The following is a 72,089-nucleotide window of genomic DNA, read 5'->3' as shown; positions in this document are numbered from 1 at the left end:
CATATCTGTATCACAGTGCCAAGAGAGCTGACAGACACTGAAGTGGATTCTGTTCTCATTGTACTTCATCAACAGAATTGCTCAGGCTCCAGCCCTGCAGTTGATGGCAGGCAGGCACACAGCTTTGCTTACACAGGACATTATTTTCAAAGCAACTCACCTACACAGGAGCAGTACTCTGCCTGCACGGTCCTAGTTATAGCATGAAGGGCTTCAAGCTTGGTTAAACCCCACTGAATGGACTTCAGGTTTGCATCTGGGCCCGTTCTCCTACTCCTGCCAACGCTCTTTGAGTAGTGACCTAGCAGTATTTCCATGCTCCAGAGATCACAGCCTCCAGTAAAGGTTATGAGGCTGGGCCCTAAGTTCCAGCTGCAGAACCCATTTTTCTCCTTGGCTGGAATATGAACATCCCCATCAAAACCAAATGGAAACAGTCACAAGCCACTGAGGGCAGGCTCTGTAACAACAGGGCACCCTGAGATGCAGAGAAAAGCTTTCCTTGGCAGTGAGATCTCCAAGTGTGTTTGAGGGACTGGCAGCCAGAGAAACAGATTTTTTTTTCTTTTCAAACATGCCAGTCGGACCCGTTTGCTCTGCAGCTGCCCGAGAGGCTGAGAACAGCCCGCCGAGCAGTGAAGCGTTTTCGTGAAACGCCTGGAAGGACAGAGACTGACTGACCGGGCCGATCTGCGCCTGTGCCGGCCGCAGCAGAGAGGGGGCGGCCCAGCGGCCGTCCCTGCGCACCTACCTCTGCCTTCAGCAGCCCGAGAGCCTGCAGAGCGGTCCGGGGGGCACAGGCGCAGGACAGAAGGGGCGAGGGACACACGTCGGTTACGCGGCCAGAGAAGGACCGGCGCTTCCGCTAAGGAGCTGCACACGCGCCCAGAAGGAAGGCGGTGGGCTCGCTTCCAGGTGCGCCCCGCCACACGGGAGCCCGCGGAGAGCCGCCGCCGCTCGCCGGCCGGCAGCGCTTCCCGGCCCCACGGGCGCCACCGCCGCCGCCGCCGAGCAACCGCCGCCGGCCGCGCCGTCACGCGCGCGCCCACGTGAGCCCGCGCACGCTGCCCCGCACGTGCGCGCGGGCTGCGCCGGCGCCGGGGGGGGGGGGGGCCAGGAGCGCCCGGCAACGGCACCGGGCGGCGGCGGCGGCGAGTGTTAGCGCTGCCCGGCGGCAGCTCTCCGGGGCTGAAGGCAGCTGTGCTGGGGGCAGAGCCCTGGCGCTCGCTGCTCGGCGCGTTCCGAGGCAGCCGTGCGGCACTGTGTGCAGGGGTGGCCCGACTCTGCTTTCTGGTGCAGGGAGTATTAAAGACCCAGGGCTTTACAGCCCTGGAAGGCCTCAGCTGAAGGGCTAGTACAACAGGGAACAGTTTTTAGCAGGTTTTTTTGTTTGTTTTGATTTGATTGTTGTCGAGTAATAATGCTGCTGTTACTGCGAAGGTCTATGGATATAGGCAAAGGATGGTCTGTAGGGGAAAGTAATATCTTTTATTAGCCCAAATCGAATTATTAGTGTATACAGCATATATTAGCACAGACTGAATTCCAGCACAGCCATTAGCTGGAAAAATCAGCAAGCCTTCAGGCACGCCAGCCACTTTTGGCCTCACAGGAAGACTGTAGCACCAGCACAGTACCTCACCCCCAAGCACAATCTGCGACACGTGTTAGATACCTGAAGCTTTTATTTATTTAGGGGCCACCAGGCTTCCCTGCTTCGCCTGCCCCGCACCGAATCCTCACCGGGCTGAGATGGGTCTCAGAAAGGCCGAGGCTGGACAATTGCGAGTGGTACCCGTGGATCGTCCTGTGCTCGGGGCTGGTGCTGGGCACCCCGCTGGGTGCTGGGGAGAGGCACTGACACCAGCCTCGGCAACTCTTGCTACTTAAATTTCCTACCAGATCAACCATCAGTCCTGGCCACAGCACGGTCCTGCTACTGCTCACGGGACACAGCACAGGTTGGGGAGCTATTTGAGAGCCCCAGCCACCCTGTGGGCAAGTGCCGCRATCAGGAGCTCCCCGCAACCCGTGTGTCACACAGGGAGCGGTACGAGCAAGTTAACAGGACATGTCTGGCCTTCCTGCCCTCTCTTGGCCTCAGGTGAGTATTGGCCCCTTCCGTGCAGATCTCGGCCCTCAGGCTTTTCACAAAGGTAGATGCACAAATTGGTGTGTTTTTCATCAGCTGGACCAGATTCACTCCTTTCTTTCAAAACCCTGTCAGTGGTGGCAGCACTCACCAGGTAACAGGGGAGGCTGGGCTCGGAGGCACCTGTTGGGCTAGACAGAAAGATTAGGAGATAACGCAGTCATCCTGCAGTATGTGTATGCCTTTTATATTATGAACTCGTGGGGAGGGAGAAATAACCAGACATTCACAGGAACGGCGATAGGAACTGGCCCTCTGGTTTGCTCTTCCCTCAGGTGAAGAACCTGATCAATAGGCTGGAGCTATTTCTCACCAAGTGACTGCTTGATTATTCCATGCAAACTCAGACAAGGCCCACAAGGCAGACAGAACGCACATACCTGGGAGTAGCTTTTGGCCAGGATGTTCTCACAGGGAAGTGGGAGACGCAGTGTTAACCTCCTCAGACAGAATAATATTCAATTCAAATTGCCCGTTGAGAGATAAATGCTCTAGTTACCAAACTATTACTTAAATGCAGAGTTGCTCCTGTTCCAGCTGCAGTTTTTGTTTGAAGAATGGTGCCCTCTATTGTTCTAGAGAGAAGCTGCTGTGACTTGGGGGACAGGAAGCACGAATACAAGGTTTTATTTATTTTACCAGTACCACAAATTCTCACAGGTTTTAACATGCAAACAGTTGGCTGGGTCTGCAATGCTGAATGCACTACAAGGTCAGGACTTCAGTTTCCAGAGTTAAGTCAGGAAGGAGGTTGCTAGAGAGGCCTATGTACTGACATAATTAGTAGGAGAAACCTATGTAATGGGAGAGCTGAGAACTGCTTATTATGGTTAATATTAAGGTTAGTGAAAAGCATCAAAACATGAGTGTGCAAGGGGCTGAGGTAAGGCTACCTGTGCATCCTTAGCTTCAGCATGTCCTGACATCTGAGAGAGAAGGAGTAACCGTAGCCTAACAAGTGGCCAGTCATTAATCAGCCCATCCTCGTATGCACACCTAGGCCATCTACAAAATACAATGTGTTTGTGTACACCTGGACTGCATGTATTCCAGCTTCTTGGCACAACAGTTAGGTTTTATGCTTGGATTGCAATTTGTTCTGCAGAACAGAGAAATAAGTAGTTGAGAATATATCCATCTATCTGTAGAACATGTGAAAGGTCTATGCAAATACATAACACAGCTGGTCACAGGTGCCAATTCCAGTGTTGTAAATTACAAAGTAAGTAGAGTTATTTAAAATGACCTTTGGGAATAATCTGTATGCAGTGCTCCAAGAGCCATCTAGGGGATGCATGTTCCCATCAGTGTACTGCCAGGCCAAGAAGGCATTTCCTAGAGTCCAGCTGTTTGCTGTGATAACTGAACATGCTGAGTCTGCAATTACAGCATTAAAAAAGCGCACTAATGTCATGGTGTGGCTTGGATTTGTTAACCTCAGGGCCATACATTCAAAGGGATAGAGGGTGATTCAGTTGTCCACCAAGGTCAGCATAGAGGTATTGCAGGTCCTTGCTTTTGTTTTTCCTAGGGATCAGCTATGCCTTCTCCAGGAAAAAAGCAGCCTGGTCTGGAACACCTCAACGGTCAGTTTAGGGCTATACTAACATTTTCCCTAGTGTGTCCAGGTGAACCATTTTCATTTGTACCAGTCTGTAAAGAGGGGATCTCTTCTCTCTCCCCAGACATTCCCTATTGTCACATAACAATGCCTTCAGGACAGATGCTGCCTCTTTGACTGAAGGCAGCTCTGCATTACATGAGAGTGTCAGGTTTCTGGCTGGGCCAGAAGGAACAGAGGCTGTTTAGAAGCACTTTCCCTTCACTTCTCAAAACAGCACACTGTGCAACTGGGAATGGGAACCCTTTCTTCCTTTTGATCTACCCCTGTTAATGATGCTGTGAGGCAGGTAAGACTACAGTTCAGCCGTGCAGTAGTGAACTGTAGCAGGAACATGGCTATGAAATGCCCAATTTGGGATGTATGGTTTCAAACCACTGTCTTTTCTAGGGTGTCTTCCAATCTAAAAATAGTATTGCCATGCATGGTTGCTGCTTCTGTCACAGAAACAAAAGCTGTATGTAAGCACAGTTGGCTCTTCTTGGTATTGCTTTGTGACTTTCCTAGCAAAATAGATAACTTGCATATATTGACAAGAGAAGCAATGATCTAAATACAGTTACCTGAAGAAGAGTTCGGAGCAAACTCAAACTTTCCCAGAACCCAGCCATCCCAGAATTGCATTGTTCAGATGATAGAATTCCTGTTACTAACACCATTCAATGACATTTTCACCTCCTGGCTTTAATCAGACATGGAAGCACTGAAATGCAGTGAGCCTGTCTGCTGTGCCTCTGAGAATATGTGTGCAGTTCTATAACCAAAATAAGACCAAACAACGCCAGGAAGATTTCCCTTATTCTTAGTCCAGGCTCTAAGAATATTTTACATCTCAAAGTAAAGTGATGAAGTTAACTGGAGTCTTGATGATCTGCACTACAAGAAAACACAAATCTGACACTTTATTGTAAAATACCTTCTTCTTGTTGTTGTCAGCTTCCATGGTTTGCAGTCCCAGCCAGAGAACTTAAAATACATGGGCTCAGTTCTGCAAGAAGCTGACTTCCTTCTGCAGCTGCTGAAACCAGTGTGCTGAAATCAATGGTAGATGAAGATGTTCATTTTGCAGAGTAGAACCTTAAGTTAAAAATGGACTAATTAGATCTCATAGGTAAAATTTTTTTAGCTTTACTGGTTGAACCTGGCCCAATACTTGCAATAGGAGAAATGTAATATTAAGAGTCACTTCTTTTGAAGTGCTTACATTGTTTTGTTTGGAAGGGAGATAAATCCTCTGGTATCAGGGAAAGATTTAATTTCTGACTGAAGAGTTTGGGAAAGCTTTCGCTCTGAGTAGATTACTTTGGTACCAGGGTAGTGCTTACTATTGTGCTGCCTGTGCCCACTCAGGACTTTTGCTATTGAGTTAGAGGCTTAATGCTAGACAGCAGATGACCCTCCAGCCTGACCGAACTGTTGCTGGACAACTTTATATTTCTATGTGATCAGGACAGATTTTTTAGTGACTAAGACAAACCATTTCAGACTTGAGGATTCATATACAAAAGTAGGTACAGGGAGATGACAGGCATGTACTCATTCTGTGAAGGCCCTTCATCTCCCTGGGCCTCGTTTTCCCAAGCTGACAAAAAGGAGATGACCTGACTACATAAGTGTGTGTGTGCATAGAAAAAATGTATATGTTTGAGATCATTGTTATTCAATTATAGTAACAGAAGGAGATGACTTTTCTTTCTTGGGAATTTTAGACTGTTGCATCAATGAACAAAGATATATCATACAAGCAGCTTCACTGGGTACTCACTCTTCTCAAGTCACCAAAGATGCTTTGAAACTGGCCTTGTGGTTGCATGCAGCACCTGAAATGCATTTGTCCTGTGCGATTGCATGCCTGGGATGGGCCGAGTCCATTTTCCCTATCAGAGGAGAGATGTGTTCCTTGCAGCAGGTGCCTCCTGCTGTACAAGTCCTCAAATGACCCTGGAGAAAGGTAGCAGCATGAACTTCTTTGAGCAGGACATGAGATAAGATGCAGTGGAACTGATTATTCATTGCCTTGTCAAATGCCAGTGACTGCAGTAATTGTAACTTAAATGGGTCAGGTGGCAGTGCCTTCAAATGGTCTTTGGTTGCAGAACTGAGCAGTAGGGTTGAGTCTTGATGAGGGGGCAGGTTGAGGGAAGTTCATTCTGTGCAGATCTCCAAAGTAATTGCGACTGAAGTATTTGTTAGTTAATGAAGTTTATTGGGAGCAAGCAGAAAACACTTTGGACTCAGAAAACAACCAGAAAAAGGCACCTTTCTCCCATAATTCTAACTCTCGCACACTTCCTCTCCTCAGACCCTAATGCTAAAAGGCAGTTAGGTTTCTATAGACAACCGTAAAATTGCAGCCCGTCACGGTGGATTACTAGCTGCTTATGTATTGTTGAACATCATCAGACTTGTGGAAACACTGGAACATTTAGGACTGCGAAGCAAATCGCAGCTTGCTCAGTCAAACATTTCTATCAGTTAGCTGCAGGCTCCAAGCAGCACTTTTGAAAGGAGTTGGGCTGCCTCTTGTAAGAGCATCATTTTGTAGGAAGAATGGGATTGAGCTAATGTTGAAATGAGAGTTTTTATTCCTTTACTTGCCTTACCTTTTTACCTCTTTAGAAAAAAATCCCATTTAAAGCTAAACAAGAATTCACCTTGAGAAACCCCCAGCTTCCCTCATCATGTCTGCATCTTGCTCTCACTATGAGTAAAACTAACTCAGAGGGACTTCCTGTCAGCCTTTCGGTATGATGAAAAATGTACGTGATTGATTGCAATAGTGTCTGGATGGCACAGCCAAGATCAGACCTGCATTGTGCTATTTGCCAAACAAATAGGAAACGAGATGTTGTTCCCTACAGGGCTCACAGTATATATAGACAAAGTCAAAGGGGATGAAGCAGTATTATCTCAATCTTACAGCTGGAGGACTCCAATCCAGAGGGATTATAGTAGCCTGCCCAAGGTCATGCAGGAAATCTGTGGCAGAGCTGGGAAATGAAACAAGATCTTCCCAGTCCCAGGCAAATGCACCAGGCACAAGATAATCTCTAAAATGGAGTGGTTCAACCCACATCCATACCAAAGGTTTCAGAAAGGTCTGAGCCCTCCTCGCAGAGGCGGTGGGAATGGCACCGTTTGCACATCAGCTACACATAGGCTGTGACTAGGACACAGATCTTTATGAGTATCACTGTGTCCTTTCTGAAAGACTGTTTTTAAAGATGGAATGTTGTGTTTTACATGATTCTTCATCACGTGCTATATGCCTAGAAAATCTGCTTTTCAGATGCAGCAGCGTGACTGTGCTGCTCCAGGCATGTCAGCATGTATTGCTGCCCTCTCGTGTAAGCCTTGCTGTAATTGCAGTGATTTGACAGTGTCGAGGGGGCAAGATTATCTGGTGCCCTGCATCTAGTGTAATCTTTCACACTGGCACACAGCTAATGGACATTGTTACCTTTCTCCTTTAGCAGTGTTGCTGTCTCTGCCATGCTCATTTTGTATGGAGACAAGCTAGGTGACAACGGAGAATTCAGGTCATAGTCTTGGTAACCATGATGCAGATTTGCTAGGTCAAGGTAACAGTTAAGACAACATTATAGCAACAAAGTGTAGTTAAAGGTCAGGCAGCGTTCTCGGGTTTCTCATGAGCTTTCCAGAAGGGGCAGTTCTACCTCATTGATCAAAGTTCACCTCAGGTTGATTCTGAGTGCTAAAGTCAAATCATCATCTTTCTTGGCACACAGCATTTAATCAAAAGCAGTTTGGTACACTTGATAAAAGGGGAGATAGATAGATAGAATTTATGAGAAGCTTCATAGGCAACAACAAAGAAATTCCAATTCTTCCCCACTTAAAGGCTAGCCTGAATTTTATTTTAGCAACAGCAACTGACGGTGCCCTGTGATACCATGTCAGTGGGTCTTCAGCTGGACAGTAGCTGGAGAATTCCTTCCACTTTCCATCATACTGCTAGTGAAGACTGGATTCATTTCCCCTCCCTGAGAATCTCCAAACCAACCACTGCATCAGTGCTTTAAAAGTTATTTTGAGTGACTGACCAATTCCATCTTTTGGGGGTTTAATATTACTCTTAGTTCCTCAGCTGAAAACAAGCTCTTCCATCCCTTCTAGCTACTGGGCTATATCTGATCGAAAATATAGTATGTGCAGACTTTCTAGTAGTGGATATCTATTGTCTTCTTTGGAAGCTGCACACCAACCAGTGTTCCTCCCACACCCCCAACTAGATGAATTCCCATTGTGGAGTGTAGTGTCCTAATGCTCAACACACATTTCAATATTTGGGGATTTTCTGAATAGACAGCATGAATTTAGTATTGCCGTTTCTGCAAAGTTCTGAGATCTAAACACACAGAACATTATCTTGGCCTACTTTCAAACTAAATGTTCTTTGATGGACAGCAGTTCTAGCAGCTGTATCGTGAGATGTGTGTGAGATGTACAATGCAATTCCAGCAAACCATGAACTGTAAAGACCCAGAGTTTCAGAGGGGAATTTATTGTATGGGAGCATATTCAATATCTTTTGTCAACCATTCATGAGAATAATCAAAAATAGAAGCTTTTTAAATGACAAAGAAAAAAAATAGTTACATATAATACAGATTTTCATCTTGCATTGAAGCAGAGCAGTAATAAAATGCTCACTTATGTTTTCACAGTTAGTTTGCATTGCTTCTCAAAGTTAAAGCTTCAGCAACTCAAATCTTCCAGTCAGAACCCCCAGTTAGTAGTTTCACTGGATGATCATATTCATGGGGGTGAACGTTCTCTGCATTTTGATACTCTTTACTAAATACAGTGGGCATACTTGATCCATCTCAGTACTACTAAAGTTTTCAGAGATACCAGCTATGCTTGAAATGAGGCATCCTTGCTGCAACAGAAATATTTTTGGATCAGAACATGCTTTTAGGCCCAATTCAGAAACACATCTATGGCATGCTCAAGAATGTCTATAAATCCCATTTGGTCCAAAGAGCCCCGAGTTACACCTTTATGACCATCTCTACTTGTTCCGTCTCTAATAAGCATAGCACACTGGTATCAAGCATTAACCAGTATTTGATCACGTGCATAGGTTGCTTGCAAGACAGCAAAGGATTTAAACATTCTTCAGCAATCCATTTACTCGAGTCCTAAATGCCTTCACTGCATGCACGTATTTATGTATATACTACGCACACATACACCCAACCCCTCCCCACAATGTTATTGCAATAATTCTCTGCTGGTATAACAGTTCATATACCAAGTTTCACTAATTTCATTTTCTATAAACATACAAAAAAGCATCTGAACAGAGCTAGAACAGCTTTCAATCAGTCACTATATTTGCATTGAAAGCTTTATTTTGAAAACTTTAAGCAGCAATACTGAATAAATAGACAGAAAGATTGTTTTGTCATCTCCATACAACTGATGGCCTTCATCCAAAACATTAAAATACTGTAGCAAATAGAATAGACATGCATGTTTCAATGTTCAAAAAAAAAAAGTGTAATATAAAAGTAATACTTTGACACTTATTTTAATACAGTACAGACCATTAGAGACTATTTTCTGGAAAAATATCTGAATACAGTTGTTATTTACATGGATCATTAAGGCCCAATTCACTCAAGTTAATGCACATCAGGAATTTATATGCTTCAAGATAACTCACTAAAAATTACAAGATCATTTTTTTGCTCATACTCATGTGATCCCAGTTCACTAGAATAATGCAATACTCTGTACGCTAAAAAGGCGGCAATTATTGCCCCCAAAGAGATTTTTATTTCTCTAAAGGATCTTTTCCCTCTCACATCACACAAAGTATATTTGTGTATGTCTAACGCTAGCGGTGGTTCTCAAACAACTTCCTTCCAACTTGCAGGGGTTTAGAAAAGCAAGTAATCTGAAAGCTAACACACCATTTCCAGAAGCGATTCAGGCACTTGGGAGCCTAAGTCCCACTGAAATATAATGGGAGGTAGGTTCCTAGCTCACTTTTCAAAGTGGGACTCTAGTTTCTCCATAGCTTGGGCATTTAGAAGTTTTTCCATTAGCCTTAACCTATCTGCTTTCCCAGCAGTCACTCTCCCTTTCCCTCAACAACATAGCATGATCAGCAAAAATAAACTGTATCCTTGTGGATGAGAGAGGTAACACGTTTAATTCCCATTAGTAAAAAGAGTTCTCCATATAAATTCCCTGTGCACTGGAAAATTAGTGCTTGTGTATTCAACTATTTAATGCAGAAAAACCCTCTGTATTTATCATGCTGGCCAGTACATAATATGGCACTTGTTAAAATTAGTATGAGCAGGTTCCTTTCTGCTAATGCCCCATAAGCAGGTGTGAAACACTTCTGAAAATGAGTATTTCTACTTTTGTAAAGAAAAGAGTGAGGTTCTGAAGTTGATCAGAAGCAAAACTCTTAACACTATAATGTGAGGACATTTTAGAGTTGTAATACATTGTTCAATTCACATTTAATGCAAGGACATGCCATTTCTTTTTGGTTTATTTACAGAGATGGTGAAAATGCTACAGAGCTTTAACCTGGGTGAAGTTCAATGAGCATCAGGAGCATTGTGGGGGGAAAACATTTTGTCACTGTCTCATGTGACAGATTGAGATACCAAAGCCTCTCCTTTACCACAACAGTGGCTGAAGCTGTAAATGCTTCTCAGACCACCTTGACACATGCTAAAGCCCTGACAGGGAGGATCCACTCGATGATGCAGCAGCCGCTCCTGAGGCAGCTTGCTCCTCTGTCAAACAGCTGCTGCGATCTGCAGATGCCAATTTTTAACTTAAATGGGAAACTCCTTCCTGGATTCTGTTACGAAGCCATACCTCATGCCCTCCAAAGCTCCTCTTTTCTCCTGCCTTTTTAAATTATTTTTCTCCTCTCTCCATTTCAACGAATAATCTGGCAGAGAAAGAGAGCAGTTTTTATGAGCGAAGAGCCCAATTGAGCTCAAACTCAAATCTATGGGAGATGGATCAGTCAACTTTAAGCATGACAAAAATATTAGCTGCATAAATATGCAAATCTGCCTTAAAAATGCTTTGTCTCAGTAAATAACTGAGGTTAGAACAAGCTTTTCAATGTGTTTTTCTCCCCCATGCAGCATAATTTGGGCCAGACTTTGCAAGGTGCTGAGTGTCTCAGTTCTCTAACATCAAAAGGTGTTGAAAATGCAAAAGTATCTGCACTGCAGGAGGGCTGTTTGATTTCTATAAATTGAACCCAGAATGTAAGGCATATATGCTCAAGTACCTTGGACAGATATTGTCCCCAAGCTATGTATATTTTGCACTGATATTTATATATATAAAATGTGTGTGTATATATATAAAAATATATACACATACACACACATATACACACACACACACCCATTCTCTTTTTAATACAAAGAAAGTTATGGGCACAGTAAACATGAACACAGAACTGTGAGAAACTAACAGTAAAATCTGTGAGCGCTGCAAAGATTGCTTGGGTAAGAACATCTCATTTTCCAGTTTGCTCACAAGACAGACCTGACAAGTTAAACAGTAAAAATTCAGAGTCCATTTGAAAAGGTCCTTTATATATTCACAGCCTTATCTGTTGCTGTTAGTCTAAATACAGCAGCATTTTTAGAATATATGATGCCATTAATAAGTGGAAAAGAAAAAAATGCATTGAACACTCAGGAGTCCTTCATCTTCTACTATAACTTATAAAACTTCCACTTGTCAGTATGACAAGGAAGTTCCTTAAAAAACAAACAAACAAACAAAAAAACCCACCTCCACCTTTTAATTAACATTTATCTGCACATCAGTAAATCCACACAAGAGTATGCTAAGAGTTAAGAATTTTTAAAGTATTTTCTATGGCAAAAAGCTTGGAGTTTCCTAACCGGTGGTAAAATCCTGATTCTATACTAGTCATAGGAGTTTTGCCATTTTGCCACTGACTGGAGTCAGGGGCTCCTGTTCACTTTTATGCTCTGGGGACCTAAATGTTAAGTATTGCAGGGAAAGCACTATGACTCCCTCTGATGTCAAGGGGATTGCAAAGGTGTGGATGATGGTATGCATTGCTGTTAGAATAGGAAATCCAAATACAATTAGGTAAAGCCCATCCATTCTCTATCTCATCCCTGAGGCTAGACTCCTGATGCATACAAAGTGTCCCACTGATGCCAATAACTTTCTCTACAAACTTGGTGTCCATTTTATCAATCCAAGTTCAAGGACTGTAACCAGCACATCGCTTGGCAGTATCTTTCTTTCTGCATGGAAGCTTTTTTTGTCTAAGCCTTGGTTAGCTTTAATTGCATTAGAGTGACTTCAAAATATTTAATGCTATCCCTTAATATGTTACTGTAAAAAGTAAATTAAGTTTACTACCAAATGTGTGAATTTCCTCCCATTCCTCTTTGTAAGCTTTATGTTCTGTAAGAGCACTGAACAGCAACATATCTTTCAAAGGGGCTAACAGTTTTACTGTTTAGCACTGGGGACCTGGAATGAAGTCCTGGCCTCACTCAAGTCAGTAGAAGCTCTGCTATTGACTTCACAGGACTCTCTACCAGGTTTCTTCCCTCCACAGAACATGAGTGAATTCTGGAAGGCTGGAAAAGGATGTTCATGTTTTGTTTTTTTCTCCTCCAACACTAAGATTTACTGCAAAACAAGAACACTGTAATGGCTAGTGGAAAAAATAAAGTACAAAAATCACACACAGTGAAAGCCTCCTACCCTCTTCTGGTAAGACATATGAAGACAACTTCTTACATTGTTCTTTTTTCAAAAGGCGTATACAATGTGGCAAAATATTTCAAATATACATTCTATATAATAAAATATCATCTAACTAGTGCATCTTCAATCATATGCTGGAAATATTCTTATCAAGACAAGGTTTAAATTCCATAAATCTTTTGAACACTAGGTGCTTCAGTCAAGGCAGATTCAACAGCAAGTAAATCCCACAAACTCACTTTTCAGACTTTAAAAGGTAGCAATGGATGGAACATGACATATTATGACCCACAACAGAAATTAACAAAATCAGGGGTGAGAAACCATTTTAAAGGTTCAGCACTCCACAAAACACTCTGCATTGCAAGTTGTTATACTTGATCAAATGCTGGATGTTGGTACACACAAAGTCACCTTGTCAGACTGATGTACAACAGTACATGGTTATTCACAAGTTAAAAATAAAAATATAAAAGGTCAACATTCACATGTCCATTGATTAAAGGGAATAAATTAAACCTCAGATCAGTTGCATACATGGTTTCCTTCACCCTGCTCAGTCTTTTATTTATGCCTATACATTGAATAATACTTTCCCAAACACTTCTGAAGTCGCAAAAATAAGTGAAGGCTTTTGCACTCTAGCTGCGTGACAGCAAGTTCATCATTGCCAATTATGAATTGAGACAGTTCCTCTGTTCTTTAGCATCAGTGCACAGGGTATGGCTCCAAGTGGTGTGTCAGAGCAAGAAGAAAATTAAAATATGGTGGCTTAACAGAAAAGCTTCTTCCATTCATCATTGGTAGAATTAAAAAAAAAAAAAAAAAGTGTGTCTTGTCTGGGGTACCTTTCTAGGTCCTCTCCAGAAGAGGTATATACTGTCATACATAAATGCCTTCTGGGTTAAAACCAGATGACAGGGGATTCTGTAGAATCCGAAGGTTACTGGGGAGTTGCCTTGATGAGCCAGGGCGTTTCAGTGACCCAGACTGAAATGTTGTCTCTGCACAAGAAAGAAGACAGTTAGAAAAATCATCAAGGGTAACGTTTGTAGAACATACCTCTTCTTCCTGTTTACTGGTACACTTCAGTGTAGTACAGAAAAAAAATAATGTCACATGCAACAAATAATTCAGATGCCTAACTAGGAAGCGATGGAGATCTAAGGTACACACTTCCTACTCATTTTAGAACAGATGCACATCCTCAATATAACTACCCCCCCAACAAACATGCAATGTGTTTATGCAGTAATGAGCATAAAGAGCTTATACCTATGCATATTCAAATCTCCAACTTCCTGTCCACTTAAAAGAAAACCTTTGTATTGTTAAAAGACTGGCATTCAAAACCTGGATGTCATCGTCTTCTGTTCCCCTCTCCAGCCCACCCTATGTGTGCCTTTCAGTTAGAAAGTTTGAGAGACGGGACAGAACAGGCTAAGGAGGACACTGAGGTGAGCAGAGCACTGGATAAAGCACAACACTGCGGAGGCTGAGCCACACCAAAGGGGTTTCTGCTTGTGCCACAGTTCTGACAAACATTCAAAGCGCTCCCATGTTTCTGCCTCAGAAATTCTGAATGGAGCTATGGGCACATGCAGAACACACTGATCACAGTGGGGCAAAGTCGATTTGCACATGCCACAACAGCCATCTGTGTAGGACTCCTGGATGGCTGGTGGCCCAGCTGGATTAGCTCCTATTCCCATGCGGCTGCTGTCTGGGATTTCTCAAGATCCAGACACATTCCTTTTTCCTCTTTGACAACGTATCCCGCCAGAAGAAGAGGAACCCAGATGAACAGCAATGTCAGACATGCGCCCATTTTGTGTGGCATCTTACATGCCTGCAGCCAGGGTGGCCATGCTTGAGAGTTACTGGCCTAACAGGTTACAGATGGGACAAATGTGTATATGCACAGCAGGAGAGAAAAGTTATCTGTGGTTTATTTATAGCTTGCTAAACCCTTGGAATGAAGAGAAATATTTGACACCATGCTCTCTTAATATTATACTAACTTCTTTGCTAACAGACAGAGTTCCCTTGATGTATGAGTGCTAGCATTAATGCAACAGGTAAATGTGTTGTCCTCCCCTTTTCCTTCCCACCAAAAAAATCTGAGCGTTGCACCTCTCTCGAGCTCCACGTGTGGGGCCTCCACCTCAACAGGGTCTGCTGGCAGCACCGTGACCTTTGTTCCTGTTTGCTGGATAAACTGTTGAAGATTGACTTGTCGCAGCTCCTTTGTCAGCTGCTCCAGTTCTTGCTCCCTGTCCTGCCGGGGGAGAGAAAACACTCACTAAGCGGCAGCAAGCACAAAGTGGAATTTAAGCATTTTCTTTGGCCAACTAACATTGCTTCTCCTTTTGATGAGAAAGTCTTGATTTTTAAATTCAAGTGCAAATGAAAGAGATAAAAGGTATTTTACTCTTGTGATTTAGAAAGCAAACCAACACTCAATATTACTTGCTAGGGGTTACTACTGGTCTATTTATATTGCTTCTTCGACCACTAGCAGATGTTTCTTATGTCATCTGAGAATAATGCTGACACAAGAGAAGTGAGCAAATATAGGTAATAGCAAGCACTATGAAAAATGCATCAATTGAGCATTGGTCTGGCACCAATTCCTGGCTCTGCCGGGAATGTCCAGCATAACTTGGACAATTTATTTAGTTCTTCCGTTGCTAAAAGGAGGTTATTTCCTTTCTTTTCTTGTTCTTTACATTTTCTGTTTAAATTCCCATGTACAGAACTCCCTTACTCTACAAGTGTACTGCGTTTCATACAATGGAGTCCAAATCCTGGTGGGGCCACCACCCCGTACTGTAATCATTTATGATCTTCCTCAACAGTCTGATTCTGGCATGATATGCAGAACCTACAGCTCCAATAGATATGATGTTCTTAGACTGAGTTTTTTTCCCCATACAGATTCAGCTTCATTAGCAGAAAGAGTTGCATCTCATGTACTACTCTTCAAGGGCTGGGACAGGCTTTGCCTTTTTGGCCACACAAGTGATAGGCCAGCTACCCAGATCCTAGGTAGCATGTCTGTGGCCATTTCCATTTGGCAAGTACCACTACATCCTCATTTTAGCAAGCGAGGGAGGCTGGGTCAAGCTTCTTCTCCCTAATTATCTTGTGCAAGCAGAGTTATACAGGAACTCAAATGGGGATCAGAGAACAATTTTGTTGATCTGTTCTAGGAACAGTCCACAAAGAGCATAGCCTTTGCTTACTTTAAACTTGCATTAAAGTCACTATTAAGATTGAACTCAACAGATAGTAAGAAAAATAACAAAACTGAAGTCTAAATTAGGACCTTTTAAATGCCAATTGCTTTGTCACTGATGCATTTCCGTTAGACCTGTTCAAATCTATTCAGATCATGTGGTTGGCCTTAGCTTCCTGTGCTAGATTTTTATTTCCATTTATTTGCTAAGAGCTTTCACAGGAACAGAACTGAGAAATGGAAACCAGGCCAGCTTCAAAATTTAAGAAGATTCTAAAGAAAAACTCCTCACAATTTATTTTACACCCATTAGATTCTACAACTGGGCACATGGGAGACAAGAAATTCTCAAATTGTACTTATTTACCAACATGTTAATCCTGCAGCTTGGTGTTCCATGAGATTGTTTGAATGATAATATAACAAATTTGTCACTGGAGAGAAATTCATTAAAAAAAAAAAAAAGTGAAACATGCAAAGTAGCAGAACTAACATCAAAAAAAGCTCATTCTTGACATTTTTCAGTTTTCACAGGAAACAAGGTAAAAATGTTAAGTGTCTCCTCAAATCCTATTGGCTTAAGCTCCTAATTTCATATCTACTTGTGAAACTATTTAGTGAGGTTTTTTACTTGAGGAAGGGTGGCTTTTTGACATTTAAAATCTTCCTCTAGAAACAGAGAGAGCAAAGAGTGCTGCAGCTGGTTCTTAAACTAAACATAGCCTCATGCTGTTGCAAAGTAACAGTGACCAGAGGAAGGGAGTCAAAGAGGTAGGAGAAATTACTAGAAAATTTTCAATGCCTACTTGAAAATACCAGTTGCCACTTTTTATCACTTCAAATCTAGCAAACCAAATTTTTCTTTCCTTCCTTATTCAGAGGTCAAAAAAAAAAAAAAACCAAACAAACCCCAAAACCCACCTCCTAACTTCCATTCCCTCCCCACCCCCAAACACCCAAATCCAAAAAACCTCACAGAACTTTTCTAGTTTGAGGTCAACTAGTTCTATGAATGTTAACATTTAACCTTTCAGCATGTAGGAGAATGTTTCTCTATTCCTTCCCCATGTAATAGAGCTGAATTGATTTTCTTCTGACCTTGCAGATAAGTGTGCCTTTAGGTTTAGAACAAGCCTGGAAGATTTCAACTTAACAGGAGGTTGTTTGAGAAATTTAGACCCTAGCCTACGGGAAAAAAAGGGAGCAAGAAAGATTGTGAACTCAATCGTAGCCTCAGTGGGTATTACTGAGGACTGGTAAAAATACATAAAAAGGACTTGTAACATTTTCAGTTAGCACAAATCTGTAAGTCTAATGTCTCTGGAAACTTGGGATAGATATATATGGCCAAAACTGCTTACAGTTTTCATTCATTTTGCTTTGGATGAAAAGGTTACATTTTTTCCCCTTGTTTAATAAAAACAGCTTAAATTGACATGGTTCTGGGAGCTCAGGAGCAAGGATGCAAAATCCCTTTACATATTCACAATAGAATCACGTTACTGCAACTGTGGTACTGTGGAATACAGTAACTTTGAATGGTGGAAATACAACAAGAACCACAACTCAAACTGATGCACAAAGCCTCAATCCTATGGCATATGGTACACTAAAATGCCAGAAGTAAGTTTGATCCCCAGGGTTAGTCTCTCGTTCACCTCTCTGCTACAAACTGGATTTCCATTCACATTTATTCACACTCTATTAAATTCTAAGTGATACATTAACTTTTGCAAGGAAGTAGAGACTGGATTCTCTAGTGACATATGTGCCACAAAAGCTGGAGGTGGAGAGAAAACAATCCTGAGCACCAACAAGTCAAAAAAGAAAAGGGAGGTACTATTCTTCAAAACAACTGCCTTGTAAGCTAGCAGTTGTTTTAGCTCTACATCCATCTATCCAGATGCTGCGTTTGGATTGTTCTTTTTAATGCATTTTTTGGGTGGTGGATAGACCCAGTGAGAATCAGAAATTCAGCCTCAGAAAAGGTAAAGCAAAGATGTGCAAGTTGCCTTGAAATTTGGCAGTATAAGGCACTGAGCTGCCAAGATTTAGGACTCCAAAACTCAAGATATTTTACCCCAAATCTAATGTTAAAGTTGTTTAACACCCAACAGTACAGCAATCTGCCTGCTAGCTCTAAATATGCTATTGCTCATACAGGAGATATTATGTGTCTGCACTGTAAAATGGTCAAGACCTGTTAGTGCAGCACTACGCCAGAGCTAATGAGCACTACCTCTCAGCAGGGCAACGCAGCTACCTGAACTGCCATACAGATGCAGTCATATTGTCTCCAGCTAGTTTGGTTGATATTAGCGCTGGTATTTCTCTATCTCACTCTACTGCATGGTGAAGACATGCTTCAAATGATTTCTCAGAGGTCACCAGACAGCCAGTAGACAGTAGCAAACCAAAGCTGCTGCTGACAGGAAAGGACCTGAGCGAGCATGTAAATGTTAAAGGCTGCACATCACATTCAGCACCAGTCTCGGAAATCACCTAGGCCTTCTAAATATTCAAGAACAGATCTACCAAAGTGTTTACTGTTTACTTTGAGGCACAAAGAACCGGCTTTTGTTTTTCTATTTTAAAAAAATATATACTTGAAAGAGTAAAACACATGCAAGTGGAATTAAAATTGCCTGCTCTTAAAATTTCCTGAAATACAATTTAAAAATGAGGAGAACACCACATTCTTCCTTTTACTCAAATTCACTGTGGAGAATTTATGTTTATTTTCATTGGCTCTAAATCTGTTAAAGAAAAATTCACTACAATCAGGTCTTTGACTTTTCTTTAGCTATAGATAAAAAGGACGTTCTTACCTGTAACCGTTTGGTAGCTTGGCCCAAAGACCTTTCTACAGCTTTAATGCCATTTTCCAATCTTAGACTTTGCTGGCCCTGAATATCAATTTCACCTTTCACCTTCTCGATCTTTTCTTTGACCTCTTCTTCATTCACCTGGGATTCTTGAACTTCCCGGTGCAACTTCTCTGCTTCAAGGCCGCTTTCCATATTGTGGATTTGAGACATGTACTCCTTTAGCTTGCTTTCACACTCCAGGATCCTCTGCCTCATCTCCTGGAGCTGTTCCTTCAGCTGTTTTTCATTCTCTTGCTCAATCTGTAGCTCATTTTCCCAGAATTCTTCCTCTTCAATCTCTACTTCATTCCTCTTGATCTTCTGTTCTAGTTTGAGAATTTCCTCCTCCAGGCTGGAATTATATTTTTGTTCCCAGTAGCGGATCTCGGCATCATTGGACTCCAGCTGTTTTTCAATACACTGAAGTTTCTCTGTCTGGAGGCGAATCAGTTTCTTCAGCTCATCTGCTGTTGTTTTACAGTTGTTGAGCACCTTTTGCTTGAACTCCGATTCTTTACTTTTACCAAAAATGTCCATTAATCCTTTTGCCCCCCCAGTGAAAGTCAGAGATTTCCTTTTTGGTTCTCTCCTTTTTATTGATTTGTCATTCTGGGGCCTCAACTTGGCTAACGGAGGTAAGCTTTGCCGATACAAAGTTCTCTCTGGTATTCGAGCCACACTGTCTGAAGTTGGCCTCTCGCTCAGGGAGGGCCCAGTGCGACGCAGTATTAACTGCACGTCGCTGGCGTATTGTCCCCATTTGTTCAACGAGACGATGGGATTCTCATGAGGCGCCAAGTGCCTCTCTGTATCTCTCCACTTTTCTATGAGCGTGTACCTCCCGGTGCGACCTGCGGGAAGCGAGAGGAGCCGTGAGCAGGGAGGCGCAGGGCCGAGGCAGCCCAGGAGAGGGCGCTGCCGGATAGCGCTGGCCGGGCGGCGGCAGCGCCGGGGCCGGGGCCGGGGCCGGGGCCGGGGCCGGGGCCGGGGAGGTAGCCCCGGGTACACCCCCGCGCCCAGGGCCCCCCCCGCCGGGCGCTGCCTCCCGTCCGAGCAGCGGCGCCGATTCACCGCGGGGCTCGGGGCGCATTTTGGAGTCTGCGGCGGGACTGGGGTGGGAGGCAGGCGAGGAATACATACACACAAGTTTAGCGGGAGAAAAAAGCAGCGCGCGCAGGATCCGTACGTGCGCTGCGCTGAAAACTCATCTTAGAGATGTTCGTCCATGCACACTGTTTGCGGACACAGCCTTTTAGCAAGAAAGGCACTCCCTAACAACTGACGAGAACAGCTAGGTAATATTCTTAGCACATTTTCCTCGGGTTAAAGCACCACGTGCCTTTGTGCATATTGAGCCAAGTTTACTTATTTTGGGGACTTATTTACATATTACTTATTTTGATTATAAATTATGTCAGGAAAATTTTCTCAGCACACAAAAGTAAATGAACAAGCGAGTACTGCATTTACATGGAACATGCAAGTGCAGCTGCAGCCCTCCAAGCCTTTTTCCAGGTCTGAAGTCACTTAAGTGACCTCGTGATGCTGATTCCTAGCAGCATCACGGCAGAGGTAGAGTGTTCTACAGATATCCAGAGGAAGAAAGCAAGAATAGATAGTTTCATGCAGTTTTTATACCCACAAAGAAAACTCAAATATTACTGTTTATGTATTTGCTTCTAAACTGTATCATTGATCAGAGACAACTGTTAATGATAGACAGAGACTTAATTCCCCATCATACTCCTCCCCAGTTAGCTGAGAAACGGGAGAAAGCTGACTCAAAGCCCCTATCAGCATTATGTCAGCTCACATGACCGACGGCAACATTGCTGATGTGACAAAACTTCACAGCTCAGAGCACGCAGAAGGGACCAGGAGAGGCTGCCAGAAGTAGCAGCACTGACTTTGGCTCCCTGCACAGACTATTAATCCGTAACAGTAGCTCAGCAGTTCCTTGTGGGATATACAGGATTCAGGAAGATGCTGGGTATCTCGAATCCTTTAATGACTGTTGTGGTGTTTTCTGAGCTCTATATAAACAGCTAACTGTACAATGCAATATGGTTTACTTTTAAGAATAGGGAGAGGTGTAACTTGCATCTAAGGATTAAATTCTGCTGCCAAACACGTGTAATTGAGCTTAAGGGTCCTTTTTCTCTGACACTCCTTATAGAATGCTTTGACTGCTACAGAAAGACAGCATTTGAGGTTTTCACCAGTTGTTTCATTATTTCTAAACACTCCTACTACTCTGAGATAAAGAATTCACCAAATGCAGGAGAAAGTCCATTTCCTTTATCATAAAAGTGCCTTCACTTAAAAGCTGCAGCATTGTTTACAGAAAGATGTGAAAGACTAACTGCTTTTAAAGGGTGCTATCCCAGTGGATTTCCAAACAGCTCTACAATTACCATTAACCTTAAAAAAAAGTTAGCTATTTTAATACTATCTATGTACACACAGACTCCCATGATAGATTATCATTTAAATGAGAATTTGTTTCATCACAGGTGCTTAAAAAGCTAGCCATTTATGCAACTGGGCGGTGGGGAGAAATAGATGTAATTATCAGTGGCTACCTATATAACATTTTCTCTCCTTTCTCCACCTGCCCAACCAACTGCACTTTTCCCAAAGGAACTAAACTATCCTAATCTGAGGCTGGAGATCTGCCTCCGGCCTCCAACCACAACACTCGCACAGACGCCCCACCTGGAACTGCTACGAGACAAGTTCCATGGTGGCAATTAACACAACTCTGTGGCCCCCAATCTGATGTTGTCAGACCGGACTTAGAAAGAGCTCCCCGGGATATAGCTACTGCAGCAGAAATGTTTCCTCTGGTCTCACATCTCACAATTAGCTCATAATGCTAAAAGAACAAGAAAAATCAGCTTGACAGGCACTAACCAGAAAACAGGCTACTTTGGCTGATGGGTCATACTAGCAATAGTTAGCTGGCCAAATAAGAGAACAACAAAAAAAGCCTGTGTTCACTTCCAGGTTAGGAGTGAAAGTTCAAAGAGAACATCAAGATTTGACTGATAGTAGTTGGCAAAACAAGGAAGTGGCATGAGAAAAAACAATCCAAATCCTTAGTACCTTATAAATGACTTGAGGTAAGCACTGGAAAAAATTCTATCAATTTGTCTGAATTTCTGTAGGTTTATTTAGTTAAATGTACTCCTGAACACCATTTTCATATACTTTCAGTAGAAAAAGAAGCAGAAGAAGCAGTAGAAATCTTACGCTTTTTTATTTTGTATCATAAGGGAATTGAACATAATGCTAACTTGTGTATGCTCTATCTGTATGCATCAAATACCTTTAAAATGTCCTTCAAAAAGTGTAGAAAGTCAGTACGTCTCTAAAATGTGGATTCAATAGTTAACTGTTAAGTGTGCTTCTACTGTTTGCGTTAGTGGCAGCTTTTTATTTAATGCTAATTGGTTTATGAATTGCTTCCATCCATATCTCATTTTCTGCCTATAGGCTTTTTAGACACTATTATGCCAGTGTGATTATTTGCTAGTGATGATTAAGAAGCGTTACGTATAAATCAGTTGTTTGTGGTAGACTTCTGTTCTTTACCTCCCTTCTGTTCTCTCTCCCATCCTGTTTCCTTTGCCTCCTCCCCCAAAATCAAAATGTCCAACTCCCAGGTCTAGACAACGCTCCCACGTTCTCCCATGTTATTTCCCTTCTTTGTCTTTTCTGTATCCTCAGTTATTAGACTGAGATCTGAAAAGATTCCATCAGTCAAAATTAAGCCAAATTAAAATAATCTAAGGCCATATACCTTTGGATGCTCTTTTCTGAGGCAAATATCCTCGCTAGAAAATATCTGGAATAATTGGGCCCCAGTTTCTCACTGGAGCTGCTAGGACAATGTTAAATACCAATATTAATGACTCTTGTCTTTAGCAAAGAGGTCTCTTCCAACCCTTTTGTCAAGCCATTCATCAGAAAAGCAACCATATGTCTGCTCCTTTGATTTGGCCGTATGTACTAGCTTACCAGGAATTATTGTCACTTGAATTTGAATGGGAAGCTATTAAAATGTATTCCTTCAGCTCTCACCTGACATTTGGTGGTGGAAAGCAGCCAGTCTTTGTTGGCTTCCTCCTTGGTTGGCTGTGACTTTATGTTTTCCACTTTGCAGTCTGGCTTCTTCAGAAGTCACATAGCTTAGCAGGACTGTCTGTCTGCTGGCCTGTCTGCAAAGTTCTTCAGATGCTCCTTTTGTTTTCTCATGTCTGATAATTTATTGCTAGGTCCTTGATTTAAAAATAATAATAAAAACACACAGCCTTCTTCACTGAAAAACCTGAAATATGGGCTGCAACAGGTATGTTATTTGTGTTGAAAAGCAACATTAGGTGTTTCTGCAAATTAACTGATGTTACAGCCATATCCACTGAAGAAAGTACTTGTCAGTTCCCTTTTAAGACATCCATAGTTCAAGAAGCTTCTCATGGACAAACAGAAGCTGCCTCTATCCTAGAGGTATGAAAAATAATGCCTTACAATGTATTTCAAAAATGCAGAAATCGAAGTCTGGCACAGACTCACAGAATGGTTGAGGTTGGAAGGGGCCTCTGGAGATTGTCTAGTCCAGCCCCCCATGTTCAAGCAGGACCACCTAGAAGCAGATTGCCCAGGACTATGTGCAGTCGGGTTTTGAATATCTCCAAGGGTGGAGACTCCACAACCTCTCTGGGCAACCTGCTCCAGTGTTCAACCACCTACATGGTAAGAAAGCTTTCCCCCTGCCCCCTTAGGTTTGAATGGAGTTGCTCGTATTTCAAGAAATTTCCTTTCCTGTCACTTGATCAAATGCAGAGCCCTGTCTCCTGGTCTCCCACTGTGATAAGGGCAATGAAAAGGTTTCCATCTCTCTTGGTTCCCAACCCTCCCCTCATGTCATGGAAAGTCAGTAATAACATAATACTTTTGTGTTCTGAAGAGAGCTTTTTGGCATGCAAGACATGGACTTATATTCTGGGGTTATTTTAGTCAAAAATAGCAAGTCGTGCTAGGCTATGACCACTTACACCAGATTCGGTCCCATAACCAAAGTGCAGCCTAATCCTTTAGCAATTAGTAGGAGTTCTGTCACTTATCTTGCCTATATGGTGCTCCCTGACCTGTTCCTTACAAATTGATGTCCGTTGCTATTGCTCCTTCAGTGGAAAGGACTGCACATCTTTTTTTTTTTTTTTTCTTCCCCTTGGAGTCTTTACTCCTGATGGTTATCATCTGTTACCTGTTCTTGCATTATAATCTCCTTCCCCCACTGCCTGTCTCTTCATCTCTTGATCATTTAGAAATAGTAAATGATTCTCCTTCAAGTTTCTGTTCAAATTAGTTTTTAATTTCTATTTTGCTTGAAGCTGAAGGGTTTGAGTTGAATTTCARTCTTCATTCTTAAAAAAATCTTTTGGCAATCCCAGTAAAGCTAATTTTTAAAAATATATGTATATATTTTAATGAATGAGGGAGAAAATACTAGCAAATAGATGTAAATTTGGATGCTATAATTGATGGTGTCTCTGAGTTAGGAGGAGTTAGAAATGCCTTAGCTGGAGGGGAGGGTCTCTGGAATTCTGTTCAAGTAAGACATAAAACTATCAAGCTGCAAGTTTCCAGAGAATGAAATCACCTCACACTGGGATCTTAGAACACTTAATATTACCTTTTATGAGTTTTATCCAGTACTGTTTATTTCTTTTTTTAACTCAAACTGCTTGCAAATTACAAAGTAACAGGAAGACTTGACCTTATAATACAAGTCAGAGAAATGATCTTTTCAGGATGAGAAACTAAGCCCTCACCAAAATGTAAAAATAAACCACAGCACACAGCTTAAATGGAGAACCATGAATCTTTTTTTAAAAGCACTCTTGCCAGGAGAGACGAGCTAGCTTTTTATCACATTCATCGTTGTCTACTTTAAAAATATGTATCTGACAGCAAATTCTGCATGTTTGTCTGCTTTTGCTAGCTTTCCCATGCATTTTGTGAAAATTATGCTGGAACAGCTTCTTGCAAAGGTTGCTTGCTCATTTTGATTCCTCCTCTTAAACTGGGCAGCTGAAAAACAAGTGAAAATTGATATTTTTCACCTGTTGTATGTATTATGAGATGGTAAGCAAATYGGGTCAGGGTTCTGCTTTGCAAAGTACTGTATGGACTTAGAGTCCAAAGAACATGAAGATTCCTTTCAAGGAAAAAATCATTGTAATATTGGGAAAAAAACAGATGCCAACCTAAAGAACATGTGCTAATTGTGTTAGCTGACAGATTAGGCAAATGTGGCTGTGTGAAAGATTTTTTTATTATTATTATTTTCAGGTTATTTTTAGTAACTGTGACTTTTGCTAGATATTTTCCATTCAAATCTAAAGGAAAAATCCTCCAGAGAAATATGATTAGCACAGAAACAAATACACTTGTCCTCTTTCTTCAGAAGTGATTTCCTCCCAGTTCTACCCCCAGTGAGAACTTGCACTGCATTTCTTGGGATTTCCTTCCTCTCTGGAGACTAGAGGGGATCCTCTGAAGCCAGAATGGCATGTGTGTTTCCCAAGAGAGAATATTGTAGTGTACAGAATTTAAGCTTGAATTTCTCAGCAAAGTCCTTTTTTGTTTTCTGCTCTCATCATAATTTCCAATGGTAAATAATTAAAACAGCAGAATTTCATTAAATAGTGCTGTGGATTAGGGCTGTCTGACTATACCACAATATCAGGAAAATATGGACTCACTGAACAAGAAGTACAGCTATCTCTTTAAAATTAAGCAAATGCAGCCATCAGTTCTTTATTGCTGTTGAGTATTTTTCCTCTAAACAGGTAGATTTATAAAAATAAAGATTTGTTCATGCTGTTTCAAGCATGTGTTACAGCATAATAAGGCTCAGCCACAGCTGTATCTGGAAAAATCACATCATTTCAATGCTCTCCTCCCCTCCTCCAAATAATTTCTGCTAAAGCAAGTGCCAGAGCTGGCTGTGAAATACTCCAAGAGAGAAAGAATCTTAACATTGAACTGAATCATAGTGCTGCCTCTGAAGAGGATTAGAAAAAGAGAAGGATAGTTGTGTACAAGCTGGAGTTCTCAAACAAAAGCCAGTGTTGCTTAAACATTGATTTAATCATGTAGTTTACTGCTAAATTTCATTTAAAATCTGGGTGTGCTATTTTTGACCCCAGAATTTGTCATGGATTCATTCTCTCCTGCTTCAAATAGCAGCATTAATAGGGATTATAGGAAGTACAAGAAAGCTGCATGCTGTGGTGATCCTCTGGTGTGATCATGCAGACTTTACGGTTCAGGAGTATAGTCACAGTAACGCTGCTGAAAGGCACGGTGGTTGGGTGGGAGGATTTGTTGCCACCTTTAATGATGTGGTATGTCTAGTGCAGCAGTGGCACGTGCAGCTGGGAAGGGGGTTGGTTTATCTGCTTTGCCATGTCCTGCTGTCTGACCTTGGCCAAACTACTTCCCTGGCTCTCCTCTGCACTGCTTTACCTCTCTAGGAAACTGGTCTATCGTGTGCTACACTAAAATAAGTGCATTACTTTGGGGTGCTTTGAACGGCAGTTGAAAGGAGGAAATGATTTTAGGAGCATTGTTTTGCCAGATTGTGATAAATTCTTTATATGCTTTTGTTTAAGAGAAAAGATAATAGTAATAAACCAAGACTTCAGTCCTGATAAAGACTTATAAACACATTTGTGAGCACAGCCAGACCAAGTGAACTAAGTAGATCTCCCTCACTGTCAGTAGATGTGAGCATGTATATTTCTGTGGATGTGTTTTCCTAGGACTGGACCACTATTCCGATTTTCATTGTTTTGCATAGTTACAAAGTGTCCTGAGTTAATAAATCTGAGTAATATGCTCTCTCTAACCTCTATTTTAAAGGCTTTTTTTAATCTTCTAATCGTTCTTGTCATTTAATGAGTTCTCAAGTAGCTAGAATGATATATTTTTTAATTGATATGGGTGTTTTAACTTAAGTATCACAGAATGAATGGAATGTCAGCTTCGTATTTCAGAGGGATTGAGTTCAAATCATAATGGGTTTATTAAAATTGCCAGCAGTTACTTTTCCATCGGTGCTGTTAAAGATTCAGGACCAAATGCTGTTGCTGCTTTGGTAACCAAACTATTTTCTCTGAACCGTTTCACTTGTTCAGAGTTCTTACTATAAGATTTTATCCATGCATTACTTTCCTTCTTGGTATTGCGTTGCTAAGGAAGACACCGTCCTGTCGCCTAGGGTTGGAAGGCCATCTATGGGAGATGAAGTTGGTCAGAAAGCTGTGTCCGGGCTTGGGAGGGGGTGCATGTGTCACTGCCCCCCAGAGCTGTGATCAGTCAGGGGCTCAGACTGAGCATGTGGTTGGCATACCTGGGTTTATCACTATGGATACCTGGGCACAGACAGATAATAGTATGCATATTCTTCCTGTGCCTTGTTCTGAGTTTGGGCTGCTAATTCAGATTTAGCTAGAGAGCTAGACTAGCTTGGCTTGCTTTTTAGTGTGGCAGTTTTAAAACCTTAGTATAAGATAATACCTAACAGAAGCTGCATGCTTTTCAGACTCTGTCCGTGTGCCACCTTGCAGAGAAGGTCTTTGGCACAGGGCCTACTGGACAGCAGGTGACAGGGTCCTTGGGGAAAAATGGGAGCTAGAAGCATGCCTGCCGGAGAGCAACTCCTTGAGGACCTAGTGTGTCCTGGGGGTCTTGGGGAAAGAGGAAAGGCCAGGAGCAAGGCTGCATGAGGTCTGGTGACAGAGGCCTGCTTTTGCCCTCTCCCTTCCCCCCAAGCCCTTTCCCTAGGGAAGAGAGACACCTGAGTATTTAAGACTGCTCATCTCACCACCTTTTTCAGGAATAACTTGGGATCAGGGCAAAGCCTCACCTGCTTGCACTGGGTTGCTGCTGTAGTCCTGGCCATGAAGCATGGGAGATGCTTAATGAGAGGATAGGTCTCACATGATGCTTAAAGTAAACTTCTGTAGCCTGACTGGAAAGTTAAGGCAAAGATGTGTGTTGTACGTGGTGTATTGTGCTTTGTGCATACAACAGATGCAGTCTTGTCCCTGAAATGCTTTGCATGTATAGGCTAATGCAGTCTTTTGGAGGGAGGACAGAGATGAGTCATTTCTGTCTTGAAAAACAGTATTGATGATCTCTCGAGTTTGAGTCCTGTCAAAGGTGTTGCATGAGAAGCCTTACTACTGCTACTTTCCTTTTGAACTGTCATTTTGGTTTTAGCAGCAAAAATAGTTGCATATGTGACTGTTGCAACTGGAAATGCATATTGAGTGAATATAAAAGTGAATACTAGTTTTAAAGTGAATAATAGTTATGTGTGTCCTACTACCTTTGTGGAGTGTAATTTAAAAGTCCACCTCTTGAGAGTCTAAAAAAAAAAAGTCTAAATTAAATTGTTATCACAGTTAATTGTAATGGAATCTGTATTGAAATTCTCATTGCTAGGTCAGTCCCAAACTAAGACTACATCGGGTGGGCATGTGACATGGGCATTCAGGTCCAGAGCTGGGTGTTTGGCTGCACAGAAGAGCAGTAGCTGATGCAGGACACTGATTGTAGTTAACTCTTTAAAGTCTCATTGAAAAAGTTGCACCTATGGGTGTTAGAAAGAGCCAGATTCAAACCCACATGGGCTCTTGCCAGCTTAGCTGCAGGCTATGGGATCATCCAAGTTCTGCAGTCCTTTTTGATCTCTTTCTTACTTTTAAATAAAAGGTTGTTCTGAAGACATTCCTGCATTAATAGAAAGTGTGGTAAGTTTGTATGCTTAGCTAGCCTTAGGCTTAAACTTGACCTGTTCAGTCTTAACAATGACCCTTGGTGCAGATGCAGTGTGCTTTATGTGCGTAAACATATATGTACTTCTGATGCAGCTTGTAATGCACTGCCTCACACAACAGATATGAATTCTTGTTGATTGTTTTGAGATAGTAATATTATATGGTGCACATCAGATTTAGTGGATCAACACAGAATATTAACAAAAGACAGCTTGCCTGGGAATGGGGTGGAGAGGCCCTGTGCTGCTTTTCGGCCCCTGAATTGCTGCTGTCTGCAGAGCAAATGGTGTAGTACAGCGCGGTGCTTGTTTGGGCTGTCTGAATAATTTTCATACTATTCTTATTGATACAATAGAAGTATCCAAAAGATAAAATTAGTCTAATGTGTTACACTGGTATGTCATAAAAACAACAAAAAACTGTTTTAAGAAGTTAAGGGGTCCTCTAACAAGGCACATAACCCCATGTGAACGTCAGCACAGTACTTGAAGCTGTGCTTCGGCAGCTCCTTGTATTGACTGCTTAACTGCTCATCTAACTTTCTTACCTGCAAATATTTCATAGATCTGCATAAGATTAAATGCATTATACAACTTGGAAAAATATAGTATGGTTTAATGAATGTTTGATTGCTGATATGGGACACATGACATGAATACAACTGTAACAATTTGATTTTTAAAATGATAAGACTTGCATGAATGAGGAAGGACTCAGTTCTGCTAAGTTCTGTATAAACATGAAACAAATTCTCTTTCAGAAAGCTTATGGACAACATGCAAAACAAGAAGCAGCGTACTGCCACTGAGCTGTTCTTTGTTAACAATCAAAGCAACTCGCTTCCTCCTTGTAAATGGTGGCACATCAAAAATAGCAGTTAGTTATAAGGATGCCTGTGTTCTGAAAGGTTCTGCTTGTTCCCCCTTTCGTTCATGAATTAACAACACCTGGACAGCCACAACTATGTTCCCTTGCATTAGAAGGGATTAATTAGTGTCAAAAATAGCCTGAATAGAAGTAATGGTCTCAGATGAGAATAGCTTTGTTTTAGGCTGGTACTGAACTCCAAGTGTGGCTGTTGAACTGTATAAATACTTCTACAAAATACTTTATGTGGATCTTGAATGCTGAGTTCATTGCTTAGGACTATCTGTTGATTTGGAACTGTAAACCAAAATGGAAATAGTTCTTGACAAGTGCTTCACTTAATTCCTTAATTCATTTTTGGTTGAGATTGATAGCTTTACTTCCCCCCTTTTTTTTGCCTCTTATGTTTCTTTTAAGTAGTGCATTTAATAGCAAAGTGAATAGAAATTGCATGCTGATCACACACCCAGAGGTACTCTGTTTATAAGACGTCTTTGAACTCGGCTGTTTCTGACACAACAAGAATTTTAGTAGCATTACCATGATTGCAAGATGAAAGCTGAAAGCTTTTAAGATTAACAAAATAGAGTGGTAAAATACAACCTTTGTCCTGCGTTCTGTAGTATGTTTTTACTTCATTTTTCTTCTTCAGGATTTTACTGTTAGTATGCCATGGTGAACAGCACTACGTTTATTTTTCCTGTAATTACACTGATGCCTACTATCAATGCACAATATTGTGGGTTGGCAAAAGTCTCTGACTTTGTATCTTGGCATAGTAAACTTGTTTTTAAAAGTACTTTACAATAAACTTTAAGAGTGTTGGCTACCAGGTGTCTAAAAAGCCTATAGGCAGAAAATGAGATATGGATGGAARCAATTCATAAACCAATTAGCATTAAATAAAAAGCTGCCACTAACGCAAACAGTAGAAGCACACTTAACAGTTAACTATTGAATCCACATTTTAGAGACGTACTGACTTTCTACACTTTTTGAAGGACATTTTAAAGGTATTTGATGCATACAGATAGAGCATACACAAGTTAGCATTATGTTCAATTCCCTTATGATACAAAATAAAAAAGCGTAAGATTTCTACTGCTTCTTCTGCTTCTTTTTCTACTGAAAGTATATGAAAATGGTGTTCAGGAGTACATTTAACTAAATAAACCTACAGAAATTCAGACAAATTGTGACCATGATTATAGGTGGAATATCTAGTTAACATTTATGGCTCTGTTTTTTAATTATAAAAATAAATGATTTTGCAATTGAGTAGGACTGCACTAACACAGTCTTGCAAAGTCTTTGGAATAGTGAAAAATGTGAAAGCTAGCCCTTAAATTATGGATTGAAATTTACATAAGATGCAGTTCTAGTGTCTAAATTTAAACAGTATGTAAACCCAATTATAAAATTTTAGCAGAAAATAAAATTCAGCATAGGAAACACAGAAGAGGTGAAATTCTTATTCAGGATGCCCTTAACCACTGAGAAAGATCTGACAAGACTAAAGGAATGTACTTTCTTGTACTGGAGCCTGAAAGATATTTCTGTGTGCATAAACTGTTCAGCAAAGAGCTAACACTGAACAGACCAAGATACCCTTTTATTTACTGAGTCAGGTGGCGTATAAGAGTAAGAAGAGAACCTGAAGGACCTATTTTGTTGATCTGTACTCTTCCCAATACAGTTAGGGATACTTACAGTGTGTATAATTTCAGTTAATGTCACTAGCTTGTGTAAGCTAACCAGTTGTTTTGCACTGCTTTAATATTGTCTCGGTACTCAAAACATTGATAGCTTAGCACTGTCTTTAGCCCAGGCTGCATTTACAATGACAAACAGCAGCATATTGTTATTATAGAGAATAAACTTGTACTGAATGAAAGTTTACAGATTTCAAAGTGATCTTTTTTTTTTCTTATCTGTAAGCAGGTTTAAAAAAAAAAAAGCTGCAAGCTTACATTGCATTCTAAGAGACTGCAAGGTTATCCCACTGTGCTTTATACATTCATGTTCTAATATTTAAGTGCAACGCCACCTCTCCTCAATTTAACTTCATTAAAAAAAAAAAAAAAAAAAAAAAGGCTTCACCTCATTCCCAGGAATCCAAGTAATAGAGTTACTTACCAATAGCCTGAGCAAGAGCTATAACAACCTCCTGGCATGTTGTGACTTCAGTAACCCCACAAACAATTCTCTGGACTCCATCCACCCATACTTTGAGCTCCATGGTTCACCAGATCATCCGAGAGCCATGAATGCAAGTCAGTCAAGTCATACTTGTAGCTACACCAGAGACAATGCAGCAGACTCAGCAGCTAGAAGAGAGGAAAACCCTGATGTTTATTGTGAGGCATTTCCAATTTAAAAGGTAAACAAATTTAAATTAACATCTATTGGAAAGAAAAAAGACACAGTCTCATTTCCTTAAAAATAGTAACAGGAATCAAATAGCCCCATGCTTTGGCCATACCTACACATTCTGTTCTTTTAGATATACTAGAAGTTTCATTAATTTTATTTCCTAAAATATAAAAAGTGATTACAAAGATAGCATCAAAAGAAACAGTATTAAGTAAACAATTCCAGAATAAAACCATTACAGTTCCAGTAAGAAGTGCTCCCCTTCCTTTATATATTGCCTGGATGTCTCATGGGACTGATTATAAAGACACTTTCAATGTTCGTCCAATAATCCCTAGTGGTGGTGGTAGATGATGGTGTGGCAAAACAAGGGGGAGACATTCTTAAGTATAGCCATCCTGGAGTCTAACCTTGCTCTCCATACAAAAATAGTTGAAGGTTCCTAGTAGAGGCAAACCAATGCATTTAGTACCACTGCTGGAAAGTCCTGAAAGGAAATCAGTCTGGCACAGAGATTGTTTCTGTCTTTCTCTAGAGGAAAGAGGTGCATTGGGGAAAATGCTGCTGAGGTGCTTCAGCCCCTGAAAACACTGTGCCAGTTCTGTAAATAAACAGACTTTGGCTAAAATATTATCCTTGTTTTTTTCCATGCACACTATGGTATTAAATCAAAAAAGCCACACTGCCTAGTCTATACAATTCTTGCTTATTAACATGGCTCTACTTCACTGAAATAATGATAAAGTCACATCAATGAAGGTTTGTCAAGTGTTAACTTCGAGTTAACTGCATATCTGAACACAAGTGGGTTTGCTACAGGCTCAGCTTTACTAGGAACTGCTTTTCTTCTGCATATACAGATCCACCTGGATCATGTCCCACACAAGCTAATTTCTAGCTGGAACTCCAGAGAGGCTGATTTCACAAATTTCAAAATAATAACTCCAAGGCAGCATTGTCTACTTTTAAAAGAAATTCAATACTGGTGATTTTTTTTTCTTGCCTTCTAGAAAGCTTACAAGATAGTTAGATTATTTAACCAGATAGAAGAAAACATATACCATAATATATTGAAAGAAGCTCACGTATTCAGGTAATCCCCCATGGATACGATGACAAAACTAAAGAAAATACTTTTGAAGAGTTAAGTAACAGGAAAATAGACAACACAGAACAGAGAAAGAAATCTGAAAGTTGTTTAGAGAAGATCAGTAAAGGCAAACAGGCTTGGGTTACACAAAAAAATGGAATCTGATCATGCTGATGGATTTAACAGAACTGCACCTGGAGGCAGGAAAAACTTAGGAAGTAAATACTTAGTATAATCCATGTTTTACAATCTGTTATCAGAACTGCTTCTCCTTATGAAGCAAACATTTCTTTCTGTATTAAAGAGAGACATTAGTCCAGCCCTAGAGCTACAATAGAAAGATTATTCCCCTTCTGCAACCAAATACTTAGTTTAACAACTGACAAATGTCAACACATGGTCCAGAAGACATACTGATCCTCATCAGAAAAGTTGTGACATTCAGTAACAACACCCCCCAAACACTGTTAGAGCCAGAGCCAAACTGACAGGACAAACTTTAATGGACAAGCACTACGCAATTCTGCTGTAGTCAGTCCAGCATACACCCAGAAGTACCCACTCAGAAAACAAAAGAAAAAGAATATTCAAATCCAAATGTACTAGTAAAACCAGATTTCAAAAATATGCTTGTATCATTAATTCACAAAAGTGATAGCTTTGAAGAGTACCAGCATGTACAGAATTATATTCCGAGACATTAGTAAGCACTTGAAAAACGCAGAGATCAATATTTTAAATAAATGTTTTTCTGCAAAGTTACACACTTCAAAAAACAAAGCAAAACAAAAAACCTACTATCCACAAGCATTAACAGCGTACAAATACAGAAACTGTTCAATCAGGTAAGACCATTTTAATGTACCAATAAACTAAGCAGAAGGTGGTCTTTTGTTAGCCTGTAATATAACAGTGACTGAGAAAACACAGAAAAGGCCCCATCAGTCACTTTTGCTGTTTATTCCTGGAAAGGTTGTCTTCACAAATAAACAGACCTCACATTCCAAGCCCAACTGTAAGGAACTTAATTAATTAACTTGATATCTTGCTGAGAGTTGAATAGTTCAGATTTGCTGGCACAAAACAAGTCGTCTCTCCATGTGACAACACACATGTCAGTAAAGAATCCGACAGCTCTAATTGTTTTTCTGTCTGTCAACATCCAAACTATTATTTCAATTTAGCAAGCCAGCAAGTGCATTTTCCCCCAGAGTCAGCACACATAATGAACAGCTTTGCATTCAGCACAGATCAGTTTTGGTCATCTGTTTTCCTAATGTTCTTTAAGAAAAAAATAAAAAGAGGCACCATTTAATAAGGAATTACTTGCTGACACTCCCAGTTTTGAAAACAACATTCACTAAAGCAGCAAATGATTTGAACAGTTTCTTTGAAACAGTTTGAGTTCAGGGGAAATACTGCCCCCCCCCTTTTTAAGGGCAAATATTTTTAATAGCATAAATAGCAGCAGTGAAACAATAAAAGCAGCCTGTTGTTTGTGCTCCCACCAGAAAGATAATACAGACTAATGCGCAGGACTCACAGGACTGCGTGCACCAAAGTCATTAGTGGTATGCTTTCAGAGATCTGTCAGTCACTAAAAATGAAGTACTCGCACACTTTGGAAACATATGACCTGTGCACTGAAATCACTCTGTCACATTATAGTTTCTAAACAAAGCTAACTTACAATAAATAAAAAATAATCTAGAATAAATTTAGTTTCTAGGACTACACAGTAAAAGTTTACAGAAAAGTCTGAAAAAAGGAGGAAAACCTTTTGGCCTTGTGTGCGTCTCTGCTTCCTGATTATACCTCCATACCACTTTTTATAGTAGTATTTGTTTTTCTTTTGTATGTATTCAGTTCTTTATTTGTTTACAGTTAATTCATATACCATTAATGTCTTATTTGCCTTTTCACTGAGGTCCATTTTGACAGCCCCAAAATATATTTTTGACTCTTAAGTTTTTGTCCAAAATGTACACCATGCTTTCAAAACACAGAAGGCAAAATAACCCTTACCTCTAATAGCATACAAATGCCTCTTGAAGCAAGTGGAAAGGCGTGGAGGAAGAAAGCCCACTTGAGGTTTCACAATCCTGTAAGTTCAAAAATAGTTCATCTTACACATAACTCGTTTTAGCAAAGATTGGGAATAGGAATGGAAAGCTAATTTATTGAAGAGAGGTACACAAGCTGAAGCATGCCTCTGATCACAGCTTCCCTCCTCTTTGCCAGTTCCTCAGCGATGAGCTCTGTAATGACAGGTATTTGTGATAGGAACCACCAATCTGAAATTGGACACCGCTCAGCTACATCCTCTTCTCTCTCACATGCTTTCTCTTTTTGACTACCTTGTCTGGAATCTCCTCACTTACACCCCTTGCCAGGCATTAAGCAGATTTCCCTAAATCCTTCTTTTGTCCTGTTTGGCTCAGATCTTCCTCTTTCAGACATTTGTTCATTTTGGGGGGGGGGGGGGTAAAGAAAACTCCAGCATACATATATGCTGCTATTTTGCCACCTCTTCACAGCTAGTATACAAACTACAAAAAGGCTGATGCTTCACAGAAGATGGGCAGAACTGATAAAACGTGCAGAGGATTTTGTGTGTGTTTAGCAGAAAGATAGTCTAAGCAGATGTTTGCAAAACCTTGATACTTGATGCAAGTGTTAAGTCATGAGGAAACCGTGAGAGCTAAAATTAAGATACTGATTTCACCTCATTGCTAATCTTCACAAGGTCCATGTCATCTGAAAGCTGCATGGATCTGAAATCAGGGTTAAAATTCTGCTGCAACTGAACTCAACTGCAGAATTTCTACTAAATATTTCAGTAATTTTTTTTCTGTTCACTCCACTAAATAGGTAGCATGCTGTTCAGTATATTTAAAAGTGATCGTGCCTTAATTTACAATTACCTATGAATAAACATTGTCTAGAGTTTGCCACTTTTTCTTCTGTTTCTCACCCTCTACACGCTGGCCCAAATTGTCCTGCTTGCTTTCCCCCGTTATGATACGACACCAGCTCTGGACAAATAGATAGCTTGTTCTATGCAGGTTGCTCCTTGGAAGCTGTTAATAAGAATAGTTAGGTGAAAGCAAGGTTTGAATCAGCAAAAATGAGTCAAGCACAAAGAAGCCAGTTCAGCTACCCTGAAAGGGCCTATAAACACATCTAGAAAGGTATGACATTACCCTTGGTGACCAGGGATGCATTTGGCAGACTTTCCCTGGCATAAGAATTCTTGTGTAGAGTAATAAGGTAACATTTTCCAAACGGAGAACTGGCTACTGGAAACAAGCTAGCTAGTATTTACCAGAAAGCCTCCTCCGTTGGACTGATGAAGAGGAAATATCCCAGAAGAAACTCTGCTTCCTATCAACAAACAGCAAAAACCTTTAATGGTAGGTTCATGTCAAAGATCAAGCATAAACATCTCATATGCAAATTTTTATTAGAAAGGCGCAGATTCTGGTTTCGAAATTTGTTGTGAATGCAGGACTTTCTTTTAAACAAAAATGTTTATATAGAGGTAGGATCCACATTTTTAGTGGGACTAAGTGATTTCCTATTAGTGTTATTCTGTTGATCTGCCAGAGGAGTGCTCAGAGATAATAAGCACTGCTTCAAACAAACAGAAGACCCCACAACCACAAAGATAATAGTGCTGGGAAGGAGGCTGAGAGGGAGTTTAAGCAGCAAGGAATTTTCCTCACATGGGACTGGCAAAAAGATGGCGTCTATATGAAACAAGTCCAAATTCAGATGCCGCAGATGTTATCCAAGACACGCACACACTATACACTAGCTGTAACAGGACCAGACAGCACCAATATACATGTTCACACAAACTCTTAATTACAAGAGGTTGTAACAATGACTGACAGAAATCTTGTCTCCAGATAATCTAGAACTCCCCCAAAGTCCAAAATTCAGTTTCCCAGGTAAATTACTAATTTACTTGCATCCAAGAAGCCTCAACTGGCTAGTCCAGGAGCTGTTGAAAACTTCAGAGTTTTTCCTTAAGCAGCACAACAAAGATGAAAAACAAGGAAAAGAAATGTTGTTTTGAAGTAGGGGAATCTACAGTAAAAATTCTCCCTACTTACAGAATATCCCCCATCTCTCCTAGAAATGCAATCTTTATAGCACAGAAAAATCAAATTGGAAGAGTGTCTTCTCTTTGTATTCTTGAGAACAGGCTAGAAATATTTACTATTAATTTGGGTGTTTGGGTTTTTTTGAGGGAGGGCAGGGGGAGAGAATAAGAGGAGGTGAAGGATTTATACACCTTTTGTCATCTCTTTTAATGATCAATTTTAGTGGTGACAAATATCAAGTGAATTAGTAAATTAAAGCAAAATAATCCCTTTGCCTTGAAAATTATACTAATAACTTCAATATTTAAAATCCATTCTCAGTCTGATGTCTGATTTCAAGAAGTTTGTCTTTAGTGTGCCATCTTCCCTCACAGTGTCTTAAACCCAGTCCCTGCATCTCTTGACTGTGCTGTGCCTGCCATTCTAAGCCATCTGGCCAATATGTAAATTTGGTTTCCTTTTCAGTTACCCAGAATGAGCTGACTGCTGTCTGCTCAGAGGCCTCAGCACAATTTGTCTTTTCTTCTTTCTTCCCTACTCAACGGAAGAGATGGAGCCTGATGGAGCCAAGTCCTTACTGTCCCTCATGACAATTAATGAATAATTCAATTAAGTTGAAGGCCACAACAGGATACCTAAATCATCCCCAAATTCATCAACAGGGCACCAGTGCTCTTCTTCCACTGTCATCAGTTAGCTTCACTAAGCTGGCTCATGACTAAAAGTAATGAACTGAAGAAACCTGAGACACTGTGTAGCAACAATTCAACTGCAGCACAAATCACGATTTACCAGTCTGGGAGCTGCAGTATGGGAGATGAGGTAGCTAGAAAGCTTCACGACCACAGACTGTACCTAAAAATTGCATGCCTTCATAGAAAACTAACTTCTAACCCACTGTTGCTGCATTATGTTGATAGTTAGACTGGTAATACTTTCAAAAACACCAACCTCTATAACATCTTGTACCTTGACTCATTTTTGAAGCAATGAGGCTTGGCACAACTCAGTGTTTCAGAACACTTTAGGATCACCACAGAATGGTTTGAAAGAAAACAAAGCAGCAGGTGAGCTAATTAAGCAGATGGCTTATTAAAATCTCATTTGGTCACTGTTAAGAACATAACATTGCATTTTTAACAGTAAGTTTCACACTCTCACACTTGAATTAATTCAGCAGGAACAACAACTTCAAAATTAATAGTCTCCTTTCATGAAGATTAGATATAAATAGAATCTGAGCTCTATATAGATCTGAGGTACACAAAACAAAAAGCATTTAGGAGATGGTGGTAGAGAGTCCCAAGGATCTTCGCCTCTACTAACCAGAGGTCAGTCAGATAATTTCAAAGCAAGTCTAAAACTTGAATTAAGAGCATTAAATTTAGGATATGTACCAGCAAATCAAAACCATACCTTGCACAGTGCTTTCAGCTCTTGAAATTAATGGTATTTATTTTGATACAAGTCTGAGTCAGGTTCAAGCAGAATTATTTACTTTAAGTCACAACCTTGAATCTGTTTCAGGATTAGGACTAAACTATCATCTGCAGGTGGCTTTACATGAAACAAACTCATATTGTCACTCTTTATTCCAGCTACCAGCAAACAAAATTATCAACATGAATCATCACAATCCTGCTAGAGGTGAAGGGCTGAGCAGCTCATCACGAAAAGCCTCATTTTTCACCACAGTTCTAGGAAAGGTTTGATTGTTGGTGGCAGCACAGCAAAGCCTGAGTGTTAGCAACTGGGATGCATTTTGTTTTGTGGCAGAAGATACCTTTTCCAGGGACATTAGCAAAGGAGAGACTGTGCTGTGTATCAGTTCTGTGACGAACAACTTAAAGTCATTGGCACTAAATAGACATCAACAGGCATATGGTTTCCACAATAATATCTTCCAACACCCAGTTAGTACTTGTTTGTCATTAATATCAAATATATAGAACATTAGATAAAATAGCAACTACAACTCTATTAATAGCAAGCTGAAATGCATGAAGCTTGGGGGGGGGGGGAATCATACAAACACATTATACTCCCCACACTTCAAAATATGGGCCAAAGCACAACACCCTCTTCCACTACATCTTTGGGAAAGTTGCATGCAAATGAGCTAATTTCTCCACTTCAATACTTTCATTGAAGTAATACAGAAAAAATACATTTACAATTGAAATGCCTATTTAAAAATGATTTGGCTTAGAAGTTTTAAAAGTCAATTAAATACATGGTTTAAAGCCATGGTACTTTACAACTACTAAAAAATAAAAATCAATTTCTGAAACAGAAATAAGGTGAGGCACTTCTAACTCAACATAATACTTTTTTTAAAAAAAGATGATAGTCTCAAAGCTTTCTTCAGAGAAAGATTACCTTATTCATTAAACATATCTAAGAAATTTCAAGTGGATTTCCTGAAAACCCAGAAGAGAAAAGTCCACAAGGTAGAGAGAGAATAGAACTTATTTCTACAGGGCACCTTTAAGCAGTTTAGGCAAGTATATAGGTAAGAAAAGAGGAAAAAAACCCACCTCATTTCTAAATTTGCTCTTGGGTGTGCTTACTTATTTCCTCAAACCCAAAAGAACAAACTTTGTTGTTTCTTCTGTTCTCTGTTTATAGGCCTCAGCTGCACCACTTCAGTATTTCCCATCTCTAGACACTGTGAGTTTGGATAATGCTTTTTATTTGAGCAAAATCTGAGATAGTGATAATATACAGCAATAGGTTATAGACTAAAATACTCCAACTGCATAGACTTAATTCCCCTAGTCCTTCTTTCAGGCTGCTAACCAAGCTGCATACACAAGCACACAGGGATTCCCCCTCAGACGTCACCTTCTACCTGTTTGGCAGCGTGTGCTGTGGCAGTGCTAAGCCAGCTCCAGGCTACGTCTGCACTGCTCTGACCAGCTAGCCATGCTGTCTCTAAATGGCTAAGGAACTGTAATTACCCCCCCACTCCCCCCGGATGGAAGTATACTTGGGTCTCCTTTCTCTACTCAGCTGGTAACTTTAGTGAAACCGTTATGAACTCAATACCTTTTAAACTGCTAATCCTCTTTAAATTTGGCTGAAACTGATTTATAGTCCAAAACTCACTGGGGAAGGGCAGGAAGCGTAACAACACTATATGCACTTACTTTCCTTTGGGAAGCAGTCTTACAGAGACCACGTAGAGCATTCATAGAATGAGCCAGCAAATAGCTGTTCAGGAAGAACATGATTCTATGCTAATAAAAATTAAAACTAAATAAGACTCACAGCCAGCCTACAGCACCAATGGAAAATGGATAACTGTTAGTTCATATTCAATATAGCTGTAAAGGATGTTTTAGTGCTCTTGCAGCTTGCACTCTCTTCCTACCCTCCTTCTCTGTTGCAACAGTTTGCAACCAAGCACCACTTTCCACTTGCCCATTCCCTCCATATCTTCAGATACTGTCTGCATTTTGTACCTTCTTTCTCAGATACAACTTTTCATTATAGGCCATGCAGCTACAAGCCTTCATCTCGTGTCTTAACCACTGCATTTGCCTCCTCATTGCACCCTCAGCAATCCCATCTTGTCCATTTACTCATTTGCCCAGGAGGATTGCATCAGGATAATTTTCTGGAGTTAGCAGACTTGCCAAAACCTGGAATAGAGTTAAGTAGCTCTCCCCTTTCTCTAATACATCACACATGAGCTACTCATCTTCAATTGAGAAGTCCTTCTGCTCTTATCTCTGCCTTTCTCTTGCTTCTCATATATTTTTCCAGACATTGCCAAGTGAACTGTACTTCCACTTTATGGTTCATTTGCAAGTTTCAATAAGCACTTTACACACTCACATAGAAGAGAAACTCCAAATTACTGGTTAACCCTCCTTATCCCCTTCCAAATTCTTCCTTAATTTGCTTCCAAAGCACAATGGATCAAAAGATGGCATGTTGTGACCCTACTGCTCTTCATGCTAATCAACCCGATTTTACTTGCCTCCAGGGACTCTCGGTGCGCACTGCACACCCCCCGGGGCAGCATGTGTCTCCTTCTAAGGGCTTCTAGTGCCTTTTTAGAGAGCGGCCCAGGACAAACCACGACCTGCTTTAAGAGCTCCTGGAAAGCATCCAGCTTTGCAACTTAATCAAGCCTTTGGGGAGTATACTCATCCCACCATAAGGAGTTTTAGCATCATTCCTCCCATCATGGTGGATCTTCACCATGTGCCTCTGGACTTAATTACCAGATGCCTGGGATGCCAGGCACTGGGACTCAAAACAGTCAAAGTTAAACAAAACGAGATCTCAGCTGCTTGGTACGCTGTGACAAAAGCTGAAGTGCTTGTGTGCTCCCTGGACTACCATCACACTGCACCTCCTAAAGTACAAATCCAGTTTGCTTTTACTTTCTGAAACAGGGAAATAAAAAAAATCCAATTAGTCCACTTTTGTTTTCCACTGCTCTTGTTAGAGTGAGGTTCTTACCAAATTCCCCAAACAGTATCCATTTCTGAATTCCTACTCTCCACAGAAATATGGAGCTAGCCATTAAGAGCAGTGAATGAGTGAATAGACAGGGTTAAGGATTTAAAACTTTGTGACAAATCTTAACAAAAAGGGCCAGGTCAGTTTTCTTTTAAATGAGAATTGATTGCTTGTATTTCTAATACTTACTGATCATGTTCTATGCACCTATGGAAGTGTAAAATACCAGGTAATATTAACAGGCTATAATGGCTTATGAAGCACAATTACCTGGCACAAAACCTAAGTCCTGGAAAGAAATCAAGTGGAAGTGCCTACTAAAAGTTTCTGCTAACTGATAAGATAGCGAGCAACTGAAGACCTAAAATCATCCAAGATGTAAAATGTTATGAAGTTCGGACATTCAAAACATGGTATTTAAATTAAAGAAGTTATATAAATGCAGTATATCAGAAAAGAGAATGAAATAAGAAAAGGTGTTTTTTTTTTTTTTTTTTGGTATGGGCAAATTGAAAAGCCACATTAAATGCCAATGTTCAAATTCCCCATGTACTTCTGAGTGTCTTTATCAAAAGGAGGAACCTGTTCCTGTAAATATCATCTTAAGGATTAGCAATCTTGGGGAACAGTTCAACATTCTGTGGTTGGAACATCTCTAGCACAGGTGCATACCAAGTTTTCTTGTTTTAATGTGCAAAATGGAGGAGTAATACAATTTTGATACGTTTTTCTGGTTTTGCTTTTAGAAGCAAGATAGTTCAACAACATTTTGAAAAGAAAGGATTAAACCTCTGTTCTGAATGGAAAATCCATTCTCCTAACCTAAAGTCACAAGAGCTCTGAATCACCTTTAGTGTGTTTTCATCATGACCTGAATTCAAGTGCAACTGAACAGCCTAAACTTTGACCTAGAACAACTATTACCATTGCCTGAGAAATCCTGCACAAACAGTGCAGTCAATAGTATTAGCAATTTGGATTTTTCTATACAATAAAATAAAATCATGCTGCACATGGACTACAAGAAAATAAATACAATCCAAACTTTCAGCTCTCGTTTTCATTCCCAGTCAATCTCTGACTGGAGAGGAAGTGGTTGCTTTCATGGCAATATCYGCATCTTTTGTAGGTGGTCAAGTCTGTTGCCCCTTTTGTCCTCCCAAGGGAATAAAGAAAAATTCTATGCATGGAAACTTAAGACTTCCAACACTCTATGTGGGAGTAGTCCACAGAAGAGAAAGCCTTTAATTAAAAACAACTCTGAAGCTGAAGTCCTACTTGTTCAACTATTGCCAAAGCTTCTGCTTATAAAAGCTCACTGGAATCTTAGATACAGTAAGATGAAATATTTAGGCAGAACTAGCCAAACTTGAGAGTTTTCAAAATTGGTAACTATACTTTCTTGCTTTAGTACTGCTTTAATACTAAGTACATCCAGGGACAGAGTACAATACTTCCAAACTATTACTGACATTTGTGCTTTCACAAAGTTAATACACGTTCAACTGCAGCATAAAGCTGTACTCATGCAGTCTCAGGCCTCTTACCAGAGAAATAAAAAGCAAGAGAACACTATCACTTCATCTGAATTCCACCGCTAGGCCTGGGGTCATACTGTTTCCATGTGCAAACACCATGCGGTATATCCTGCACTTTGCTGACAAGAAGCAATCTAATCCTAGGCTTCTGAATCCTAAACAAACAATTTTGTAATCCACTGTCAGCTGCACAATAACTAGTGCACTCTGTCAAAACATACTTTTAAAAGATAAACACTCAACAAAAACCTGCAGGAAAAAAAGATCAGATGATAACCTTGCTTCAGTTCTAATGCTTTCTTCCACATGCCATCACCCCTCATACATTAGGTCATAAATGCAAAAGCAAATGGGGGTATGAATTCTTAACTTCGCATCAGAACACAAATATATTGCTGCATGAGCAGTTTTAAAAATACTATTTAGAGTAACAATTGTCAGAACAGATATTTGAGCAGCATGGTTTCAGGCTTGAAACCAAACTGCAACTAATACTACTTTTGACTTCCAGAACAGACAATGAAAGCTTTACAAAGTAGTATTTTAGACAGCAATGAATAGCATAAAACTGGAAGTAACTCTGTAGGATATTATTCTGTGGTAGAGACAGACCAAGAACAAGGCTTCCTTACAGGCACTGCTGGCCACTGGCACATGTTCATTCTGGGCTCCAGGAATGGACTTCATAAAGCCTGAAGCACCAAAGCTTCCTACTCAGTGAAGTGAAAGGAGGGAGGTAAATATGCAGGGGCAGTCACTGACAGTGCCCAGATCCCCAAGAGATGGCTGCATCTCCAAGCATACCTCTCTTCTGCATTTAGACTCTTAAGTCAGGCTAGGCAAGGTGCAGGGGGAGCTGCTCTATGCAAAACAGATTAACAGCTCAAAGTCCTTCTCCTGGATTCCAGGACTTAATTCTTGCCTTTGGGTTTGAATACTGGACCCAAGAAGAAGGAGGAGATTCTATGTGGTAGCTTAGAGCATTTATCCCAGAAGTGGGAGAATTGGGTTCTAGACTTTCCTTTTTTGGAAGGGCCTCAAAACCCATTTTTCTTTCACAGATAAGTAGCTATGTTAGATGAGGGCTCTTGCTGAGGCATTACACAGCCAAGAAAGCGATGTACATGGGACTCTGGAAAGAGAGGGGGGAAAAAAAGAAAAAAAAAGGGGGGGAAAAAAAGGAATCTTAACTCTATAGACCTGGTAATTAAGGATATTCTCATGGTATGGAGCAACCTTCAGTTCCTAACACTACTCACACATTTTGCATTAAAAAACCTTTTCATAAAAATACATACACAGTAGTAGCTGCAAAGATCAGAACTCAGGAACCTAACAATAACATATGTTTTGCCAAAGCACAGAGACAACAGCATGCATCAGGGTCTCCTGTATGATATCACCAGGAATAACACAGGATCAAATGTATATCTGTGTGAGTTATTCAATGAAAATTAAATTTATACTTCTATACAAAACCCAATCATTTAACATTCTGAAAGCACTAACCCAAGGGAGGAAAAAAAGCAACCTGAAGACAGACATCCGTTGACACTGAACATTCAGCTAAGAATTTAATTCATTGAGAATCTTTTAAATTTTTGATATTTTGATATACCACAGGGACAGCAAATTTGAAAAAGAAAACACTCCAAAGCAAAACAGTGCATCAGTTTCATTTTAGGACACACTTTTGAGAAGTGCTAGCTCATTTAGTCCAACCCCAGAGGTTCCTTCAACCCTAAATTACTGCAGTTCTTTCTTGCCTGTCAACATACAAGGACAGCTTAATAACAAACACATGCATATGAACCATGGAATTCAATAAACAATCAATGTTTATCTTACTTGAAGCACCTTTTAAGTCATGGATCAAATAAGGCTGAAGGCTTATTAAGAGCTCAAATGAATAATCACCAAGAAATTCTGTTATTAAATTCTGATTTCCATAGCCAGGGAGCAGTCAGAACAGCTAAACCTTCAGTTCTGTTATGCTAACAGATAACTATTAGGATGTCTTGCTTCTGCTGACACTTCTCCTTGTGATGTTGGAAGATGAGAGGAAATGTAGCTCCTGGCACTACAGCTCAGTATAGTATAATTGGTAGTTTATGTTCAGACTCTAGCGTCTTTTTTTTTTTTTTTAATGGTTTGTCAGAGGTCAAGTTGCCCTTCATGTTCTTAGTGAAAGAGGACTTAGCCTTGAAGCTCAACCCTAGTTATCTAATCTATGGTTAGTTTTAACCTTGAAGCTGCCCATCAGACAGAAATGCCAAGGGTATTGCTTTGGCCCAACCAGCAGTAGGAAGCACTCACATTCTCACCAAACTACAGGAGTTTACAGCAGAATTATGGCATTTCCACACTCACTGAAAGACGAACGGATTCACCTTAAAACTTCCGAAATAGCCCAGCATGAAGAAATGTTTGTTAACACAGCTTATGAAATCTGCACAGAACTTTCTTAACCTACTTATGTCCTGCAGCATTAGTGCCAGCTCACTGCAAGAACATGTGAAAAGAGACTAAAACTGCACTAGTTAAGTTGTGCCCTGAACTTTAGGCACCAAGATTGTTAAATTGCCCTAAGGCTACACCTGAATACAGACTACAGGAAGTCTTGCAGTGATCAAACTACAGTCTTAATATTAGGTTACTCCCCCCCACCCCCCCCAGCAAAACAAAAACAAAACAAAACAAAAAAACCCAACCCCCCCCTCCACACCCCTCCAGAACACCTGACACCAAAATCACTTACGTGACTCCTGGAAGAAAAACATCAGCTAACAGGCTGTGATTACTAATTATGCACAAGTATTTGCCCGTTACTGCAGATGAAAGCTAAACAAAAAGTGAAGCACTAAAACACAATGTAAAGATTAATTAGAGATAGGAAACCCTAATTCAATTCAAATTCACTTTAGCATATATCACTGCCAACGGTGAATATCATCTAAACTGTCAAACAAACACAACATCCTCTGCCTTACTAGAGGAATTAATCCAAGTCGGCCAAAAGTCAGATGTCAGCTGGTGTAGAGTGTGGGATGAAGTATTTAGAGACATGCAAGTTTTGTTAAATAGTGAAATGAATATAGTGAAAGCTAAACAAAACTGTCAAGTGAACAGTGCAGCACTCAAACTCTGCTAGAACTAAACTAGTGAATTCAGCCTCAAAACAGCTTGCCCAAGCATATGAAGACAAATACACAGCTCAACCTACAGTTTAGCACTATGCTTTCACAAAGAAAGGCACGTGGCAGTTTTAGAAAGAATCCTTATGGGGAACTAGTGCTACTTTTTTTTTCCTTCAAAAAAAAAAATCTTATACATTCTTACAAACTTTCAGGTGAGTGGGTATCACAGCCATTTGACTATTAAAACACTATCTCAATATTCCTAAATTTCTGCACAAACTTACAAGGTAAGCTGTTGCTAGTATACCTAGGAAAATGTTTTGCCATTATAACGTATGCTTTCACATGCCTACACAACCATTTAACTCCCTGCACAGGTGTCTACTGCAGCTCAAGAACACATTTTACCAGTGCAATGCATGTCACACAGATCTGTGTGAAGGAAAAAATATTCGCTCTAGAAAGGCAAGGGAAGAGAAGAGAATTACACACAGAATTACAAGGACTTAACCAGAACCATGAAATCCAAATCCAGTGGACTTGCTGCAAAGTTTTTTAGATTTTCCCTAAGCCTTCCATTCTTTTAATGAAATAGTACTTCTTGTCGTGCTGAGATCAGGAACGAAATTTGATGGGTTCAATTTAGAATCACCAGTTAACAGAATAGACTTTGCATGTCACAGTAAGAAGAGAATTTAAACTATTTGTGATAGAATATGACATACAGGTCACTTTGCATATTATTCAAAAACCTCTTTTTTTTTTTTTTTTTCCTGTAAAGCACTTCCATAGCAGGTTACTGGGACTGAAGTAGCAAAGAAAAGTTGATGAGTTAAGCAATTCTGTATCAACTTTTGATTACATCTCCCAGGAAAGTAAAGGCATTTGAGATTCTACTGTAAAATTGCATTACCACCTCTGTCTTCTAGGTAAAGTTCTCCTTCCAGTTCAATCATAGCTTTCACATCAGCTGCACATAGGGTAAGGTTTATATAGCCAGCATGGAATTGAAAATGGAAAGTTTCATATATTACCTACGAAAATCTTATCTTTACCTGTCTCAGACTACACGAGATGTGAGATGGAAACTACTGCTACTTATAAGTTACTTTTCCAGTGGTCTCCTGCATTCACAGCAAGTTCTACATTTTGCAAAGCTATGCTTCAGGAAAGAAACTATAAAGTACTTTGACTATGAAGATGGCAAAAAGCCTTCCCCCCCCCCCCAAAAAAAATGTAAAAAAACTGTTTAAGAGAATCTTAGAGATTAAATTAGAGACTGTCAACTACACAGTACACTTTTGATGTCCTTTTTTCTTTTGTTTTCTTTCAATAACACCATTGTACTTTTGGCTACAATGTTATTAGTCTTTAAGCTCTAAAATAAACTAAGAAATGTGATTTTTTCCCCACCAAATCCTGAAGTAGATTTCTACAGCAAGATGCAAAGTAGTCTTAAATATAACCAAAAAGTTTTCTTTATACATATTCATCAAAAACTACGTTAGCAGTGGTATTTCCAATATTTTGTTTTAGCCACTGCTCTTTAAAAGCAAAGCAAAAAAAGAAAAAAATTGCTTGGAAGTTAGAGGGTATTAACTACCATAAAAACCCAGAATGCTAGAACAGAGTGTTCCAGCCAACATTCAAAGAGCTGTGAAGACAAGAGATAGCATGCAGATTCAAAACGGATGTTAGGAAAAAGTTCTCTGCTAGGAGGGGAATGCAGGACTGCAACAGGCTACCCAGGTGACTTTGAAATTCCTACTCTCGGAGGTTTTCAAGAACTTGGTCAGACCAAATCCACAGCTGACTTTATATACTGTTAGTCATGGTTCAAGCATGATGTTGGCTGGAATGCTCCTCTGGAGGTCATCTGCTACAACATTTTCTACACTTCTGTGAAAAAGGCAAGGAAAGTGCATGTAGAGGAGAGAATTCCATAGTGTGCATGTTATAAGTAGCTGGCAAAGATTTATGACTTTCTCCATCTGAAAAAGACTCCCACATTATGTTATTTTTCAGAATCAATAATTCACAAATTACAAAAACCATTCTGAAAATCTGTGATAACACTACATTTTAGCAATGATATTTCTCATGTGGCTGAAACAACCCTTTTAACAAGCATGTAAAGTATGTAAAGATACATAACAAATTTGCAAAGCATTTTGGCACAACACATATAGCTTGAGAGTCTGTACAGCCTTGTACATTTATTTGTACCTCCAACTTGCCCTTTCTAGACATACATGAAAAAAGAAGCTGAGTGAGAGCATGCAAAAGCATACTGATCAACAAGTCATCAGTAAATGCATCCACTAACATATGGCATGCTAGAACGTAACCCATGCATGCTTTAGACATGGATTGACAGATTGCTTTCAGCCAATGGAAAAGTATGGTCAATGCTTCACCCTTAACATGGCTCAGGTACTGAAGTCAAGAAAACTACAGAGCCTGAGGGAGACTCTGAGTAGCAAACCAAGCCACACCACAAGCTTATACTATCTCTCTTCTTAGCTTAATTTATCTAATAGTTCTTGCGTTCACCTTTATACCATGACTTGTGTCTCAAAGAAAGTGGTAAATAGCACTGTCCTGTGGAGGGGGAAGAGAAGCACAAGCCACACATGCTGCAAACATCTGTTTTAACAACTAGCTAGGAAACAAGTCATTGCTGCACTGTTTCCCACCTCCCAATAACTGAACAATCCCCATTTTTCCAAGAGGTCTTATCTGAAGAAACAGTATCATTGGTTACACCGAAATGCCAAGGTCTTATCAGTTGCCACACTAAGTTGTTAGAATAAAGCTTTTGTTTCTGTATCAAAAAGTCTAGAAAGCTTCTTCCATCTATTTTAGATATACTTGGAAATACTTCAAAACAGTAAATAAGCTTCTTCCTGACATCTGCAGGACCCTCAGTAGTACAACACATTTCAGCTCCCTGACAGTGCATCTATTTCTGATGATAAAGTCTTCTGATGTTTATATAATCATTTGACCAGAGCCAATAGCTTAAATAATTTTTTGTTTGTTTTACAGGGAAGGCAATAACAGTATTTGCTCTTCAAGTACTATCACAGCTATCCTTTCCATAAATTAGGTAGAGTTATTAGAGAGGTAACAGTGTTGGAATTTATACTTTGCAAGCAAGGTTCTTGAATATGGTGACAAAACACATTCACTTATTTTCTCTTCGAATATTCACTCTGATTTAGCTCATTCTTGCCTACAGCCAGAGTCATCAGTCACTGTCAGCTTAGCACAGCATTATGTTTGCTAGCACAATTTCCATCAGAAAAGTCCTTGGACTGATCAGGTGTTTCAACTCTTCTAATAGGAGAAGCCAAGTACTTGTACAACAGATGTTCAGAACAGTAAGCGTGTAATAAAAAAAACAGGGAACACAAGCAGCCATACTACCCTATGCACAAACACAGGGGATTCTCTGTATATTGGGAAGTGTTTCCTTCCCTCTGTCCCATGCACAGAAGGAAATTGGTTCAGCCATTCTTTGAATCAGAATTGTTTTCTCATTCCCATAGACATTACTTCCCAATGTTTACTGCATAATCTATGGAGATCATCATCATGGTTTACGAGATACTATTTTCCACTCATGAATACAAAGACAGAGGCCTGAGCCTAAAGAGGCTTGAACACGTGCTTAACTTTGTACATATTAATAGATTCACAGGGAAAATTAAGCGTGCATGTAACACCTCTCAAGAGCAAGAATCTGGCTTTGAACATCTTTAAAATAAGACCTTACTCAAATTAGAGCAGAATTGAAATAAAATTATAGATAAATCTCCTAGATTATGTTATGACTTCAGAATAACTGTGCTAGAGCTAGACTTTTTTGTTTAGCAGGTGCATATACCACTCCCTTGCCAACGCCCTGGTTTAAGGGATCCTTATCCAGAAAAATGAGATAAGGATCCCCTGTGCCCCAAGAAGCCGTCCTAATCATCAGGGTTACAGGATTTTCTGAGTAAAACCATTCCAGACAACCTCCTATTTCATCTGCACAACAAAGTGTTTGCTGCAGCAGGGACCTGATCTGCAGAAGTTTCCCAGCGATAAGTCAGTCATGAGACAGAGAAGCAAACCGTCTCAATGTACCAAACTGATGAGATTCATCTTCGAAATTCCTGTGGTCCGTTTGTGGTAGAAATGTGGATTCATACGCTCTCTAGCAAGGGAGAGAGCTTGAACTTTATCCCCTGTAACTGGAAGTATGCTCACTACTGATCCAGCAAATGCAAATATAACACAGTAAGTTCCGGCAGTCTAATCYTTCCCTTCCCTTCCTTACTAATAGTTCAAATTGAAGGGAAAGCTTGGAATGAAACAAAAAAGTTGAAATGTTTTTTGTTTTGTTCAAAAAGTGGGTTAAAACCCTTAATTTTATTTTCTTCTGTCTTGAAAAGAAAGCCTACCCAGAAAGTGGAGTGGTGAGAGCATACAAACCTAGCTGTTCATAAGACAAAGCTCAACGAATTCACAAACAAGACTATGTAATGGTTTGCTTGCAACAGCAGGGACTTGGACTCAAGTGACCTGTGTCCTAAATAGTAAAGGACAAATCAAACATTTCTGAAGCAGAAAAGCAAGGCTTTCCTGTCTCTGCACGTAAGTGGCATTCCCATGCACCATGCACACACATTTATTATCCATACTTCTGTCCTTGTTCCAGACACGCTGCCTTGACTTACATTCTGTTTCCATTTTGCCCATGGTTGGCAAGAAAATGATGAATCCCAGTTCTGAAAAACTACTGGCAGAAACTTTTTATCATAAATCCAGTATATTTCCTCAGAAACAGGATCATATTATTCAGCTTTAAATACGCTCAGAGGATTTGAAGGCCAGGTGCCACAAATGTAAACAAACCATTTAGATGTGCATATACAACCTCTGAATTTCATGTAAAGACAAATTTATATAGGGCAAGAAGGAGAAAAACCCTTAAATTGGAAAACAAGAAGCTACAAGTAATAAGAAAGTGAACAAGTGAGGAAAAGGAAAAAAAGCAGATGCATATATCATGGTATCTTCAACTTCAGCTATGCTATCTCACCAGTGTGAACAAGTACAAGGTCGGTAAAAAGCTGCAACACTTAGTGAGGGAACAAGAGGTACACTGTATCGTGTTCGACTGGAGTGGGGAGGGGGAGGGAAGGGTGAGACAAAAGAGATGAAGAGCATTTCTTCATTCCTTTCAGCAAATACTATCAGCAGATAGAAAAAAAACAAAGCTTCAAAAAAAAAAAGTGTGGCAACATGCTCCTTATGTTGCAATGAGATATTTTCTGGCTCATGACCTGGGACCTTCAAATGAAAGCAAAATCCCCCCCTGCTTACATAGCAATACGGCTCTAGAAGGGCCCACACCTGGGTTTGAGTCCAGCCAGTAGGAAAAGCATCTCTTAATTCAGAAGGGTCTGAGACATCTACTTCATATGCTTTCACGCAACACAGGCCCCAAAACACCCCAGCAGTTAATCAGCAGGTGGATACAGGTGAAGTTTGAATGCTCATTCGGTGATGTCACAGCAAAATCTGTTTTGTTTCTTCTCAAGTGTTCAAGAGAATGCAATACCTCCCTTTCTGCATTGGGAGATCACATACAGTGGATAACCAGGTACAGAACTTCTGACGGTCATGGAAAAAGAAAGGAAAGGAAAAGGCTGTTCAAGAAAGTTGCACTGCCAATTCAAAGAGCAGGCTCCTGACCAAGTAAAGAATCACTACTCAAATGAGCAAGTAGCATGCTATTGGTGAAGGTCTCCAAAGTGCCACTCAAAACAAAGGTTTTGACAACTGTTTTAGATTCTTTGTGACTTACATCAATTTAGAGACCTTTTAGAGCTGAAATGAATTTAAGAAAGACATATATGTATAATTCTCAAACAAGTTCATTTTTGTCCACTTTTCATATTTCAATGTTAGGTTGTAGAAGAGGAAAAAAGTTTCTCTCTCTCTCTCAAAAAAAAGTGCCATTCTGTCTTGAAATCAGCTAGACACATGACCGAAATTCTAATTTACAAATAAAAAAGTTTTATGGAGAAGAAGAGGTCTTAGACCACCTACTATTCACAGAAGAGACCTTGTCTTGAACTATTTCCTTGCAAAGCTGTAAAGACAATTTCAGAGGGAACCTACAACACCTGAAGATCATAAAAAATAGTACCAGCTTTGCAGGGCAGATCTTTGTGAAGCCTTGATAAGGAAATCAACCACCATTGAAGGTGACTGTCTAAGATTTTCATGATCTGATGATATTAAAAAAAGTTGAGGCCTAGATGAAGGATAAGGAACACATTTCTGACTAGCAGCAGCTTACTTTTGCTAATAAGCAGTTAGAAAACAACTGCAACCATCTGACTACAACATTCAAAAGGTAACAACTGTTTGCATCACTAGAAAGCCTCAGCACAAGAAGGAAGAGTTGTCTTATCTGAATTGCATGAAGGAACAGCATAAGCTGGAAGTGTAGTGCCCCTTCAGAGGAACATGGGACAGGAACCAGCAACTTTGAAAGATGTTGTGGCAAAGGCTGAGACCTTGCCTCAATAAACCAGAAGACAAGTAGTGAGACATGAAAATTCCTAATCAGCAAAAACAAGACAAACTAGGAGTCACAAGCAGATACCTAGGGAAGAACAAAGACATGGCAAGAATACCTTATAGTCCTCCAGAACATGCTGTTGGCTTCCCACTGCTCCTGGCTTGGAGACTTGCAGATGTGACTTCTATTTATTTACTGTCCTCACATGGGTTTCTCTTCTATTCTCCACAGCTCCTTGGCAAAGAGCTCCACAGATCTACTGCCTGTAGCGTGAAGAATCATCTCATTTTGTTTGTTCTGAACTAGGTTCCTGTTAGCCTCATTTGATGTCCTCTGATTCTTGTGCTGCAAGAGTGAGTAAAGTGAGCCCCATCCACCTTCTTAATTTAATTTGTAACTCTGTAGGCTTCCTTCCTATTCCCCTACATTAAGCTCTCTCTTTTGGACTGCAAAGTCCTAGCTTGCTAAATCACTCATGTCTCTCATCCTCCTTATCACCTGCTACTCATTTTCCAGTTCTACTACGTTCTCTCTGAGATGAAGGAACCAGGCTGCAAACTGTGTCCAAGATGTGTGAACCACATATTTATAGAAGGGCATAATGATATTTTGTGTTGTTTTCTGTTCCTTTATAATATTTTCTAACATTTAATTTATTCGTGGACTGCCACTAAGCAAGCTGTTGTTTTCACAGCTCTTTTATGACCCCAAGATTTCAGCTGGGGACAAGTGCTTTAACAAACAGCATAGCAGAGGCTGACCCTTTGTCTTGCACCTCATGACAGACTGCAAACTGAAGTCACATAATAATAATATATTAGAGATGCTTACGAGGAAAAGAAATTGTGACAAAATAATAAAGTGACAAATAATAAAGAAGTGCCATTCCAGTCACCTGGTACCTAGTAGTTACAGACTTGCTCCACTGAAAGGAATTTACTTAAGTAGTAGTCACAACAAGTACTTAAATATTTTTAACTTGGCAAAAGAAAATATGATTCAATACCACCACCTTCTCAGTTTCCTGGAGTTACAGGTTAGCATGCATATATGATCTGGCTAAATGCCACCTGGAAAAAAGTAAGAGACCTGTATCTTCATAAACTCTGCATGCTGGTTCACTCAGTGGGATTATCTTCAGTGCTGGTAGTAATCTGCTACATACATATTCTTCAGCAAGAATACCTTGTATTGGTTGTGGCAGCAGATGATACTCCAGAGTTGTCTGTTTTAAGACTGATTCATATAAAAGAGATTATAATGTGGGACTGAAAATCCATTAACGAACAGACAAAAAACTTCCAAGTGTAAGACAACTTAAGACAGTGTCAGTCTGAAGCTAGGCTCCAATAAAACCTCTGTGTGTGTACACCTTTTGAATTAAGTACTATGTATACACACAGACATACACATATATATGGGGGGGGCTTTCTTGGAGTAGAGTGTGTGTATATATAATTCTAAGTGTATGTATGCACACGTGCATATGTAGATAAATATTTTTTTTTTACTGCTTAACACTAACACTATATTATTAAGGACAACGGAAGCAAGTATCTTTCAGTCATGCAATATTACTGCCTATCTTTACAGGGCTGGAAGAGACACCAATGATAGTGTACTTCATTCAGTCTTTTCCATAATAAAAGAAGCTGCTATACATTTATACATTCATCTACTTCAGATGCACAGAATTAAAACATTAGACAAACTATTTTTTCAGTAATTGGCCAAAGAATTGCACTATATTTTATTTAATTATACTGGTTCCTCAGCTTCTTGAATCATGAACAAAATACTACTATAAAATACCGTATTTGCAGTACAACGGTATGCTTTACATAAAAAACACTGAAAGAGATGTGGCTGGTATAGTAACCTACCACTTAAAAATTGATATACATACATAACACAGTTTAGCTTTAAGCAAAGCCCTGTATACTGTGACAATGTAGAAGAAAAAACTGCTTTCAATTCATAGGCTCCAGAACACATTTGAAGAGAGTTTTCCCCACTTGCTTCACCAGTTTTATTTGTGTCATAAAACAGAGGTTTTGAAAATAAAAGCTATATGAAAAGTCATATCAATGCATAATCTAACACTACCTATTTTTATAGTATGTAATTCAAAATCTCTCCAACACACCAAAAATTAACAACATTGGCAACATCTCAGAAGAGATGTCAAGGAAACTTAACAGTAGCAGATGATATTTTTTCCTGACAAGAACCAGTCTGAGCACTGTTGAGCACTGTTTTAAATGTACATTCATGTTAAGAACACAAAGCAGTTGCACTGCAGGTTTTTTCTTTTTTTTTAAAACAGTCATAGTACTTCTGCAAAAATTATTTGAAGAAAAAATAAGATACTCCCCTCCCCAAAGGAAGTAAAGACTCCACAGAGTCAAGAACTCTGTCAAATCGATCAAAGAAGATCGAGGCCCCCTGCTCAGAGCACATCTGTAGCATAATCAGAGAGGCAGCTGCAGCATACAATCCCAAAACTCATTCTGGAACCCATGTGAGAGTAAACATGGCAGAACAGGCTTCAAGCACAGGGCACACACCCAGGGCCATGGACACATACAGCACATATTCAATGTGATTTCATGCTAGGATATGAGCTGGATATGTTACGTTCCTAAGACCAAATTTAGCTAGTCTTCAGTACTGTATAAGTATGGCATTATGTAACTGGATTTCTTATAGCTGGACTTGCAGTTCTCATATTTTCAGTTTAGCAAGAGCTCTTTCTCCTCTCCTGCCTTCATGTACCAGCCATGGCTGATCACTTGATCTGCAAGCCACCAACCAGGTGTTGCAGGCAGAGTGCTGCTGCCCAAGAAGGTCTGACAATTAGAAGAGCCCAACAACTAAAGAGTCTCCTCCCACAGAGGGCACATTCCCTAGTAGCAAGTTAGCCTTGGGTCTCCCTGTCATACAGCTGGAGGGGCCATACATATATACATGATGGTCATTTATATATTTCATGTATATTTACTGGATTTTTTAAAGTTTTACAATTCTTTTCATGCTGTATGTACAAACACTTTTAGGAGGGAGAAGGAAAATTCTTATTTGAAAATTCTTTGTCATAACTTCATACCTGCAGGTGGAGATAGACAGGAATGTGATTATGCAGTGGGCTTAGCACAGTCTTCTACTCCAGATACAAGCACCAACTCTGCTGAGAAGGAGAGCTGCTAGAAAAAAAAGATGAAACATCCATATACGTTAGGAAAACTGCCTTGGCGAGAGTAAAATTGTATTCCCTCTCCCCTCCTTTAAAGCTTTTGAAAATCCAGTATCCAGTTAGCAGCTGTAGATATGGATATACACCCAACTACATACAAGTTTTATTTATTTATTTTTAAATACTAAGCGTAAAAAAAATGTGGAATACAGCACTTAATTTGCTACATCTTATAGCTGGTGTGACATTTTCTGCTATAAATAACTAAATGGGATAAACAGTATTTGAACAGCCTTACAGAACATTATGAAAAACTCAGTGCTATTAGGTAGTCACGAGCACTTACCACTGCTAAGTTCTAAAGACCTGAGATTATTTCACAAGCTTCTTTCCTAGTTTTCTTTTTAAAGAAAATAATCCTCAAACCGGAGGTGTTCCAGATGTAAAAATCTCCAAGTCCTCTAGAATTACTCTCTTGGAGTGGTAAATCATGTCCAATGCATGCATAGAGAATCAAACAGAAGCTAAGCAGAGGGTAACATATCACAAACTGTTGGTTAAAAGTTGAGACTAATATTGATCAGCTTGGAAGGGATGCTTACTACAACGATGCTTAACACCATCATCGTGCCAAACTTGCAAACACTGCCTAATACCATGTCACAGTCAAGTGTAACATGTGAAAAGTGGTTATTTTTAAACCTTTGCCAAACACTTTCTGAATAATACTTAATGGAACACATCTATTATGCTTAACACTAAATGGAAGCTTTGCAGTTTGACAGCAGTACAGAAGAAAAGCTCTGAACTGAGAAGTTTCCTCTAGTCTATAGTCTCTCCTCCTCCACTATTGTCAGTCACTGAATTTTGACAAGGCAAACTTTTTCTCCTAGTACCTGCCAGAGCTATATGAAAAGATTCAATAAGCAGCAACTCCAGTGTAAGCATGACATAAGGGGCCAGAAAATAAAACTTTTTAAAGATCTAAGGAGGACTGGCCAGTTGTAAAATATTGCATCACAAGCACTATACATTGAACACTTATGAGGGTAATTATTTCTATCATTCTGACAAAAAACTTCAAAATAGGATGCCCAGGAGCAGTAGACATTAAGGTACATACAAAAATATTTTCAGCACCACAGTCTGATTACTTAGCTTTCATTCATAAAGCTATACTCATTAAATGCAAAACCTCCACAATACTCATACTGGTGTTTCTTTAACATTTAGCTTATCATTCTTCCTCCATGGATGCTGGAGTCAAACACCTCTCATATCCCATAAAGGCATTTGCAGGCATCAAGAGCAACCAGAACCAAAGAGTGGATGGACCACATAGCAATAGAATAGAATAGAATAGAATAGAATAGAACAGAATAGAATAGAATAGAAAAAAGACTGTCAGTTTGCTTAACTGCTGGCTGACCATGTGAGAGATCTATAGTTCCGTGAGTTCAGCCATGTATCATCTCAGTTTTACTCTTTTACTTAAGTTAGGACTGGGGTGGGGATAGTATAGGAACATTTTTGTCTTTTAAACTTCTAAGAAAATCACTGTTGTGAAAGGATGGATGAGAGCAAGCAGAGCAATGATCTCTCAAAGCTCATTATCAAAGTTTTTTGATACAACAGAACTAAAGTGTTTGTGGTTTACTAACTCAGAAGTTGATAAATGCCATAAAACAGATGTCTAATAAAATGGAGAGTTATGGTAGCAGTGAGAATGCCAAAGGGTTTTAGAAAACAACAGGACAGGAAAATCAGGTCTAATGAAACAGAATAAGCTATTGATAAGAGCCAAATACCTGAAGACTTTAAAAGCATTATTTCAGCATGTAAAAAGCTGCTTACCCTAACACTCAAGGTTTATGATGAGTTGAATAAAAGAATTACAAACCTACCCTTGCATACAACTTCAACTCACAAAAGCATACCTCAGTGCGGAAAGCCCCCTCATTCTGAGAGTAAGTACACATACACAAACATGGTAATAATCTGCAACAAATCCCCCCCCCTCCCATTTCCAGTCATCCAGTGGAGTGACTGCTTCCTCATTAGCACATAGAAATTAACAGGCTTTGTATATGTTTATTTTTGGTAGAGGAAAAGGTTAAAAATCAGGAGAATAACTTTAGTTTATTACTGTTTTCATTTTAATAGGATCTTTGAAGGCAGAGGAGGAAACTGAGTACAGGGGTATAAAAATGGATGGAAGGGCATGAGGGCAGACAGACGTCCACCAGCATGTCAGTTTTAAGCATTTAACTTCAGCTCTCAATCAGCCTTGCTTTCAGTCCAGAGGCACATACTTTTGCCAGTGACAAAAGGAAGGGAATTTCAGCTTCCAAATTTCAAGTTTAGAACTGCATTTATGGTAGATGCTTTAAACCAGACAGCTTTTAGACAGTGGAGGTACTTATACTGAAACAAATATGCTTTCCACCACACTTGCACAAAGCGCTGGTATGCCAGAAGTCAAAGCAATATTGCTTTGCAGTCTTCTCAACTCATGTTCACTTTGAGAAAACAAGCTGTGCTAGCATGAGTTTGCTTATGCAAGATTCCGGGAAGGGCAGAGACTTAAAAAAAAAAACAAAAACCCTCTGGAAGTAATAGCTCCATGCTCCAGTAAGAGTAAATTCCCAACTAAAGTATCTGTATCAGTCTCCTAGGGAATCATTAAGAAAAGAAACTGGCTGTGCTGTTTGATTATCTGTCTTCCATAACTAGGACATAAGGAAGTCTCTTATAACTTGACTGAGGAGCAACAATGGTGCTAGAAACAGGATATTCCTGGCAGAAGATGAGGGAAATTTTTCAGTGAAAGAAGATGCTGCTGCGAGTTCACTAAGGCAACCCACATTGGCCCCAGCTGGTTTGGTTTATAGTACAGATCATGTGTTGCAGTGATGAAAAAGCCCTTCTTAACTCTGTCACTTTGCAAGTAGAGCACTCCCTCCCCTAAATGTTTGGTTTATTCAAGGCATCTGCTATCAAGATACAAGTTCGGTGGGTGTGTGCCTTATTTTTAGCTACCTGCACATTTAGCTTTCTGCCAGCTGAACACATACAGGTTTATGTCTGTTCCTTCCTTCCTCCCCGCAATCAGTTCAGGTACTGTTTAAGATCACTTTGTTCTTTTTTTTTCCAGATTCCTGCACTCCCTTTCATGTAAATGCTGTCACACATTCCGGGAGCCAGAATTGCTTTGGGTTTATTCATTTGTCTCATCCAACAGCTAAGTACAGGAAGTAACAGACTTTAGCATCTGACATGCATGCAGTGGTAAACTAGGTCCACATCGTAGGCTGAACAGTCATTTTTAATGCTTTTACATAGTGAAACCATGTAGCATTACACAGATAAAGTGTAATTCAAAGCCCTATATGCCTTTAACATGACTTCATTTATTACTGCCCTCTGGGTACTAAACTCCTTTCCCACTTGCTATCAAATGCAATTAATACAATTAATTACAATTGCTTAGATCAGCCTGTATGAAGCCATTCTGAACTGTCAGAATCAATCTCTCTCTCTCAAGCGATTTCTTGTGCTTTTCAGACTCTGTGGACCCACCAGCAATTAGTGATGGTTCACATGAACATTTCATTTTAGCACCAAAATGAACGGAAACAGATTTTGGTCAGTTTATGCATCTCAGCAGAGAAGCTGTAATTTCACCGGAGCAAAAGCTTGTTAAAGATGTTTAACACAGTTGCTGCAGTTACATTACAGAACATTGCCTTTGATTCTCTGTTCAGGTTCATTCACCAAATCATCGTGATCAGAGTCAAACATTCATCTAACCCACCATACCAGATTATACCATCAGTACTAGAGCCCCAGTTACTCATCACGCCCCACATACACGTTAGATTAGGAAAATAAATCTGATCGTAGGATACAGGTGGTGATTCAGTTTATCAGGAGACATATATATGCTTGAATTTTGCTGGGGGAGGGAGGGGTAGAGAGAGGAGAGAAGGGTGAGGAAAGGAAAGAAATATCACCTCACCCTAGACTATCAGAGCTCAGTTTCAAGATGTACTATTGTCTACATCTATTGCAAACCAATCAACCGCCAAGACACTAGAAGTAAACATTTTGGTTAGTGTTCCTTGTTAACTACTCCAGAATACTTTACACAAAAGGAAAAGAATAGTTGATTTTTAACCTGGGAACTAAGGAGCTGTGATGGTGACCCAGCAGTGGGGACTGATACTTCCAGCCAAACAGTGGTATTATCTTTAGCTCCACTGAAGCACTAAACTTCTTCTCAGACCCCTTACAAGCTGAGTGGGAAGGAGTAAGGATAAGAGCCACATTCTGTCCTTAGGGACCCCTATTAAATCTGATTCTCAACATCAGCCACTTCCTCTTTGTTTTCCTCAAGCCATATGGCTTCCTGACAAAAATCTGTACAAACAATAAATCCATTAATCAAGCTTCTGTTGGAGAAAAGACTTTTCTTCTTCAATCCAGACATTTCAGTGGAGATTTTTTTTATGTATTTTGGGGTAGGAGGGGAAAGAGTCTACAGAAATCCCAAGCAAAATACTTCTTTGTTTCCACGCTGTAACCTTGTAGACTGGAGTCCTAAGTCCACTACTAATTTGTGGCAGGAAACCCTGACATTTTAATGTTAAAATGCAAAAAGATACAGGAAAAGAGAAATCAGTCTAGTCAACAAGAAAAGTGTCCAGCCTTATCAAATTTATTCATATAGATCCAATCTAATTTACTGTCTATGGCTCCTGAGCACACTGTGTCAAAAAGATTTTTTTTAATTAGCAGAAGTACATAGGACAAGCAAGACATTAAAAGTTACTTTTAGGTTACTTTTAGTTGCTCAGTAGGCTCAAAGAGGGTACAACACTGAGAATTCAAAAGCACAGAAAAAAATGACAAAGTAAACAGTTTTCTTTGTTTGCAACAGCTTTTGAACCAGAACCATCCTTGTACCCTCAGATGTCACTCTGAGACAAATGCGGAGGTTTGTGATCCCTGTCTATCCCAAGCAGATATTTACATCACACCTCGGACTCTACCCAGCAAAGAGAAGAGAGGTTTGCCAGGAGGGAGATATAAGGAATTTAAGGGTGCTAGGAAGATGATGTAAAGAGGGAAGACCAGAGGCAATTAAGTATCTAATTTTATATGCGATGGCATTACCAAAAAAGCAGTATCTGCAAACCGAACAAGATTGATATGGCAGTCACCGCTTTACAGAATATGAAAATGCAGAATGTCAGTTTGGAGGATCTGTTCCCACTGACGTTCTTTCCAAAACTTTCTGGCCTAACCCTCTATTACTCAGTAGTCTCTAGTACAAAAGGAGAATTGGGAAGAACGAGAAATTACTACCAAACCCAGGCAGTCTCTTTCAGACTTATATTTCTAAAGCAACCATGACACCTTCACTCACATGAAAAGAAAACAGGATTGGCATAGTAACAATTCTTTTTAACCTTAAATCGCATGTTGTTTTCTTCATAGTTGTTCTACAGTTTAGTGAGTGATGACTAAATCATGTCATCATTTATGTGAGCCAAAATAATCCCTTGTTAAGAGGAAGTTCAGGAGAAACAAGAAGCAGTTTATGACAGTGAAAAAGACATTATGGAGAAATGGCATGGGGCAGGGGGAAAGAGCTGGCTTTTGAAAAGTCTTTTTTGTTTAAATACAGGAAAGCAGAATCCTTGATTACAAGCAGGAAATCTTTAAATGAAAGCCCCTTTTGTCTTTGTTGAAGTTAAGTAGCAATTAGCCATAAAGGGAAAAATATGGAAACAGTAATCTCAAAAGACTGAGTCATTACCTCCAAGGAGACACATCTGTAGTTTTAACAAGGTCAGAACATTTTGGTCAGTTCTACGGGGTAACGAGATATACACGATGTTAGCTTACGTTTCTATCAAGGTAATAATTCCAAAAGACCGCAGACATTGCATGGAAACTACAGCTATGAATTCTTAGCCTGGAGGTCACAATCTGAAAGATTTGCCATCCTATCCATAATATGGATGGATTTGTAAATGCCTTGAGGTAGGGGTGAAAGGTGTGTGTGTTTTGGATAGGGCAGTGAGGAAGACTGGGTGCTGCAAGCTAGGGGGGCCTTCCACATCTGGGTCATATGGTCCTCATTACTTTCTCATCATTGTTAATCAAAAAGTTACCCTTTACCAGCTACATAGTGACCTATGTAAAGATAAATCTGGGATTGTCATTTAGCTCCTAGCAGGAAAAAAAGCTTCCCTGTCACTAACTTCCACTGTCAGTCAGTTAGTATAAGCAGCATCCTTGCTTCAAATCTCACTAGAAAGCACGGGGTACAATGGGCTACAGATATGAGATCTTACAAAAGGTCAAAATGGAATTTAAGAAGGGATGGCAAGTAAATTTAGGGGTACCAGTAGAGAGGAGGAGAGTACTTCTCCCTCCAGCTAGCTCACTATTCAGTTCTTTTTGACCATCTTGATAAACAGCGCATACTTTTGAAGTAACAGTACTATAAGGCATCTATATCAACCTATTTTGGCTATTGCTTTTACCTATGGGGAGAAGACTGATCCAAACCATAAGCAATACACATTATTAGGTCAATACAAGGAAGATAACCTGTTTACATCATTACTGCACTTAGACTGTAACAGTAGCCAGCCACAGCAAAATCAAACAAGTTTATTCCTCTTCCTCCCCAGATCAACCTAATGTTTCAAACAGGGCCAACAAAGGAATCATCCAGCCCATCACTACATCACTCAGTCCTGTGTCTGCTTGTCTCTCTCTTTCCCTATAGCACTCATCTCAGATATCCTGCCTGTCACATCTAAGTTAGCAGCCTGTGTCTATGCAATTCCAAAACAGGAATTTTTACATGTACTATGTTGAGAGAAGCAACAGTTTTAACATCCCTTTCCACATTAGGAGCAACATTTTGTTAATGCTATTCTGCTCTTCTTAGGAAGGGAAAAGGAAAGAATTGCATCAGTTAATGTCTCTAAGTCCAACAGTAAGTTACTCCCTCTTCACTCCACAAACTTTGTATCCTGGCTCTTAAAGCTATACTGAAACGCTGAAAAGCAAGTACTACAAAGCTCTCTTTACCACGATCTTAAGAGTTTTGCCTGTCAGTTTTCTTCTTGTGAGCACATGAGGGGCACTGCTTTCTGTACTTCTCCAGTAGCAACAAGTTTGAATTCATTTAATAGATTTAAACGTTAGAGTTCCAGTTGTTGAGAAAAGGGAAAACACTTAATCAGATTTTTACTTTGTTTATACAATATATTCTAAAGAATCCCAACACATAAGCCAAGAGGACACTGTCATATAATCAGAAGACTTGTAGACAGGGGATGTTATTTTCTTTCCTGTTTTCTTGTTCCCCCCAAAAGAAACAAAAATAAAAGCCTCCAGACTATGAAAGCTCATCATTGAGGTCCACAGTAACAATTAATCAGAGATTAAAAAGGCATGTTGATATAACAGAGAGCCATCAACACTCATCCAGACTGTTCAGGTTCCACCCGGTTCTTCTGATCTCCTCACACATTCTGCCCAACTCTATTTGAAATAGTGCTAGAGTAACAGCACAGGAACAAGTAATTTTCTATTTTTGTCAGCCAGTCTTGTCTTAAGGCAGCACGTGTAGCAACTTTACATTCACTGATAGCAGGTGTGCTTTTCTTTATTTTCCTTGGCAGACTTAAAAGCATGAAAGAGCTGAGGTTCCTGCTGACCATAGACCTCTATTAGAAACCACTGCCTTGACTATACTGCTGTAGTTATACACATTCAGGCTCACTTGACAAGGCAATTGCCCAGCGTACCAGTAGAAGTGTGAAGTCATGAAGAGAATTTGCTTTGTTGCTGAAAATTTGTTTTCCCTGCCTACAGTCTTCCAGCTCGTGATCAGCCAAAATTTGCTCTATAGATTTAAAATCACACACTTCTGTCACTTTAGAAGTCTGTCCTACCTTTTGAAACAAACTGTTCAATTTCACCCTTGACTATTAATACACAAACTCTTGCCATGTCTACATATGGCTAAACATTTTGCAGCAATTCTGAAAGAAGTGCGTATGAGAAAAAGCATATTTAAAGAATCTAAAAAGAGAAACAGACTGAGGTAATATAGTTAAGTGATATTGAGGTAGTGAAATGATAGCAGAAATTCTGACTAGGAAAATGTTTGTTCACATCCTCTGATCCACTTGGGTTGTAGCTTACCAAAAGGTGTGTTAAGTTAGATCCTATTGTTATTGATCCTAGTGGTTAGAACCACTGGAAGATATTTTAAAAGAACAATGCAAGCTAAAGCATGCATGTCATTTACCATGCAAATCTCTGTAAAAGTATTATAGTTGGAGAAGTCATCCAGATATTTCAGTATTCAGATGATGTAGAAATGGTAAAGTGTGGCATTTGCTTTAATTTCTTTCCTTAGGCATAAGTCCAGTTGATGGTAATTAGAAAAAACAAGACTGGAACAGGATTCCATTTTACTTGCATTAGTGTAAACAGGGACATACATACATGTAAAGTTAGTGAGAATAAAACCAGATTTCTCTTCCTTTGTCACTGAGCATATGTCCCAGCCAGCATAACAACTGAACTACTTGGAAGGTAGTAGTTTAACATACAGCCTGCACTCACAATCAAGACAGCACCCAGCAATCCCTTGACTTCTCTCCAACAGTGGGTATTATAGTTCTGGAAGTGATTCTTCACTTTTCAGGCACTGCCAGACAGTTTCTGTTTGCACATCGCAGCAATTCGTAGTTAAATTCTAGAAAGCCTGTTTTATTAAAAGAAATCCTGAAAGACTGCTGTCCTCTTTGCAAAGAAAGAACATTCTTTTCTGCTTTCAGAGACTGTTTACATGGTGTCATTTTGTATGATGATTTATCCTGTTTTTATGAGCACTCAGGTGAGAGAGTTTGCAGAATCCATATCAGAAACAGAATAAGAATGAATGAAGAAACCAGAACCAAGCAGTCATTGCAGATTTTCATAAGTTTAAATTGTTTTGGTTTAACAATACCCCAAACCAGAAAAAAAAAATCCAGTATTTTCAGTTTTGTCTTTAATATTAGCAGGAACATTAGATCTCACCCTGTATTTCCATCTGATCCTTTCAATACAAAAGAATTCTCATCTAAAAACAGTGATTTCCCAGAGGGCTTAAATGTTAGCTTCAGTTATCCTACAAGGCAAGTCTGGTTATTATAACCCACACCTGTTAGCTGTTAGATTCCAACCTTCTTCTAATTAGTCAGATTGCACAGGACAAAGTGAAGCATGTAAGTAAAGACAGCTCTAAATAGCAGCAAAACCTGTCAGAGATGGAAGTCCTGCACCTTTCCTAAGGGCTTGCAGCTATTTCTTTTATTTACCATAGTATGCTGCATGCAAGATTGAAATCACTAGTCTTCACATTTGTTTGCATAACCAAACAAATCTTTTCCCCATTTCAAATGCATATAGTTCCACTAGCACTTTAAAGTAGAAGGCAGTTTTTCCCCCTCAAGAACTGTACCATCCTCTCTATCCTCTCCATTTCTTCCTGGCCTGCATGACCCTCCTCAGTTCATAGTGAATTGTGTCAGGGATCAGATCCAGATTAAGATACAGACAACCCTTCCCTGCACCCTCCCCCCAAACAAGTCAGCAAAACACACAAGCCAGTTAACTTGCACTGCAGTTGCATTATTTCATATGGTTCAGCACTGCTAAGAGGTGGAAAAGAGCCAGTGCATTCCTCCTTGTGCATGTCAATACACATCTACAAGGAAAGGACTACAGAGACAGAAAATTTCCTACCACGTAAAACAGGAGAAAGCCCACCTCTTGGTCCTATCCTTTGCAGATGAGAAGTTAAAGTGGTCAAGGGCCAAAAAGGTTTTATGTTACCACCTATATGTTGAGCTCTCTATTTCTAAACAAGTTTTTATTAAAACAAAAAACCCTTGCTAACTTAGTTTTTATGCTGATGCACAAAGAAACAGTGGAAGATAATGTATCACTTTTTGTTGTATACATTGGAATACATTCATCAGTATAATTAAATTTCAGTACTATAATAAAATAGCAGGTTTTCTACATAGGAGTCTTCAGGTAGCTTGCGCTCGCAAATAGTCAGCTTCTATAAAATGAACTTCAAATGTCTTTAAAAGCACACACTGGATAATAAAAGGTGAAAATACTGCAGTATACAGCTGTCATGCATTTCATGGCTGTAAAAACAGTCACAGATGGCACTTGCAGAGAGGAAAGTTGGGCCTGAAGTCTTGCAGATTTGTAACTTCATTCACAGCATTTGTCCTTGCTGAAAATGAATATCCTCCATGGGACCTTCAACCAGCAACCACTTTATTTTCATTCAGAACATTTGAGGAAATTATGTGGATTATAAAATATGGTTTTTTAATTGTTTAATTGTAATCAAAGGAATAAACATTTTACTGTTATTTTATAATCACAGGTTTATTTTTGTTTGGAGCTTTAATTTCTTTCCTTACAAGCCAATGTAAGCCAAACTGTTTACCCTCTTCTCTCCAATCAGCAATGAGTCAATGGAAGATAAGACAGACAGCTGACTCTCCTTGAAAGTAATCTTCAGTTATCAAACTGCATAGCAGTAAAAACCTTCAAGTCAGTTGTCTTTCAAAGAAAGAGCTGGGGTCAGCCAGAAGTGTCAAAATGAACATAAACAGCCACTTCAAGTCCAGATTCTATCACTCATTCACATACAGCTACAAACTTAGGAAAACAATAATGAGTAGAAGCATTATCATCATAATTTAAGCTCGTCCCAAAGATGACAAAAGCTCCCGTCCCCCAAACAGATTAAAGTTACAGGAAGGTGCAGAGAGAAARAACATGAAAATGGCAATGATGGTGAGCCAAATTCACACATAGCAAAATCAGTTTTGTTAACACTTTTGAATTTTGCCCATAACAAATTACAATATGACATAAGTAGTTTCTCATATGCAAGGGAGACATATTACAATGTTAATGTATTCTGTTACAAATTTCAAATTTCAGCTTCCAACACACAGAAATCATTTTGGATTTGTTCAAAAGCATAATACCACTTGTCTCAAACGGCACACTGGATGCAAGCATAAGAACCCATTCACATTTTATCTGTGCAGGAATTACATAGTGTCACAATTGCATAAATCCCAATACATTCTGTTGCACTTTGGTGCAACACTGGCATTTGGTAGGTTTTGCTGAGCTCCTCAGCAAGAATTTTAATCAACACTAGAAGCAGTCCTTCTGGTGGAATGAATTTGGTGCATCTCTGGTGCTTGCACAGTTGCAAGTGTAAGATGTGAGAGACCTAGAGGAATCTATTTCTCTGTCACAAGCCATTACCCCTATCTCAAAGGACAATATGCAAAAAACATAGCATTTATCTCAGTAAAGACATTAACTTAAAAGAAACCTTGTGGAAAGCAATTAAGACTCCCACAATAGTCTAAGAAGTAATAATGATCTCCAGTTAGACACTTACTGGTAGTTAATAACCATCTGGTAGAGCCAAGGCCTGAGTAAGTACCAGCTACCAGGAAATGCCCAATCAAGAGGTTACTTAAGTTAAGGCTTTAATAGTGTAAGAGTGTAAAGTAAAAACATACTATTACCTTTATTGACTACAAAAGTAGAATTATGTTGCCACTGACAGAGTTCCAATAGGCTTTCTCCAAGCATTTAAAAGGCCACCACTAACCAAGAAGAAAGCAATATTTCACAGTCAAGATTACATTAGGTTTACAATTAAGCAAAAAGTGGCTGGGATTTAGTTCTTTCAACATATTTTACTAGTCAGCAACAACAGGATGATTATGTCTTTAAGTCACTTAAGAGGATGATTACATCTTAACTCACAAGAAAAATTAGCACTAATTTTAAAAAGATCCAAACTTAAAAGCACAGAAAGTCAGAAGCGTTCCGTAATTGACTAGGAAAATATGGGAATGCTCATCTCAAAGACTAAAAAAGAGCTGAAGACATTCTGTCTAAGGAGGAGGGGAGGAAGAAAAATGCAACCCTGAAGATAGTTTTGCTTCACAAAAGTAATTCCAAATGCATGCAGGTGGCATTAATTTAAGTAGAAGCTTAACCCTGATTACAAGTCAATACATTTTTCATGATAATGAAAATATCACTATGAAAAATAAAACTACCTTGGCAGAATGATTTAAGAGTGATAACATTAGCCCACACCATAATCTGGTGTAAAATCCTTGCTTCTTACAAAAGAGCAGACCCAATGATCTAAACAATTTCTTCCCATCTTAAACCACAGTGGTTATTAAGTGCAAATAATAGTTAATTGGAGCTATAATGAAAATGATAAAAGTAAGTTTTCTTAAACAAGCATGATCCCTAGCCTTCAGTATTTTAATTCTCTGAAAAAGTTAAAACAGATGAATATTACACTTTCAGGGAAATGCAGTGTTTATGGGAGGGAAGAAGCTACTTTCATGGCTGACTGCTCTGGCTTACCAGGGCAAACAAAAGAAATATGAATGTAAACATGAAAAGGATGTTACAACAAAGATGATCATAGGTTGGTCAGAAACTATGCTGTATAGCAAAGTGAAAATAAGTGTGCAATAAAGCTTAGGCTAGACAGAGTCTCTAAGTGTTGAAACACTAGAAACAGAGACAACCTTCATAGCTAAGGCCTTGTCTTTATTAAAAGTTAAAGTCAGGAAATCCTTTCTTTCTTTAGGTTTCTCTAATCAACTAATAGAGTCCTCATATTAACTTCAGAGCTGGGCTGAAAGTAGAAGTCACCACACAGATTTAAAGGCCTTTCCTTCCAGTAGAGCAACAAGTTTTCAGACTTTGGTAGAAGACACTCAGTAGGACTCATTACTTAAAATTAAGCACCCAATGTAGGCCAAAGGGAATTGGAACTTTTTCTTCAAGGTTCAAAAGCAGGTTTCAGATCCTGCAGTAATTAGCAGAACCAACCAAAAAAGAATCCAGAGGAAAAACAGCAATAAAGCCTATCATGCCAGCTATGCTGTCTTCAAACTTCTTTGGTAGCTTCTCTCATGATCGAGAGCTCTGTTCGGCAAATCCCCAAAAGAGCCCTTTGAATAGAGACCTGTGCACCATAACAACATATGGGAGGCACACACTTACTACAGCTGTTAAATCAGGCTTCCGCAGTTCGAAGCCAAGTAGTTGCATATACTGAAGAGGCAAGCGTGCTGTAAAGATGTATTGTAATTTAAATGCACCAACATGTAAATACCAGCACATGGAAAGTTTTATTCCTTCACTGCAATGATGTGCTTCATGGAATGCACAGGCATTAGCAGGTGTCTGCCACTTCGCAAGGAACATGTGAAGACCCTCAGAGAGGTGAAAGAAGCAGTTCCAAACAAGACTCCAGCAAGCCCCCAGGAATCTGTTGATGTCTGAAGGTCCTCACCAACTTTACTGTACAGTTCAATCACTGGAGACCTGAAGCTAGGTGATGAAAAGCTGCCCTGATCTGCTAGTATGTGAAAATAATGTTGATGTCTGAAGGTTAGAAAACAAAGAGGTAAAAGAAGTTCTACCTCAAGCACCTACCGCTTATTTTTCCCTCATAATAACATAAGAAAAGCTGTGGGTTAAACCACACATTGAGCTAACATGGTATCCCATCTTAGCCAGTGGCTCACAGGGTAAGGTGGGGTAAACTTTGTGGCAAGAGTTTAACAGCTTAACTACAAGCAGTTTCACAGTGGAAGCATAGTATGAATTATATGAACACTTGACAAGATTTCATTGGATTTCTTTCATTAAGAGGGAAGATTAGAAGGTGTTACAGGCTCAAATTCAAAGAATTAACCTTAAGCCATTTGAAGTTTCCAGATGACTAACGTACTATGCATCAAGACAAACATGAAGCTTAAGAACGTAGAACATTAATGAGCTAGCAGTGGCCAATCTTTGCTCTTTACAAATATGAGGTAAAACATACTATCCTAAAAATCAAGCAAATAAGTTTATGCTAAAGCTTTTTAACTTGAATTGAGACTAGGATAAGAAGCTGCACAAAGTTCCCACAGCTCAGCAGATGCATATTGGCTTGCTAAACTACAGTAACTCAGCATGTCACAGCCCTCAGTCTCTCAAGCTTCTTTTGAAATGCTACAGAGATAACAAAATAAGGTAAGTACTTCACCCCCTGTATCCCAAGAAGACAGCTTCTCTGGTTGAAGGATACTTCACCATCTCTATTCCTTTATTCTTTTTCTCAGTAGGCCTTTTGCCATAACTTAATTCACTTCTTCCAAGGTTAAAGCAGATTAGAATGCTGCAGATCAGCAAGGAGCAGTATTGAGAGCACATTCACAAAGGAATCTGTACTTGTCTGGCATCACTGATGTATCACACCCTAATTAGAGAAAGTGTTTTTATTTCACCTTCACATTGTATTTTCACCACCATTTGCACAGATTCACTTGATCACAATATTTTGCTGTGCCTTTGAATTCTCCCCAATTTCTAGTTTATTATCTTCTATAGCTGGGACTTGAACAAACAAAAAAAATTACACAGATTTTTATATTTACTCAGACACATACTGAAAGTCAATTTGTCCATTTCCTCCTTCTCTTTTGCCTTATGCTAATTTCCACAATGACATGAGACAACTCTACCCCTCAAAAAATTAGACCAATACCAAACACTAATTATAGCTCTGATAATGTCCACTTCCAAATCAAATAGGAAGTTTTAATGCCCACAAAGAGCCTCAATAATGCCCTTAACTGGGCAGTATTTCAAATATTAGGTCCATATGGAGATGCTGTAAGTGTACCTATACTTCCACTGCAAAGAAAGAGTATGGATATCCCAAGCGTGTACACATTTGTTTTTCTTCTGCTGTGTGTTTTCTTGTTGCCCCACCAAGCAAAAACCTATATTGCTTCATCTTCAGAGAGATGCCCTGTGGAAAAACCCAGCTACAATTATGTTATTAATGTTAAGGATTAAGTACTATGGTAAGAATACACCAAATCATCTGACTTAGTTTTAAACCTTAACCATGCTAATAATGCCACAAACTTTAAAATATATTTACACAATTTCTAAAATTAATAAAATATTAAGTGGAAATTCCATTTTGCAGCTAGAAGCTGGGCCTTTTTCAATACACTAATGACATCCTAATTGTTCAAACTAAAACTGACATGCAAAAAAAGTGTTCACTAGCTTCTGCTCTCTCTAATCATTTATGATGTCAGAGTTCAGACAGAACTTCCTTCAGTTGGAAGGAAGAAATACATCAATAGCAATGAGCATTATATTCAACTCCACAAAAGAGAAAAGCATCAACCTATAGCTTTTTCATTGTCTATTACAACAGCTGCATATGAGATTAAATTCAGCTGCAGTGTTCAAGAATTCTCTTTGCAGAGAAGTACAAAAAAAGATTGATTTTTCATCTGATTTACTATGGCTGAATAATTCTACATTGTAGAATGAAAAGCAGTTTTCTGCCATAGCATCAATTGCCTTTATTTTTTGCCTAGATTTATCTAAATTTTCAGTGCCAGGGTCCATCTGAGACTATGGCTAATCAGATAAGCCATTTTTGGAGTCAAGGTCTGCAGACCAGCTAGGAAGATAGCAATGCTAATAGTCTCAACTTGCCAAGTAGATTGCTCTACACTAAAGAAATAGCCTGTGTAACATTGCTGGGGAGAAACCCTCTTAACTTGCAACCAAAGTGTAAATCTTCTTTTAAAGATGCATCATTTGACATAAGCCATCTTTTGCTTCCAAAAGCTAACAGTTTAAGTCAATACTGCTTCCTTTACCAAATTTCTTTCAAGAACACTATACTCACTGTTGCTTATGTGACCCCAGATCTGTAAGGCAGGCACGACCGCAAGAAAAGGAAGAAATACAAAGGTAAAGTAAGTAGCCTTCAAAGAATTCTGTGTTTGATATGATTAGCATAGGAAAGCTAATAATACTTGCAAAAGCACTAGAAAGTGTAGTTGGCAAAGCATTTAATATGATTTTATAAATTTTCCACAAGAGACATTCAAAATCAAAATGAAAGGAAAGAAGAACTAACAATCAAAGCAATACAAGACTGCTGGCTCTCAAACCTGTGCTACACAGAAATCAAATCCTACTGCATTCACTGCTTAAAGCACAGGCTCTTATCAGCATTTTCAAGACCAAGTCTTTC

The 72,089-nt window shown here is 39.6% G+C and overlaps 2 protein-coding genes across 2 annotated transcripts in view; one reads left to right on the top strand and one right to left on the bottom strand.

Moving 5' to 3' along the window:
• The window catches only part of BHLHE41 (basic helix-loop-helix family member e41), a 12,849-nt gene extending 8,040 nt beyond the window's left edge, over positions 1–4,809 (top strand). The window contains exons 6-7 of the mRNA XM_026066886.1: positions 3,684–3,738; positions 4,710–4,809. Of these exons, the coding sequence (XP_025922671.1) occupies positions 3,684–3,738; positions 4,710–4,809 (155 nt within the window). The remainder of the gene's footprint in view (positions 1–3,683; positions 3,739–4,709) is intronic.
• A 7,719-nt stretch (positions 4,810–12,528) lies between these two features.
• On the bottom strand, positions 12,529–52,851 carry RASSF8 (Ras association domain family member 8). The gene is made up of 6 exons (XM_026066935.1): positions 52,787–52,851; positions 34,860–34,936; positions 31,508–31,698; positions 18,612–19,501; positions 14,679–14,823; positions 12,529–13,549 (listed from the first exon to the last, which is right to left on the bottom strand). The coding sequence occupies exons 3-6, from the start codon at positions 31,608–31,610 to the stop codon at positions 13,428–13,430; spliced, it is 1,260 nt and encodes a 419-aa protein (XP_025922720.1). The 5' UTR covers positions 31,611–31,698; positions 34,860–34,936; positions 52,787–52,851; the 3' UTR covers positions 12,529–13,427.
• Positions 52,852–72,089: the final 19,238 nt, after the last annotated feature.

This window comes from Apteryx rowi, unplaced genomic scaffold (genome assembly GCF_003343035.1).
Source record: "Apteryx rowi isolate R43461 unplaced genomic scaffold, aptRow1 scaffold_25, whole genome shotgun sequence".
Classification (NCBI taxonomy): Eukaryota; Metazoa; Chordata; class Aves; order Apterygiformes; family Apterygidae; genus Apteryx; species Apteryx rowi.
This window is presented reverse-complemented; position numbering and strand designations above follow the sequence as displayed.

Coding starts and splice junctions, on each gene's coding strand:
- RASSF8 (XM_026066935.1), bottom strand. CDS start 31,610: ATGGAGCTCAAAGTATGGGTGGATGGAGTCCAGAGAATTGTTTGTGGG. Junction 14,824..18,611: donor AAGCTACCAAACGGTTACAG/GTAAGAACGTCC, acceptor CTCCCCCGGCAG/GACAGGGAGCAAGAACTGGA. Junction 13,550..14,678: donor ACACGTGGAGCTCGAGAGAG/GTGCAACGCTCA, acceptor TTTCTTGTGCAG/AGACAACATTTCAGTCTGGG.